At 40.3% G+C, this 72089-nt stretch overlaps 1 long non-coding RNA gene and 1 pseudogene across 1 annotated transcript; both read right to left on the bottom strand.

Annotated features, from left to right (window-relative positions):
- Window positions 1-17893: 17893 nt before the first annotated feature.
- LOC148163761 (uncharacterized) lies at window positions 17894-69202 on the bottom strand. The gene is made up of 3 exons (XR_015768776.1): window positions 68982-69202; window positions 20144-20179; window positions 17894-17989 (listed from the first exon to the last, which is right to left on the bottom strand). It is a non-coding gene; the product is annotated as an uncharacterized LOC148163761 (long non-coding RNA).
- On the bottom strand, window positions 37158-38018 carry LOC114225728 (large ribosomal subunit protein eL6 pseudogene; annotated as a pseudogene).
- Window positions 69203-72089: the final 2887 nt, after the last annotated feature.

The following is a 72089-nucleotide window of genomic DNA, read 5'->3' as shown; positions in this document are numbered from 1 at the left end:
CATAGCCTTACCAGTAGAGCTATCAGATGAAGCATCTGTTGAACTCTCTGAAAGAGAAAAAGAAAAAATAGGTGAAAGTTGAACATGAGTATTGGGGGGGTGGAGTGAAGAGAGATTATGGACAATATTGCAGGTTTTCACAACTGAAGAACCTTAGGCTTTCTGAAACATGCTGAAGGCAGAAAGATGCACAGATCATATGAACCCACAAAAATCCCACACAAAAAAATAATACGTCTCCATTTTTGCTTTCCTGAAAACAACCTCTGATGACCTTCTTAAACATATTGTCCTGAACTAACAATGAAGTTGCATTCCAAGGTTAAAACAGAAAACACCTGACTGAAATGTCAAAGCCTAAAGGGAGAGTCCACTCTATCTTGAGTGGTCAGGCAAAATGGGGATGGAACAAGGTAGTGGAGTAGAGAACACAGAGGTTAGCATTCTAAGCCCCTCCAAACCCACATCCACACAGAGCTTATATCATAATGTACTCTTGCTCCAGACCTTATTTCAGGTAAGAAGCTTTACTTACAGCCCAAGACCAGGAAGGTGGAAACTGCCACCAGGACCAGCAACGCCAAGCCCTTCATACTGGTGAATTGATTAGCAGGGAGCACAGAGAAGAAAGCGTCAGAGCTCAGGAGGAGGTGGGACTCTGACTCCAGCAGTCCACATCCTGACATAATATAAGCAGAGGGCACCAATCAGAAGCTGCCAGACTAGAGTCCAGGCTAGTTAATGTCAGGAAATGTTTTTACTGGGAGAAACCACTAGAGAGTCAACAGCACAGCCAGAGGCCCTTTGGAAAGGTCACAACTTCAGTCTCTTGATTCTGACACAAGTTTCAAGTCAAGAGTTTCCCATATTAAACATTTTCCAGAAAATAATTTTGCTTCCAGGCTTCCTCTCACCTTGTAGGGTAAAGTGGCACCATGATTACCAGCTCTGCTGACAACCTGGAGGAGCCCAATACCCAGGCTTGCAGGATTACTCAAACCTGCAGTGCTCCTTTCATACACATTAGAAGTTGGATGACTACAGTGTGCATGGCCCTAAGTTTCCTGAAATCAGAATCATCAGGGTATGGCAGCCTGCTCTCTGAACCATCCACCTAGGTCAGACTGTACCTTCCTCCAGTGATGGCCTTCCTCATGTAAATGTAGATACTCTCATCTGACACTCAAACACAGTGAGCCCACACTGATAAGATCTCTCCAAATTTAAGCACTTCTTGTGGAAAAATTCAAAGTCAAAGAGAAAGATAGAAAATGAAATGAATGTTTACTAATTAATGTAGGCATTGAATCAATGAATTCATGCAACAAATATTTATTGACTGCTACACTTTAGAGAAACAGCAATGAACAAAGCACATAAAAATTCCATGGATACATGCAACTGTGGGGATTCGTCCATTAAAAAGTAAACCGACAATTTACATGGAAAATATTTATTGTTATGTTAGTCACCATACATTACATCATTAGTTTTTGATGTAGTGTTCCATGATTCATTGTTTTCGTATAACACCCAGTGCTTCATGCAGTACATGCCCTATTTAATACCCATCACCGGGCTAACCCATCCCCCCACCCCCCTCCCCTCTAAAACCCTCAGTTTGTTTCTCAGAGTCCATAGTCTCTCATGGTTCATCTCCCCCTCCAATTCCCCCCCCCATTTTTCCTTTCCTTCTCCTAATGTCTTCCACGCTATTCCTTATGTTCCACAAATAAGTGAAACCATATGATGATTGACTTTCTCTGTTTGACTTATTTCACTTAGCATAATCTCCTCCAGATCCATCCATATTGATGTAAAAGTTGGGTATTCATCCTTTCTTATGGCTGAGTAATATTCCATTGTGTATATGGACCACATCTTCTTTATCCATTCATCTGTTGAAGGGCATCTCAGCTCTTTCCACGGTTTGGCTATTGCGGACGTTGCTGCTATGAACATTGAGGTGCATAAGGCCCTTCTTTCCACTACATCTGTGTCTTTGGGGTAAATACCCAGGAGTGCAATTGCTGGGTCATAGGGTAGCTCTATTTTTAATTTTTTGAGGCACCTCCACACTGTTTTCCAAAGTGGCTATACCAATTTGCATTCCCACCAACAGTGTAAGAGGGTTCCCCTTTCTCCACAACCTCTCCAACATTTGTTGTTTCTTGCCTTGTCAATTTTTGCCATTCTAACTTGTGTAAGGTGGTACCTCAATGTGGTTTTGATTTGAATTTCCCTGATGGCTAATGATGATGAACATTTTTTCATTTTTAAATTAATTTTATTGCTTTATTTCTGTTAAAACCAAAAAGGAAGAAAAATGCTTTTGTATTTGACTTCATAACCACTTGTGTGGCTAAATGTTTTAGTAATCCCAATTAATTATCTTCAGTTTTCTATGTATGGCATGTGTTCTATATAAAATATATTAATTTTAATCTTCCTTTCCAAACCTTCTACCCCCTTCTTCCTTTTTCCTTGCTTTCTTGAACTAGCTTAGCAATTCACTACAATGTTGGATAAGAAGAGTGATAGTGGGCAACATTCACCATACTCAATATCAGACAAAAAGGGAAATATGTTCCAAAGCTAGCCAAACTCTTATCACATGTACTCAAATGATCTTATGCCTAAACACATGAGGAGTCTGAAATCAATCATATTACTTCTCTATTCCTGCATAACAAATGACCACAAATTTGGTGTGGCTTTAAAAAAATACACATTTATTATCTCATGGATTCCAGGGTGAGGAGTTCAGGTACTAACAACATGGGTCCTCTCCACAAGGTCTCACAAAGTTGCAAGAAAGGTGGCAGCCAAGACTTGTTTCTTTCTGGAGCTCTGGATCTTACTGCAACATCACATGGTTGTTGACAGAATTCATTCCTGAGGTTGTAAGACTGAGAGCCCAGCTTCTTACTGAGGGTCGTCTGAGGCCACACCAGGTCCTAGAGGTAACCAGCAATTCCATGCCACATTGTTCTCTCCATAAGCACCATATAGCATGAATGTTTGCTTCTTCAAAGCCAGCAAGAGAATCTCTCCCTTCAACCTGTGAACAGAGCGTAATCAAGGCAGTGACATCATATGAACTTTGCCATGCTTTATTAGTTAGAATCAAGTCACGTGTGCCATGCACTCAAAGGGAAGGGATTATACAAGAGCTGGATCATTAAGGCTCATAATAGAAAGTGCACACCACACAATGAAGTCTCCTAAAGGTGAAGTATGTTTTCACTGTCATGCCACATTGGATCTTTTCAGGGAAAGCCTGGATGGCCACATTTCAAAATGCTATAGGAAGAATTCCATCATCAAAAGATAAGAGTCCAAGAGATCTTTTACATCCTAGTCACTGAATATGCCTGAATTCCATCAAGGCAGGACTTCTAATTAGAGAAAGCATGGCCAGGCAGCTTCACTTCAGGGGATCAAGGAGATCACTGTATAACCCCACACCCTGGTACTGAACAGGCATTAAGGTGAAAGATTTAACTGTAGGTGTTGACAGAATGTTCCAAAAGGATCAACAGAATCCTAAAGCAAGGCTGAAATGGTTCACATTGAGGATCACACTCTGAGACAGAGCAGAAATGGGACTGTCACCTGCCATGAAGGGAGAACTGGAGGAACACAAGAAAGGCACAGTGAAGTTGTCAGCTCAGGCAAAGGGGCTGATGGACAGGTTGCCAGCCGATTGAATGAACCAAATACACAAAGGTTTGGCCACAGCTACTTGAAAATGACTTACTTGTGGTCAGAACAGAACAACCGTTTTTCTCAGGTTCCCCAGATATGTAGGCAGTAAGTGGGAGGCAAACAGAGCCCGAGAGAAGGAAGTAAAACTGCCTGGAGAAAATGGCACAGCCCAGAAGGACACTTTGCTAAGGGTTGTTTGGAATATTTGCTTCTGAGTTTCCTTCTGTGATGGTTTTCCATTGCTGCTGTCACAAATTACCACAAAGTTAACATCTTAAAACAATATGCATCTCACAATTTCCCTGGATCAGAATTTAGTGCACTACTTGGCTCAACTGAATTCTCTGCTTAGACTCTTACAAGGCAAACACCAAGACAGAAAGAATAATTTTCCTTTCTGGAGACCCTGGGGAAGAATCTGCTTCCAAGATCATTCAGGTTTTTTAAAAATTCACTTCCTGCTCAAGTGGTCCCCTTCACTGTCAAATCTACAAAGGTAAATTGAACCATTTATGTGTCACATATTTCTGCTTTCCACCTCTGCCTTCTTTTGCTCTTAGGGCCTCAAATGATCACATTGGGCTCAGCTGGATAATCCAGGAGAATCTCCCTATTTTAGGGTCAACTGCAGTAACCTTCATTACTCGAATGTCTCTCTTGTCATGTAACAAAACATATTCATCACTGTGTGATCTCATCATATTTACAGTCCCGGGGATTGGGACCTGAGACCATCTTGGAGGCCACTCTACTGCCCACCTCACCTTCTACATATACATATGTGTGTGTATACACACATATACACATATACATATATACATATCTACATATGCATATATATATTTCTATAGAGACAGTCAACCTTCATTAATGATGTCACCATTGTTCTAGTTGCTCAAGTAAAAGCCTTCAGGACTATGCCTGACTTCTCCTTTCTTTCACAACTCATATCCAACTTGTCAGCAATCCTTAAGCTGAACCTCAAAATACACCCAGACACAGACAACTTCTCATCACCTCCATGTTCTCCTGAACTTGCTGCACACCCTAGGTGGTCTGAAATAGCTTTCTATACTTTGTCTTTGCACAAACACTGTCTCCTCATATTCTGCCTTCAGGAAATTAGCCGTAATTATCATGTGAAAATGTGAATCCTGTCATGGAATTCCTCCACTCTCAATCCTCTAAGACTTATACTCTTTTACCAAAATCTGAAGTCATCATGATTGCCGACAATCTGTGCCTTACCTGGCCTTCCATACATGACAGGTAGGTGATTGGAGTCAGAGTACATATGGTTACAAATCAAGGATTATAATGGAAAGAATAGAGTCAGCTAAAAATACTATCAGTGAATGTTCACAATTTTATTTCTAAGATCAGGAAAATTTTGTTAAAAAAATTAAATAACTGGGGAGGAGCAAGATGGTGGAGGAGTAGGAGACCTAAATTTCGTGTGTTTTCAGGAATTCAGCCAGATAGGGATCAAAACATTCTGAACACCTACGAACTCAACAGGAGATTGAAGAAAAGAATAACAGCAACTCTCTGAACAGAAAAGCAACCACTTTCTGGAAGGTAGGACATGCAGAGAAGTGAATCTGAGGCAATATTCAGGAAGATAGATGGCAGGGGAGGGGCCTCCGTCAGCCGCTACCAGCACGTGATAGAGCAGCGGAGCACAAAATCAGAACTTTTAGAAGTCGGCTCCACTGAGGGACATTGCTCCAGTGGCTAAGTGGGGGTAGAACCCTCGCTGGGACAGTGTGGTCCCAGGACCCTTGGGGTCACAGAAAGACCGGGGGTGCCTGAGTGCAGCAGAGCTCCCAGGTATCAGAGCGGGGAAGCCAGCTGCAGAGACGGAGCCGAGGAGTGGGGTCTCAGCCCGGGGTTGCCATAAACCATGATTCGAGGCACAGTCGGGCCACTGCTCCTCCAGCAGGGACCCAACAAGTGGCAGACCCAGAGAGACTCTCCTTCCTCCCCTGGGAGGAGTGGCACGCAGGGATCTGCTGGGTTTGGAGACTCCACACGGGGTCAGGTGCCAGAGATAGAAACACGTGGTCACAAGCCGGGTGAGCACGGAGTGTGTCCAGAGACCAGGGAAATGGGAGTGAGTGACTGCTTTTCTCTGGGGACACACTGAGGAGCAGGGCCCTGAGTTCTCCGCCCCTACGGGGTGGAGATTGGGAGGCCACCATTTTCACTCTCGTCTTCCAAAGCTGTATGGAAAGCTTGCAGGGAACAAAAGCTCCTGAGATCAAACCCGAGCAGCTTGCTTAGCCCGGACCGACAAGGGCGGGGCAATTTCGCCTCCAGCAAAGACATTTGGGAACCACACCAACAGGCCCCTCCCCCAGAAGATCAGCAAGAACAGCCAGCCAAGACCAAGTTTACCGATCAATGACAATGGCAGAACTCCAGCACTAGGGGAATACTGCACATAGAATTCATGGTCTTTTTCCCATGATTCTTTAGTCTTTCAAAGTTAATTTTTTTAACTTTCTTTTTCTTTTTTTTGAATTTTTCTTTTTCCCTTTTTCAACAAACATCAATCCCTTTTTTAAAAAATCTTTTTTATTTTTCATATTTAGTCATATTCTATGACATCATAGTAGTTAACCTTATTTTTGGTATATACATATAAGTTGTTCTGTCTTTAAAATTTTGGGATACAGTTTCTTCTAACAGACCAAAATAAGCACTAAATCTCTAGTGTATGGCTTTGTTCTAGTCTCATGCCTGATTACATTCTCTTCCTACTTTTTTTTCAAAACCTCTTCTTTCTTTTTTCAAAAAACTTCTTCTCTTATCAATTCCTTTTATAAAATCTTCTACAATTTCCATCTTTACACTTATATTCCATCCCTTCATCGTATTTACCCTTATTTTTGTACATATATAAGTTTTTCCTTCTTTAAAATTTTGGGAGACATTTTCTTCTAACAGACCAAAATACGCCCAAAATCTAGTGTGTGGCACTAATCTATATACCAGCCTGATCATATTTAATCATATTCTGTTTTTTTTTCTTAGTTTGTTTGTTTTTCTCTTTTTCTTTTTCTTTCTTTCTTTTTTTCTTTTTCTTTTTCCTTTCTTTCCCTTTCTTTGCCCCTGGTTTCAGGTCTCTTCTGATTTGTTTAGTGTATATTTCTCTGGGGTCATTGTTACCCTGTTAACATTTTGTTCTCTCATTCATCTATTCTCCTCTGGACAAAATGACAAGACAGGAAAAAAATCACCTCAAAAAAAAAGAACAAGAAGCTGTACCGACTGTCAGGAACCTAATCAATATGGACATTAGTAAGATGTTGGAACTAGAGTTCAGAATGATGATTTTAAAGATACTAGCTGGGCTTGAAAAAAGCATGGAAGATATTAGAGAAACCCTTTCTGGAGAAATAAAAGAACTATAATTTAACCAAGTCGAAATCAAAAAGGCTATTAATGAGGTGCAATCAAAAATGGAGGCTCTAACTGCTAAGATAAATGAGGCAGAAAAAGAATTAGTGAAATAGAAGACCAAATGATGGAAAATAAAGAAACTGAGAAAACAAGAGATAAACTACTAAACCACGAGAGCAGAATTCGAGAGATAAGTGATACCATAAGACAAAACAATATTAGAATAATTGGGATCCCAGAAGAAGAAAGAGAAAGAGGGGAAGAAGGTATATTGGAGCAAATTATAACAGAGAACTTCCCTAATTTGGGGAAGGAAACAGGCATCAAAATCCAGGAGGCACAGAAAAGCCCCCTCAAAATCAATAAAAATAGGTCAACACGCCAACATCTAATACTAAAACTTACAAGTCTCAGAGACAAAGAGAAAATCCTGAAAGCAGCTCGGGAGAAGAGATCTGGAACCTACAGTGGTAGAAACGTTCGGTTGGCAACAGACTTATCCACAGAGACCTGGCATGCCAGAAAGGACTGGCATGATATCTTCAGAGCACTAAACGAGAAAAATATGCAGCCAAGAATACAATAGCCAGCTAGACTGTCATTGAAAATAGAAGGAGAGATCAAAAGCTTCCAGAACAAATAAAAACTAAAGGAATTTGCAAACACGAAATCAGCCCTACAAGAAATATTGAAAGGGGTCCACTAAGCAAAGAGAGAGCCAAAAAGTAACATAGACCAGAAAGAAACAGAGACAATATACAGTAACAGTCACCTTAGAGGCAGTACAATGGCACTAAATTCATATCTTTCAATACTCACCCTGAATTTAAATGGGCTAACTGCCCCAATCAAAAAACAGGCTATTAGATAAGATTAAAAAACAAGACCCATCGATATACTGTCTGCAAGACACTCATTTTAGACCCAAAGACACCCCCAAATTGAGAGTGAGGGGGTGGAAAACCATTTACCATGCTAATGGACACCAAAAGAAAGCTGGGGTGGCAATCCTTATATCAGACAAATTAGATTTTAAACCAAAGACTATAAGAGATGAGAAAGGACATTATATCATACTTAAAGGGTCTATCGACCAAGAAGATCTAACAATTATAAATATCTATGCCCCTAACATGGGAGTAGCCAATTATATAAGCCAATTAATAACAAAATCAAAGAAACACATCGACAACAATAAAATAATAGTAGGGAACTTTAACACCCCCTCACTGAAATGGACAGATCATCTAAGCAAAAGATCAACAAAGAAATAAAGACTTTAAATGACACACTGGACCAAATGGACTTCACAGACATATTCAGAACATTCCATCCCAAAGCAACGGAATACACATTCTTCTCTGGTGCCCATGGAACATTCTCCAGAGTAGATCACATCCTAGGTCACTAATCAGATCTCAACCAGTACCAAAAGATTGGGATCATTCCCTGCATATTTTAAGACCACAATGCTCTGAAACTAGAACTCAATCACAAGAGGAAAGTTGGAAAGAACTCAAATACATGGAGGCTAAAGAGCATCCTACTAAAGAATGAATGGGTCAACCAGGAAATTAAAGAAGAATTTAAAAAATTCATGGAAACCAATGAAAATGAAAACACAACTGTTAAAATGGTGTGGGATGCAGCAAAGGCAGTCCTAAGAGGAAAGTATATAGTGATACAAGCCTTTCTCAAGAAACAAAAAAGCTTTCAAATACACAACCTAACCCTACACCTAAAGGAGCTGGAGAAAGAACAGCAAATAGAGCCTAAACCCAACAGGAGAAGAGAAATAATAAAGATCAGAGCAGAAATCAATGAAATAGAAACCAAAAGAACAGTAGAACAGATCCACGAAACTAGGAGCTGGTTCTTTGAAAGAATTAAGAAGATTGATAAACCCCTGGCCAGACTTATCAAAAAGAAAAGAGAAATGACCCAAATCAACAAAATCATGAATGAAAGAGGAGAGATAACAACTAACACCAAAGAAATACAAACGATTATAAGAACATATTATGAGCAACTATATGCCAGCAAATTAGATAACCTGGAAGAAATGGATGTATTTTTAGAGATGTATCAACTACCAATATAGAACCAGGAAGAAATAGAAAACCTGAACAGACGCATAACCACTACCATAACCACTAAGGAAATGGAAGCAGTCATCAAAAATCTCCCAACAAACAAAAGCCCAGGGCCAGATGTCTTCCCAGGGGAATTCTACCAAACATTTAATGAAATTAATACCTATTCTTCTGAAACTGTTCCAAAAAATAGAAATGGAAGGAAAACTTCCAAACTCGTTTTATGAGGCCACCATTACCTTGATCCCAAAAACCAGAAAAAGACCCCATGAAAAGGAGAATTACAGACCAATATTCTTGATGAACACGGATGCAAAAATTCTCACCAAAATACTAGCCAACTAGTACATTAAAGGGATTATTCACCACGACCAAGTGGGATTTATCCCCGAGCTGCAAGTTTGGTTCAATATGTGCAAATCAATCAATGTGATACAATACATTAGTAAAAGAACGAGAATCATATGATCCTCTCAATAGAGGCAGAAAAAGCATTTGACAAAGCACAGCATCCTTTCTTGATCAGCTCTTCAGAGAATAGGGATATAGGGTACATACCTCAATATCATAAAAGCTATCTATGAAAAACCCACAGCAAATATCATTCTCAATGGGGAAAAACTGAAAGTTTTCCCCCTAAGGTAAGGACCATGTCGGGGATGTCCTCTATCACCACTGCTATTCAACATTGTACTAAAAGTCCTAATCATAGCAATCAGACAACAAAAAGAAATAAAAGGCATCCGAATCAGCAAAGAAGAACTCAAACTCTCACTCTTTGCAGATGATATGATACTTTATGTGGAAAACCCAAAACACTCCACTCCAAAACTGCTAGAACTCATACAGGAATTCAGTAAAGTGGCAGGATATAATATCAATGCACAGAAATCAGTGGCATTAAGATACACCAACAACAAGACAGAAGAAAGAGAAATTAAGGAGTCGATCCCATTTACAATTGCACCCAAAACCATAAGATACCTAGGAATAAACGTAACCAAAGAGGCTAAGAATCTGTACTCCGAAAACTATAAAATATTCCTGAAAGAAATTGAGGAAGACACAAAGAAATGGAGAAAAGTTCCATGCTCATGGATTGGAAGAACAAATATTGTGACAATGTCAATGCTACCTAGAGCAATCTACATATTCAATGCAATCCCTATCAAAATATCATCCACCTTTTTCAAAGAAATGGAGCAAATAATCCTAAAATTTGTATGGAACCAGAAAGACCCCGCATAGCCAGAGGAATGTAGAAAAAGAAAAGCAAAGCCGGCGGCATCACAATTCGAGACTTCCAGCTCTATTACAAAGCTGTCATCATCAAGACAGTATGGTACTGGCACAAAAACAGACACATAGATCAATGCAACAGAAGAGAGCCCAGAAATGGACCCTGAACTCTATGGTCAACTAATTTTCAACAAAGCAGGAAAGAATGTCCAACGGAAAAAAGACAGTCTCTCCAACAAATGATGTTGGAACAACTGGACAGCCACATGCAGAAGAATGAAACTGGACCATTTCCTTATACCACACACAAAAATAGACTCCAAATGGTTGAAAGACCTAAACGTGAGACAGGAGTCCATCAAAATCCTAAAGGAGAACACAGGCAGCAACCTCTTCGACCTCAGCCACAGCAACTTCTTCCTAGAGACATTGCCAAAGGCAAGGGAAGCAAGGGCAAAAATGAACTATTGGGACTTCATCCAGATAAAAAGCTTTTGCACAGCAAAAGAAACAGTCCACAAAACCAAAAGACAACTGAAAGAATGGGAAAAGATATTTGCAAATGACATATCAGATAAAGGGCTAGTATCCAAAATCTATAAAGAACTTATCAAACTCAACACCCAAAGAACAAATGATCCAATCAAGAAATGGGCAGAAGACATGAACAGACATTTTTCCAAAGAAGACATCAAAATGGCCAACAGACACATGAAAAAGTGCTCAATCGCTCAGCATCAGGGAAATCCAAATCAAAACCTCAATGAGATACCACCTCACACCCGTCAGAATGCCTAAAATTAACAAGTCAGGAATCAACAGATGATGGCGGGGATGCGGAGAAAGGGGAACCCTCCTACACTGTTGGTGGGAATGCAAGCTGGTGCAATCACTCTGGAAAACAGTATGGAGGTTCCTCAAACAGTTGAAAATAGAGCTACCATACGATCCAGCAATTGCACTACTGGGTATTTACCACAAAGATACAAATGTAGGGATAGAAGGGGTACGTGCACTCCAATGTTTATAGCAGCAATGTCCACAATAGCCAAACTGTGGAAAGAGCCAAGATGTCCATCAACAGATGAATGGATAAAGAAGAGGTGGTATATATACACAATGGAATATTATGCAGCCATAAAAAGGAATGAGATCTTGCCATTTGCAGCGACGTGGATGGAACTGGAGGGTGTTATGCTGAGTGAAATAAGTCAATCAGAGAAAGACCTGTATCATATGACCTCACTGATATGAGGAATTCTTAATCTCAGAAAACAAACTGAGGGTTGCTGGAGTGGAAGGGGGTGGGAGGGATTGGGTGGCTGGGTGATAGACATTGGGGAGGGTATGTGCTATGGTGAGCACTGTGAATTGTGCAAGACTGTTGAATCACAAATCTGTACTTCTGAAACAAATAATGCAATATATGTTAATAAAAAAATAGGGAAGAAGAACATAGCAGGAGGGGAAGAATGAAGGGGAGTAAGTCGGAGGGGGAGACGAACCATGAGAGACGATGGACTCTGAAAAACAAACTGAGGGTTCTAGAGGGGAGGGGGGTGGGGGGATGGGTTAGCCTCGTGATGGGTATTAAAGAGGGCACGTTCTGCGTGGAGCACTGGGTGTTATGCACAAACAATGAATCATGGACCACTACATCAAAAACTAATGATGTGATATATGGTGATTAACATAACAATAAAAAATTTTTTAAAAAGTGCTCAATATCGTTTGGCATCAGGGAAATCTAAATCAAAACCTCAATGAGATACCACCAGTCAGAATGGCTAAAATTAACAAGTCAGAAACGACAGATGTTGGCGGGGATGTGGAGAAAGGGGAACCCTCCTACACTGTTGGTGGGAATGCAAGCTGGTGCAACCACTCTGGAAAACAGTGTGGAGGTTCCTCAAACAGTTGAAAATAGAGCTACCATACGATCCAGCAATTGCACTACTGGGTATTTACCCCAAAGATACAAATGTAGGGATCCGAAGGGGTACATGCACCCCAATGTTTATAGCAGCATTATCCACAATAGCAAAACTATGGAAAGAGCCAAGATGTCCATCGACAGATGAATGGTTAAAGAAGATGCGGTAGATATCGATCTAGCTAGCTATCCTTATACACAATGGAATATTATGCAGCCATCAAAAGGAATGAAATCTTGCCCTTTGCAACGAGGTGGATGGAACTGGAGGGTATTATGCTGAGCGAAATAAGTCAATCAGAGAAAGACATGTATCATATGACCTCACTGATATGAGGAATACTTTATCCCAGGAAACAAACTGAGGGTTGCTGGAGTGGGGCAGGGAGTGGGTGGGAGGGGGTGACTGGGTGATAGACATTGGGGAGGGTATGTGCTATGGTGAGTGCTGTGAATTGTGCAAGACTGTTGAATCACAGATCCGTACCTCCTAAACAAATAATGCAATATATGTTAAAAAAAAAAAAAAGAAGAAGATAGCAGGAGAGGAAGAATGAAGGGGGGCAATCGGAGGGGGAGACGAACGATGAGAGATGATGGATTCTGAAAAACAAACAGGGTTCTAGAGCGAGGGGGTGGGGGGATGGGTTAGCCTCGTGATGGGTATTAAAGAGGGCGCGTTCTGCATGGAGCACTGGGTGTTGTGCACAGACAATGAATCATGGAACACTACATCAAAAACTAATGATGTAATGTATGGTGATTAACATAACAATAAAAATTTAAAGAAAAATAAATAAAATAAAAATTTAAAAAACTAATGATATGTTGTATGGTGATTAACATAACAACAAAAAAATTTTTAAAAATTAAGGACAAAAAAACTGCATCAAAAACTATCATTGTACTATATGTTGACTATTTGAACTTAATTAAGAATAAATAAATAATAAATAAATAAATAAATAAAATTTTAAAAATTTTCCTTCATCAAAAAAGAATACATCTTCATATCAATCTCATTCAATGTGTTGGCAGGCTTTTTTGTAAAAATTGACAACCAGATTCCACAATATACATGACAAAGTAAAAACTGACATGTATTTAAGACCAACTTAAGAACACAGGTGAAAGAATCACAACACCTGATTTCAAACTGATACAGCTACATTAATCAAGTCACTGAGATATTGACCCAGAGATAGAGAATAGGTCCGTGGAATAGACAGAGTCGAAGAATACACCGAAGCATATACAATTAATACATATTTGAGAAAAATTCTATGACTACTCAATAGAAGAAAGAAAAATCTCTCAATAAAGTATACTGCAAAAAAGTACTATTACCTGCACAATTAAAGAAATAAACTATGATTCTTACTTTTACCACACACAAAAATCAAAGACCTGATCATAAAACATAACATTATAAATCACCAGAAGACCAAAAATTGTATCTTTTTAAACTTAGGGGATGTTAACATTTTTTAGGCAGATAACCAAAAAAAAAAAGCCCTTAAGAGGAAAAAGAAAATTGAAAAACTGGATTTTATCAAACCATTATGTTTCATTTACCATTTCTGTCCGTTAAATAGCAGATCCTAGCAGCAGTAAGCTTTGTAACCTGAAAAGAAATACATTCAAGTGGACCAAATGGATGAAGAATTGGATGTTCCAAACATTCATTGCATCTCCAAGATTGCTCCTTTACAAGATGAGTAAATCCTAGAGAAGAACAGGTGCCAGGTTAACACCAATACTTACACCCACTACAGAATCCTGGGGCTACCAGGAGAGGTTTGGTGTGATCCACTTGCCCATATCAGCTAATTTCACCTACCCAAAGTAAACCCTTTCCTGTAAATATTGGATGCATTTTCTTGTGCAAATCATTTCCATTGTGTTAAAGAGGACTGTGTCTTCTCTAGCCCACAGTGGGGTGCCAGGAGCGGGTGGGGGGGGCCTGACCTGAGCTTCCCCATACATCTCCCTTAGGAGCCAGGGATGCTAAGAAGCTATGTCAGCATTTCAATCCATTTTGTAGCCAAAGATTTATTTTTGTTTGAAATCCTGATAATTTTAAGTCTTCTCCTAAATTCCCAAGATATTTCTTATCTGAGTGTATCATACAAGTAGTTTTGTTTTTCCCCCCTTACTTTAGTGGAGCCCATTTGCCTGACAATACACGCAACTCTTGGCTGCAGCCCAACAGACTAGGGACAGGAGCCTAACATTTTGTCAGGTCCTAAATGAAGAGCTTTCAACTCTACTCTCTGGGCCAACTTAACCTTTCACCTTCTCATCAGAGTTTCAGTATCAACAGAGCCTGCTGCAAACAGACTTCCACACAGCAACATAGGCCTCAACTCAAGAACTCCCACTGGAAATCCAGCCATCCTTCTTGTCACACCCCACTCAGTAATGAGGTCAGGGATGTCCTTGCAATTCTATTTTCCACCCAACAAGTAGCAACACAACTTGCTTCTGTTGTGTGGGACTTTCCCTGAACTTCTTCTGCTACAATGCACGTAAAAATAAATCGCCACTCTATGAGTGACATTCCTGTTCTGCCCATCACATATTTGACAGTTTCTCTAGCATCAACCAGAACACAACACAAAACCGTATTTTGCCTGATGCTCTTCATTGGAAGGGCTTCTTTCATCAAACACCACTGAGTTGTTAGCAACTATTTTTTAAATAGACTGGCAGAAGAATATGCCTCAAATAGTGTTCAAACCCAAAATCCCAAGACAACTTTACAAAGAAATCTTATTTTATTTCTATTAATTCCTATTTGATTTCTGTCAATCCAATTTCATTGCAACATGATGGCAGAAACATCTATCATATAGTCACATCTATGGGCTCATAGGGACTACCTAGGGCTAACTCTAAGTAAATCCACTGACAGGTTTGGCTCAGGGTCTGATGAAAGTCACTTTGTGAGAAGAGGCTAACAGGATTTCTACATAACGACTATGATTTTGCCAAAACCCCAATAGTCCTAATAATCTCTGACATTCTTGCTTACTAGCATGATCTGAAAAACATGACAATGTGTTGCAAATTTGAGCAATATCTTTATTTCTCCAGGTGAAGGAATTCTCATGAATTTCAGAGATGGGACACAGCTTGGAATATTAGCTGGCAATTTCAACTACCCTCCAGTCTTCTATGGATACTAAAGTAACAATGGGCAGACATCCACAGTGGAAAGGACAACACACCACTACTTGTTCATATACAATATCAATCCCATTATACAGTCAGGTGTCGAAGCCCTCCACTCAAAACCCACCAGAAGCCCGTAGTTCAGGAGCTTGGGTTCATCAACCCTGCAGTGGGGGGAGGATACACATGGGGAACTGCAGAGAGGTGTCCCAGCTCAAGGGTGTTAGAAAACACACAGGATTGGGACTTGTGTTAGGTGATTTGGGGGAGGATGTAGGGAAGCAGACCTCTGCTCTGGATTGGACGCTGTCAGGAAGCACAAGTATGCTATGATCGGGGATCTTACCAAACCTTTTCTAGAAGAAGAGACTGAATTGAGGCAAAGCTGAGATAGGTAATGAAGCAGCATCACTCGTTAACTAGGAAAAAGGGCTCTGTGCTGTTATGAATTTGGCACACTGAAATTACTTTTGTCTGAACAGAAACAACACTGGGAAGTGATCTTGCTCTTTGCCTCCCTTTATCACAGTCACTGAGTGCCCTTGTCTGCCCTTGGTCTTCTGTGACTTTGTATGTGTGCAACGGGAGAACATTTCCTAGCCCTCAGCCCAGCTCAGCCCCTAACCCCTCCAAAGACCAGCTTTGCCAGGCCAGTTCCCAGATGGCAAGGCTGCTTTCCTGCTTCTCACCTCCTAAGTCATTACAGAATACAGAATAATCGTGGCTCAGTTAAGAGTAGAGTTTAATGGAATCCAAAATGGATGTAATGTTGTAAATGTTGATTAGTGCATTCAAGTGAGAGAAAACTCTAGTCTCTAGTGGTATGTCCAAGAAGTGTGTCTTATGTTTAAAAATTAGGGACACTTCTACAAAGTTCAATTCACAGTCACATAGGAAGGACTAGATAAAATTCAAAGCATCTGTCACTGGGATTGACTGATCATTGGACAACCACTCTCCAACCTCTTAAAAATAAATGATTTTTGATGTTGCTCAAGGTTATTTTTTATTGAAAACAGATAAAATGATTAGGGTAAGAAAGAGATGGTACACGTGGTAAGTAGTTGAATTAAATCAAATGAATGGACATTGTGGCTGAGCCCAGCAGGATCAAAAGCAGAAGGCCCAGGCTAATTCCATCTTAGTAATATTTCAAAAGAACACTCTCTTAAGCCAGCCGATGAAGCCTGCAAAACAATTAAATATATTGTCAAAAGGGTTTCAAAAAAGGATGAAGAACGTGGTTTCTTTCTTGGGAATCTGCAAGGAGACTAACAAATGTCAAATGGCACTGAATTCCATGGAGTCAAAGGAACATGACATGTTCATCCCCCCAAAAAAACGGATTGGGTAACCTTCAACAGGAACCTAGGGAAACTTGAAGTTTAGAGAGAACAGGAAGTAGGCCAATATGCATTTGTTTTCCTTCCACCAGAGCACAATGCAACCAGCTTTCTTCTCAAAAGGGATGAATACTCCTCCCCACCCCATTGGCTGCCACTACACATCCTTGAGCAAGGTGCCAAGGAATGGCCCCGACACTGAAAAACTATAAGCCATATTTGAAAACATTTCCTCAAGACTTTGACTGTTTAAGTACAAATCCAATTTCTCCCATATGTTCCAGGGAAAGTCTTTCATTCTAAGTTTTCCATTTCTTCATCTTCGCAGTGTTTACTTAGTAGAATGTCTCTGAGATTTAAATTACATTGATATGTGAATTGTATACCGAAATTCCTGGCATATGTCCACACTCAACAAATTTTGTAATCGATGTTACATGAGTGTTGAAGAACAGGAAAGATGAACCAGGACTAAGAAGACTGTACTATCTTGATCCTCAAGGAATGTCCAAATTCCCAGAAATATCCTAAATGATGCTCAGAAGCTTCTGCCTCAAGGAAGCCTCATTTTACAGCTGTTGTCTATTTTTGGAAAAGTCTTTCAAAGAAACAGAAACTTGTCTGATGAAAAAGAAAAAAGCAAGCATAAACAGAAACCTGGTTCCAAGGAGAAACTCACCTTTGGTCTTTCTAATGGCATTTCTACTAAAGATGAATTTCTCTATGAAATGCTAACATTTCAAGACCATGCAGGTAATATTGGTGAACAAGAGGTTGCCAGCTCAGGCTCCTCTGAGATCTGTTGATTTGACTTGTAAAACCAAAAGGAATTAGAGAATAATGAAAACAGAGCTTTCTCAGGCTTCACCCTCCCACCCTCCCCAGCATCCCACCCAACCCTTCTCATAAGAGAGTCTACACTAACAATAGAATCCAAGAAACAAGAAATCCAGGAGGCCCATAAAGAAAGCACTCAGATGAGGTGGACTTACTGAGTCGAGTGGTGGTTTGAGCAGCACTGGTCGTGGAGGCAGGAGCTTCAGTTGTGGTGGCAGCACTGGTGGTGTCAGCAGCAGTGGTGTTACCAGCGACAGCTAAAATTAGGAAGAAAATATCCAGTTGAGACACTTGACTCTTCCCCAGGAAACAAAATTTGTCCCACCCGAGTTTGGAGGTACATTCCTCATTCTGAATTCATCTCTGCAAATGTCAACAATTCTGTCATACCTTTAGCCAGGCTACCTGCTTTCCTTTAGCCTCATTCTTCGTAACTCTGCCTTGTGGGACAGAAAGAATTTGGGGTTTCCCTACAAACACTGTGAGACTAGAAAGGAGACAAGAAAATACTTTTTCCCATGGGATGAGCACAAAATAACAATCCATATGTGTTCCTATTCTCAGGGATCATGGCTCAGAGGCAACAGGAGAGCTGCCAGTGGACTTTCTGGTGCCCTCCCATGGGCCAACTTGAACGCTTTGGTTTCCATTGCAGCATGAATGAGTGTGAGTAGGGGGTAAACTGTACAGGAGAAGAGAAAAAAGAATAAGATGATGTATCTCACATTAGGCCAATAGGATCTCCTTTCTTTGAAAGAAGCACAGTCCCTTCCCTCAGGATCCAGCCTGAAATGGGATTATATTTGTATGGCCTGTTGTTCAACTTAGACTCCATCTGTTACAGAAATATATAGGTGAGCCACATTAGACACAACAGGAAACATTAATACTATTCTGGCAATGATAAAAGTAAGTAAATGCCCCACCAATCATCCTATGTTCATGGCAAGATTGATGACCATTATCACTCTTTACACCTTACACCAGAGCTCCTGACCAATAGGCAGAGTCAGACCCTACATTTGTGAGTTGCATCTCAACAAGTGGATAATCCACTCAACAAGTGGATAATTCATTCTCCATAACCACACTCTAACCATGCTGTCTCTGTCCTCATTCAGAAGGGAGGATGTTGTTTTCCATTAGCCTCACATGGCAGGTAGGACATACGGTACAGTGTGTGAGGTCTGACTGCAGTCCATGACCTTCTGACTAAAGGACACAGGTCCCCAACTGTGGAGGACAAAAAAAGAAATCTTCCTCATGTCTGCATGAGCACAACATACATGGCATTGGACATACAGGACACTGTGGGAGAAGCCCAAGAAATACTAGGGGCTTTGGTATACAACCTTGGGTTTCAGATCACAGAAGGAAAACACACTTCAGTCTGGGAATAAAACATACGTACTGTTACAAAGAGCAAAGCATAAGGCCATCCTTCCACCTCACCCCTACATTCTACAGTTTGCATTCCACACTCCCATGTGCTCCTAATGCCCACATTTCTACATTACCTTCAGCATCTACGTTCTCTTCCATCATCCTGAGACTTATTAACCCCTTTACACACTGGCCATATATTCAACCCCTCAATTTATGGTAATCAAAATGCTTTACGTGCATCTCTCCAAATTCACAGCCCACAAACTCAGACCATATGCCCTTGTCATTCCTGCTACAGGACGATGAATAATAATCCACAATTTATGTCAATCCATACCAAAGACTTTATATTCTCTAATAATGTATAAGAAATCAGCACATTTGCTATGTTCACAATGAACTTCAGAGGCAGAAATGTGGCTTCTCCAGGCTTCTGCTTTGGACTCTCTATACTATGTCCCATATGGCAGCTTTGAGAATAAGCTGGATTGGTGACATCACTGATATGAGGAATTCTTAATCTCAGGAAACAAACTGAGGGTTGCTGGAGTGGTGGGGGGTGGGAGGGATGGGGTGGCTGGGTGATAGACACTGGGGAGGGTATGTGTTATGGTGAGCCTGTGAATTGTGCAAGACAGTTGAATCACAGATTTGTACCTCTGAAACAAATAATACAATATATGTTAAAAAAAAAAAAAAAGAAGAAGATAGCAGGAGGGGAAGAATGAAGGAGGGGAAATCGGAGGGGGAGACAAACCATGAGAGACGATGGACTCTGAAAAACAAACTGAAGGTTCTAGAGGGGAGAGGGGTGGGAGAATGGGTTAGCCTGGTGATGAGTATTAAAGAGGGCATGCTCTGTATGGAGCACTGGGTGTTATAAACAAACAATGAATCATGGAACACTACATCAAAAACTAATGATGTAATGTATGGTGATTAACATAACAATAAAAATTTAAAAAAAGAAAAGAATAAGCTGGATTGGAAAACAGTCATGACAGGAAGGTGCAAGCAAGACTTACCAGTAGAGCTACCAGATGGAGCACTGGTTGTAGACTCTGAAAGAGAAGAAAAAAAATAGGTGAAAGTTGAGCACCGGTTTGGGGGTAATAAGGGAAGAGAGAATATGGACAATATTGCAGGGTTTCACAGTTGAAGAACCTTAGGCTTTCCTACATATGTTGAGCACAGAAACATGCACAGATGATATGAAACCCACAAAACCCCACAAAAAACATAATACATCTCCATTTTGTTTTCCTGAATTCAACCTCTGATGACCTTCTTAAACATATTGTCCTGAACTAACAATGAAGTTGCATTCCAAGGTTAAAACAGAAAACACCTGACTGAAATGTCAAAGCCTAAAGGGAGAATCCACTCTATCTTGAGTGGTCAGGCAAAATGGGGATGGAACAGGGTAGTGGAGTGGAGGACACAGAGGTTAGCATTCTAAGCCCCTCCAAACCCACATCCACACAGAGCTTATATCATAATGTACTCTTCCTCCAGACCTTATTTCAGGTAAGAAGCTTTACTTACAGCCTGAGACCAGGAAGGTGGAAACTGCCACCAGTACTAGCAATGCCAAGACCTTCATTCTGGTGAATTGAGTAGCAGGGAACACAGAGAAGAAAGCGTCAGAGCTCAGGAGGAGGTGGGACTCTGACTCAAGCAGTCCACATCCTGACATTATATAGGCAAGGGGCACCAATCAGGATCTGCCAGATCAGAATCGCAGCTAGTTAATGTCAGGAAATGTTGGTACTGGGAGAAACCACTAGAGAGTCAACAGCACAGCCAGAGGCCCTTTGGAAAGATCACAACTTCAGTCCCTTGATTCTTTTTTTTTTTTTAAGATTTTATTTATTTATTTGACAGAGAGAAACACAGCGAGAGAGGGAACACAAGCGAGGGGAGTGGGAGACAGAGAAGCAGACTTCCCGCCGAGCAGGGAGCCCAATGGAGGACTCCATCCCAGGACCCTGGGATCATGACCTAAGCCTAAGGCAGACGCTTAACGACTGAGCCACCCAGGCGCCCCAGTCCCTTGATTCTGACACAACTTTCAAATCAAGAGTTTCCCATATTAAACATTTTCCCGGAAACAATTCTGCTTCCAGGCTTCCTCTTACCTTGTAGGGTAGAGTGGCACCATGATTACCAGCTCTGCTGACAAGCTGGAGGAGCCCAATACCCAGGATTGCAGGATTACTCAAACCTGCAGTGCTCCTTTCATACACATTAGAAGTTGCATGACTACGGAGTGTTTAGCTCTAGGTTTCCCGAAATCAGAATCATCAGGGTATTGCAGACAGCTCTCAGAACCATCCACCTAGTTTAGGCTGTACCTTCCTCCAGTGATGGCCTTCCTCATGTACATGTAGATACTCTCATTACATGCAGATACTCTCATCTGAAACTCAAACACAGTGAGCCCACACTGATAGGATCTCTCCAGATTTAAGCACTTCTTGTGGAAAAATTCAAAGTCAAAGAGAAAGAAGATAGAATATGAAATGAACATTTGCTATTTAATGCAGGCATTGAATCAATGCATTCATGCAACAAATATTTGACTACTACACTTTCGAGAAACAGCAATGAACACAGCACATAAAATTCCATGGAATACATGCAACTGTGGAGATTCGTCCGTTAAAAAGTAAACAGAAAGGAAGAAAGGTTGGAGAGAAGGAGGGAAGTGGGTGGAAGGAAAACTGTGTATTTTGTAAAATGATGATTCCTGATTAATAATAATACAGGAAAATAGAAAGGGGAGTATCATGGAGACAGAAAGCGAGGTTAAATCTTAGATAAGGTAGCCAAAAAAGGCATTACAGTAAAAGTGATATTAGAACAAAGCCTCAAAAATGCTGAGGAATCAAACCTGTTACATCTTTGGGAAGTGATTTCCCAGGAAAGGAAAGAGTAAGTGCAAGTCCCTTATTCTTTCACGTCTGTCTACAGGTGCTGAGTAGGGCCCAATACTGCACCACGACTTGTCAAACTACTTGCCTTTATTTGTCACACACACCCCAGCTAAGTAAATGTGACAATGAAGCAAAAACTCCACATTCACATCACCACCGAGTGTGGGACCCATCCGGGTCTCCAATGAAAGGTACTGAAAATGTCTTGGAAAACTTGAAAACGATGAGAAATCACCACCATCTAAAGGTTCTTTTACAGTTAAATGGCTCTGATACTTCAAAAGTTGTTCTTGTTCATACAAAATATGCCTTTTAGTAACATAACTTCAGTGGGAGAATCTGTCCCATGGACAGCACTGAACATCTACTTCCTCTTTTGTATTGAACTATACTTGATATTTAACACTGTGTAAATTTAAGGTGCACTACATGTTAATTTGATAGATTCGTATATTGTATATGATTGCCATTGGAGCATTAAGTACCACTACTTCTATCATGTTACATAATGATCACTTCTTTTTACAGGTTGGAATAATTAAGTTCTACTCTCCTAACAAGTCAGATGATTGTAACAAAATTTTATTGTCTATATTGTGCCTATCGCTTTATTATGTGTTATAGCTCTAGGGCTTACAAATCATCAGGGAAATACAAGTCAAAACCACACTGAGGTATCACCTCATACCTTTTAGAATGGTTGTCATCAATAAAACAAGAGATAACAAGTGTTGGCAAGCTTATGCAGAAAAGAGAACCACAGTACACTGTTGGTGGGAATGTAAATTGGAGAACTCACAATGAAAAACAATATGAAGCTTCCACAAAAATGAAAAATTGATCTACCATGTGTTCCAGCAATCCCCCTTCTCAGAATATACCCAAAGGAAATGAAAGCATGATTTTGAAGAAACATCTGCCCTCCCATGTTTATTGCAGCATTACTCAAATAGTTAAGATAATGGAAACAACCACGTGTCCATCAATGGGTGAATGGATAAGAAAGATTTAGCCATGAGGAAGAAAGACAGCTGTCACCCACTACAAGGATGGACCCTGAGCATATTATGCTAAGTGAGATAAGTCAGACAGAGAAACACAACTGTTGCAAAGTATCACTTATACATGGAATCTGAAAAAGCCAAATGTATAAAAACAGACATTAAAACTGTTGTCACCTGGGACGGGGTGTGGAGAGGCAAGACAGATGTTGTTTAAAGGTACAAACTTACAATGAGGAATGACAAAATACCCCAGAGGGCTCTTCCTTCTTTTGGTTGAGTCTCTGAGGCACAAGAGCCCCTCTGCTTGCCAAGACATGCTGGGGGATCCTCATCGAGTAGATGGAGAAAGGCCACAGGAATCCCTGTGAAGGTGCTCTGCCCTCTGAGGCAAGGGGACGTCCTGGTCCTAAGTAACCTCACTTCTGCCATGAGGCACATACCTTCAAACCATGGTGGAAAGTTAACATTTAAAAAAAATCAAAACAAAACATATTCTGAAGGAAAAGAAACAGAAAAATTAAAAGAAAGTAAAAAAGGAAGTAAAAAAGGAAGTAGCCAGAAAGTAAAGGGGCACTAGGGTTACAGCCAGTATGGAATAAACCCCAGCAGCCCAGCACAGCCACTCATGGGCTCTCAACAGAACTGGACACAAACTGAAGCCTGACCTAGCAAATGGTTCGGTATTGAGCCCCCGCTGTATGCCTTCCACCATGCTGCCAGTGCAGGGCACAGAGACCCACCAGATGGAGTGAAGGGGATGACTGGTTTGCTGAAGAAAGACTACAAATGTGCATCATTTAGGGTCCACTCAGGACTTAGGAACAACACAGTGGGTGAAACAGGGGAACTTTGATATAAAGAATACCGAATTCTGATACATGGGTAACTCCAAGGAACCCGCATGTGGAGCACCAGGGCTGAGGGAGAATATTCAAGGAAGGACAATGGTGGAATGGGGCCTTCTCCCTGAAACTGGTGGTCAGACCTCAGTCAACAAGGTGGAGTTCCATCCATTGCATAGCAGAGATGTTCCCTGATTTTCCCAGACTGAAGCTGGTCTGTAGTTGCTGGGCCAGCAGGGAACAACCATCCCCCCTGCCCCTCGGAGTGCAGGGGGCAGGAGACAATCAGCAACCCATGGCCTAAATGTGCAGAGAAGGTAAGAGCTCAGGGTGGAGGTGGGCCACATGGGGCCTGCAGAGAGAGATGTGGTTCAATGGGAACCCTCAGGCCACTAGCAGGGCCTGCTGAATGAATTGGAACTGGGGCAGAAAAGGGCCTTTGGGATGCCAGGTCCCATGTCAAGAGGGTTGTGGAGAGATTAGTGCCCATCCAGACCCAGCCTGCCAGTGCCCCCAGGACTGCAAATGCTGGCCACATGGCTGGGGCAGGACTCATCCACACAGTCCCAAACCCACACTGCTGACCACCATGCTGCAGCTACAAACCACGGGGAAGCCCCTTCCTCCTGCAATCTCTCTCCAGTGGCCTCTACGGAGAAAGTGAACATCACCATCACTGTAAAGGGCACATGCTTAATGAGTCCTCTGCACTGTGGCAGAGCATATGCTGAAGGGCACATTTGGAATTCAAGAGCAGTAAATTGACCACTGACATAACAGGACACATAAAAATCCAAATAACTCTGAGCCTCAGATTCCCAGGTACAGTAGCAGGACTCTAAGTCCCCCACCAAGGGTTCCGCCAGCACAGCTGGACACTCATCTGTCATCTGACCAGCTTCCAAAATAAATGTGGACAAAGAGTTCTCAAGAGACTGTTTTTCTGACATTATGGGAATTTCACTGATATTGTGTTGCTTCAAATAGTATTTTTTAGCATTATCATTTTAAGAGGCATCTAAACTGGAGTGATAATATATGTAAATATTGAAAATATGCTCACAAATACCAACAAATTTTTCACTAAAACAAATGGCATTATATAAATATTGGGAATACTGTATCAAAATTAGACTGAGATCATTTCTACACCCTTAGTTTCATACACTTATGTGGCATCTATCTAATTTTTTTACTTTATTTGATAGGTAGTCAATTTACTTGTGCCTCAGGATATTTATTCTTACTAAGAAAATAAGAAGATATATATGTGTCCGAAGAAAGTCAAATCCTTAATGCATCCCCAAAACTTTTAACTACTGCCCCTTCCCAAAACAATATTTTCATAATTTTCATTGTAAAAATTAAAATAGAAGTGTGTGTAAGAAGTGAAGGTAAAAAGTCATCAGATCTTCCAATACAATGTGAAAACTGCCATTATTACTTTGTTAATGACACATCTCCTAAACCTTTATATGCACACATGAACACATGATTCTCCATGCCTAATATTCCATACTATCACTGTTCCCAACACCAAAAAGCACATGTTAAATGAGTTTGTCCATGTGCTCATTCTCATATGCAAATGTGTGTCTCTACAAACGTACATCTATATGTACTTGTGTCTTACAAAATGGTTTACAAAAATGGCATTAAATTCCAGACCATTCTCTCTTTGTTGTACAAGGAACTCTACTTCCTAGAAATGCAAGTCAGCCACTGCACATCTACAGCATTCTTCTCACTGGCTTTCCTATGTCATCACTTACTCTCCCTGCTGATGGGAATCCAGGTCATCTACCTGTTGCTCTTAGTCATGAAGCCATTCATATCCTTTGGACTGTACCTTTACATACAAAAGTTGCTATAGGTCTCCAGAGGGTTTTTGATAAAATCATATGTGTCATTTAAATTGAATAGATATATTGAAATTCATTTCCCAGAGGATCCTAAAAATTAATATTGACAGAATAGAATGTAGAGGCGTGTTTTTCCTACCCTCTCTGGCAACACAAACTGCTATCTTGATTTAACTTTGTGTATCTGATATGTCAGAAGCAGTATTTGTCATACTTGTTTACATTTCCTGATTATAGCACACTTGAGTGTGCTGATCTGATCTATTTGTTCTGCATCTGAATTTTTGCTCTCAGGTTTTGTCCAATAACATCTGTTATCTCTCTGTCTTCGGTAATCATTTAAGGACTTATACCAGATGAGTAATATTATCATTTTCATCTTTCCTAAAATCACAAGGTTTCTGATCTAACATATAGATTTATTTTATTCACAATATTCTTTTCTAGATGTTTTATTCAAAGATTGCTTTCATATTTATTATAATTTTTATATTAAACAACTTGAGAAACATGTAATGGGATCTTCTTAAATCACCAACACATTAATACTCCTGCCCACAGAGACCACCGCTCTCTAATCCCTAATTTTTCCAATGATCAGGAGGTTGGTCTTGGTCCCCACTGCACACTCTACTTGGAGCATATTTGAAAGGAAGACAGGCTCTGAGACGAAACCAGAAAAGCAGCTTCACCTGAAGACAGACCCTAGGGGGAAGCATCAAGGACTCAGTCCAAAATCAGACCCCTCTCCCCCACCGTACACCACTCAGAAGGTGGAAGCCTCTGCAGCCATCCTGGGCTGTCATGGGCAAGGACACACAACTGAGTCTCAATAAAACAAGAGTTAACAAGGCACAGGCGTTGATGAAGGCTAAAAAGAAGTCCTAGGGCAATAGGAGACCCAGGAGGATTGGGAGTTAGCACCAAAGAGAACATCTTGTCCCACTCTGCCTTCAAGGATCTGAGGCACACGCAGTGCACAGTGACTCTCCAGCATTAGAAATCTGAAAGTGCACGAAGTGCCAGGTACAGATGCAGCCTGTTTCTACTCTGTTCAGTACCTGTGACTGCTGTCATATGTTATTGCCATTCAATCTCAGCCTCAACATCACCTCTTCAGGAGAGTCTCTGATGGCTTCCAAACTGAAGTACCCCTCAGCCACCGTCACATAACTTGATTCTATTCCCATCATAATATCTATCGTTATTTGATATTTTCTTGGCTCTTTGTGTCTTGCACTTTGTTTGGTTTTCTGCCTCCGCCCAATAAATAAGATCTAAGGGAACAAAAGTTTAGTTTGTTCAACTCTACTCCATAGGACTCTTCTAAAAGAGTACCAAGCACTTAGTAAGCTCCTGAGAAATGAGTTATGAACGCATAAATGAATACAATAGAAATTCATATAAAAACATCAAACAAAAGAGGGAGAATTTTTCTTAAAGGATCAGGGAGGAGTATACTATGAGAAGTAAGGACAAGTGGATGTGAATGACATCTTGGAAAGCAGAGTCTCAGGCTATGCCTGTGAGTTATGATATAAAATAGAGGAAGAAGACTTAGGCAGGCAGGAATCCCATAAACAAAATTAAGAGAGAGTGAGTTCCAATGCTGTTTAGCTACAAAGGTACTGAATTGTCTCAAATCTATAATGAAAGAAATCTGGATATACAGAGCGTTGCACAAAAAGCAACATACACCCACAGAGGAAGATACGACTTCCACACACACAAGTGAAGTATATCCATTACTCAGCTGTACCCTAACACCTTACAGTACTTCCTGTAATGAAAACCCAGGGAAGGTCTTTCCAGAACTTCCACATGTCCTTGTTAATTATTTTGCTGTCAGAAAGATCTCTCCTAAGCACAAATTCGCCCCACCATTGGCTTTTCAAAATCAACAAAAGGAACTTCTAAATATTCCCCCAGTTCCTCTTCATTTCCCAATCCAAGCTCATCCCACTCACAGTTTATATCAGTTCCTACCATTGCCCATCGTCTTCCCACTAAGTGTGAATGGCTGCTCCCTGCTAGAAAACCCAGAGCAAACCACAAAATGCTCTCCTGTGAAGCTAAACATTCAGAAGTGTGATAGTTTCTAAATTTATTGCTTTATTTTTATCTCTGTCTTTTGAGAAATACTGCATTGTTACTTCTTCCTTTATTGTATTTTGCATTCTTTTCATTTTCTGAAGATCTTCCTGTTTCTCTCTACAATTCTCTCTAGTCCAAATGTCTTTGTCACACTCATATAATTGATAGCTCTCATCATCCCTTGACCACATCCAATCTTTGCTAACAAATTGCCTTTGTTTTACCTAAATGTTGCAGACTGTGCATCATTCTCAGGCATCCAAAATTTCCTTCCTGGAAATCTGAAAACAATGACAGTTTCAGAATGTCCTCACTGACATTCTAGCAAAACACCTTTCTGAATACAGTGTCAGGTGCATCATGGAACACTTAAAGGAACCTACCTTTTCCTCCTCCTTACCTCCCTCAACCCTCACACTTATTCCATCAATCTTTGATCATCCATTACCCTCCTAGACATCTGACAACACTCATAGTTCTACAGTTTTCTTCCTTAGAGCGGTGTCATCTGAATATGGTGCCAAGCAGAACTTGAAATTTAATCAAGCCTCCTTCTTCCTGCTCACCACCCTCTACCCTGACATTTACCTTCTTGGATCATCACACTTGCTTGATTTTGCACACTGGCACATATTTGTTGAAAAACCTGCTCAAGTTTCTTGGACATTGTGTGATTTTTATCTGCCATTACTATTCATCTATTTTGCACCATTGTCCAAAAAAAGACTTACAGCCCTTTCATAAGAACAGATTCTGGGGTGATATTAATCCATACCAAAACCTCAAGAACACATCTTTTAACATGAAGTCTGTACTGCATCAAGCCTTGAGTCTACAATAATTTCATTGTGAGTGTAGATAATAGGCTTTGGAAATCCGCATGAATTGGCCTCTTAAGAATTAACCATTTATCCTGCATAGATCACAATATCCCCTATGTAGTACTCAAGTGGGGAAAGTATAACCTGAATCTAATTATGAGGAACAATTTTTAAAAACCCAAATGAGGAAATTCTTACTTTTTTCCAAAAATGGGAAAGGAAATGTATTCTTAAATTTATCAACGTATAAAAGATGTTTTTAAGTCAGAAACAATGTTCCAAAATAAAGAAGACTAAGACCCCAAGTAATTAAATGAAATATATGATCATGTACTAGAGTAATAAAATTTTATAAGGGATCTTTCTGGGTCAAATACTGACTATATTGGGTACATTTTTTAGAGGACATAAAAGTATTGTCAATGTTGAAGTTACTAAAATGAAAAACTATATTCTGGTTTTGTAAGAAAATTTTTAGTAGAAATATACACTAAAGTAATTAGTGGTAAAGAAGTATACCTAATGAATTTTTGGGTCTGGCTAAGGAGATAAACCATCTGCACTGTGTTAACTACCTTGAGTCACCATACTGAGGAGTCCTAGCTGCAAAAAATGTTCATGTGTAAGCGTTCTGGTCCACAGTCTTAACTAAACTGAATCTTTATGTCATCCCAGACCAAGTAAAAGAAATATGTCTGAAAGAACCTCCAAATGATTTCAGCCCCAGACAGAGTGAGAAGGAGAGAGGACATCTCTTTTGTTTTTAGCCAAATACCTCACTTGCAGATTCTCTAAGCATACAAAAGTTGTTATTGTATAAAATCTTAGTATTTTGTTATGCAGAAGTAAATGATCAAATATGGATTTTGGTACCAGAAATGGGATGCTGTGATAACAAAAACCTAAAACATATGTCATTGGCTTTTAGAAAAGGTACAGGGAATAAGAAGTAAGAGATAAAAGGCAATAATTAGCCAACACCCACAAGACTGAAGCTTGTTGGTGAGGGCTTAAAGGAAACTGAGGAAAATGTTATTAAAAGCTGGAGCACACTTTGTTCTCTGTCTTCTTACCTCCCCACCTTTCAAACTGAAATCCAAACACCATTCCTCTCATGAAGCCTATCCTTATTTTTCTGACCTCACCAATGTCCCCTTACTTAGAACTCTTTCCATGAAGAAACAGTACCTTAGAGTTTAGCGTCTAATACTTCTTTAATTATTACTACTAGCTTTTAAGTTTATAGCCATGTTTTTTGCTGCTTCTGAATCTGTGACAATATTTAACACAATACAAAAACACAAAATAAGGACTAAATATCTTTTACCTGCTTAAACTCATCAATAGACTTTCATCTGACAATCAGTTTCTTCCAGAGAAATGTGGTAATTTGTAACATACATCTTTCCTATTCATCACAATATCTCAGACTCTAGAGATTCCACCTGAAAAGCTGACTGAGAAACCAGTGACTTGTTCATGAAAAAAGGAATTGGACCTTCAATGGCATTTTTTCAAAACCTCATATTCTTAGCGGATGATTAGTGACCTATGGTATTTCTTAGTATTTGCTTTCATAAATGAATTCAATTCTTTAATAATTACATATCGCCAGACAAACTTTAAAAGTATTGTCAGATTAGTTCCATAAATTAAACTGGCTTGCTCAGTTACAGTACAGATGTGTTATGATGACAATGTAGGTAATGTGGGTAGCTTTATTTGCACTATTTTGCTTTTTCCTAAAGTTACGTGGACTATAATTGTATTTTTTTTTTTTTTTGGTGCTCAAACAAGATTCTCTTCTGAATGGTGTCTTCCAATGATGTTTAGTAATTATTATACCTTTGTTTGTATTAAATACTTTTCAATAAATGTTTCTCAGTCATTAAAAAAAAAACCTGGAGCTCAGGAAAACTTTGCTATATAGTGGCATAAAAATTGGGAAATCCCTTGCCTGAAGTAATGCAGAATATAGAAATGTACCTAATGAAGTGTTCAATCTAGCTAAGGAGATTTTCAGGCAAAATGTCAAAAGTGTCATCAGTATTTCTTCTAGCTGCACGTCATAAAATATAAATAGAGATGAGATTAAAAAGGACGCTTTGCTAAGATCTCAGAAATCCAGTATCTCATAGTACCTTTCAGCTAGATCCATAGGCTCTCTAAAGATTTCATGATGTGTGTCACAAATCCTTCCTGTTAAAGTAGAAGGTCTCTGGGAATCATAAGGGCATTGTTGCTGAAAGACCACTCCGGGAGCCAGAGAAAGGTCTGTCTAGAAGAAACAATGAATTTAAATTGTCATATATCTATTCAATAAACTGAATTCATAATATTACATCTTCCCAATAAGTAAACTGCAGCCCCAAGTGGCTTCACCAGGACTTTCTACCTAAAATTTAGAGAAGAAAATTCTTCCCAAATGTTGAAAAACCTATGAAGTATCTTTAATCTAATTTTATGATGCCAGTATATCTTTGACGCCAAAGCCTGAAAAAGATATTTTGAGAAAGAAAAATTACAGAATCATCATTATCATTATGATAAAGGCAAAAGTTATAAACAATAAATTACCAAAGTAAATCCAGTAATAAATACAAAGCATTAAACATCACCAAATTCAGTTTATTCTGGGAATACAAGATGATTAATATTTGGAAAATCAATCAATGTCAGTATATTAGTTTCCAATTTCTTCATAACGAATTACCTTAAACAGTGACTTATAACAACACAAATTTATTATCTTATAGTTTGGGATATCAGAAGTCCAAAATGGGTCTCTGGAAACTATTATCAAGATATGGACAGGGTTGCATTCTTTCTGAAAGTTCTGAAAGAGGAAAATCAATTTCTAGAGTCTGCTCACATTTTTTGGTGTGGTCTTTTTCCATTCTCAAAGCTAGTGATGGCTGTTTGAGTTTTTCTCATTCTACATCACTCACATTGACTTTTCTGCCTTCTTCTTTCATATTTAAAGGACCTTGTTTATTATATCGGGCCTAGCCAAATAATTCAGGATAATCTCCCTACTTTATATTCATCTGATTAGTAATTTTAACTCCATCTGCCACCCTAATCTCACTTTCCATATAATCTAACATAAACGCCGGATCTCTTTTCTCTACCAAAGTTAGAACAGAACAAAGGAAGAAAATTATGATTATCTCAATTAATGCATAAAAACATTTGATAAAATTCAATACCCATTTATTATTTTTTAATTTCTAGAAAAATATAAATAGAATTGCCTTAATCAATAGCAAGCACCATACTAAGGTTGAAATATTAAAGGCAGGGTGCCTGGGTGGCTCAGTTGTTAAGCATCTGCCTTCGGCTCAGGTCATGATCCCAGGGTCCTGGGATCGAGTCCCACATTGGGCTCCCTGCTCAGCGGGAAGCCTGCTTCTCCCTCTCCCACTCCCCCTGCTTGTGTTCCTGCTTTCGCTGTCTCTCTCTGTCAAATAAATAAATAAAATCTTTTTTAAAAAAGGAAATATTAAAGGCATTCTCCAGAGATGAAGACGGATGTCATCTATCATTGTGTTAGCAATTCAACCAGGACAATCAGGCAAGAAATGAAATGATGGGAAAAGGAATAGAAAGAAAATATGAAACTGTAGTTAATTATTTGTAAGTGGCATAATTCTGTTCATAGACCATCTAAAAGAATCTATAGAAAAACATTCAGAATTAAAAATAAACTGTAACTATTTACAAGATATAAGGTAACTATACAAAAATCACTTATATTTATATATACCAGCAAAAAAACAATTAGAATTTTTAATGATACAATTTATAACAGTGATATAACCAAGTAATTAGTAATACACCTTTTAAAAGACGTTCAAAACATCTATGCAGTAACTATGAAAAATAAACTATGAAGGATAAACCATATCAATGAATAGGAAAATTCCGTATTATGAAGACACTGCTTTCTTCAAATTAATTTATACATACAAAGCACTAATTTTGAGTGGCCACTCCAAGCCTGGAAACACAAAACAAATTAACAGTAATTCCTCCACAAAGCTAAATAATTAAAGGAGTGATATTTCTGAGTATTATCCCTTTTTATCTTTGCTCTTTCTTTCTGGGAATATGGCACTATATCTTTCTCCTTTATCATTTTTCCCTTTCCCTTTTTCTAAATTTGAAAGCCTTTCTATTTTTACTGTCTACGTCTCTTTGAATATTTTTGCATATTCAATTTATCCATATATCTCATTATCCCTCACCCACTTCAAACTCTGCTAACACTGTTTTATTTATACAATTTTTGCAGTTAGCATAGTATTTTTAGAATTCTAAAACTTCTTTCTTGGAAGCTTGAAGACAATTATACTCAGACTCTCTCTGACTCCTTGCCAATATCCATCTGATACAGTGCCATGTTCACTCTGGAAAGCTTCAGAAGTATTCTTCCCAGAACTCCTTCTACCCTCACACACACCCTATCAGTGTTTATCTTCTTATTTGCTGAAGGATCCAGAGTGTTTACTCTGTACCCTGCCAGCCTTTTTCCAAAAACTGTCTTAGGTGCCATACGATATTCTGGTAGTTTTTTTCTCTGTCATCACTGTTGATCCTGAGCAAAAGAGTATAGAAAGGATTAAAGACTTCACTAAAAGAAACAACTTTTGAGGCAAGAGTAATTCCTAACTATCTAGGAAGCTCCGAACAGGTCTGTGCAACAGAAAGTCTGTACTGCATCAAGTCCTAAGTATACAATAATTTCAAATGAAGTTTAGGGAACAGATGTATATATTAGAAAACCACATAAATCAGCCTCATCTGAGTTAACCTACCCTGAGTAGGACTGGGAAATACAACTATGGCTGGGAATACATGAAAACAGTACACCCTTGTTAACCAAAAGCCAAAGCCTGAAAAGATACTAGCATAAATTGCAAGACAATCATTATCATGGTCATAAGTGCAAAAATCCTAAACAATGTATTGCCAACTGAAATCCAGTTATGAATAAATAAAAATAACACAATGCAACCGAATCAAATTTATTTTAGGAATACAAGATGGGATTAATACTAGAAAATCACCAGTGTTGGGCATCTAACTAACAGAGCAAAGGAGAAAAACCATATGATTATCTCAAATGATGCAGAAAAATTGGTAAAATTATTACTCACAGATGACAGCATAGAATTTATAAAACATAGCCAAAAATCTGCTACTAAGTCATCAGAATCAAAAAACAAATGTATCATTGTACTGGACACAAGGACAACATACAAAAATCAATTGTATTTATATATGCTAACAATAAAAAACTAGAATTGCTTACATGATACCCTTTATAATACCATTAATAAAATCAAATACTCAAAAAGTCATGTAAGGGAAGATGTTCTAGACTTCCAAATAGAAATTACTACAAACAAATGGAAGAGATAAACCATATAAACAGCCTAAATACAATATTTAAATACAATATTGTAAAATGCTAATTCTTTCCAAGTTGATTTATAGATTTGAGGAAATTCCGGTCAAAATGTGGGCAGTTTGTTTTTGGGAACTGGCTAGTAGCTTCTATGATTTCAAGGTTGTGGTAGGGTGAATTTCTAAAATGGCCTCCAAAGATGTACTATCCTAATCGTCAGAAGCTATGAATTTGATGAGCTATCAAACCTGCACTTATTTTAAATTATATAATACAGTCCATGTTAAGATGGGGAGATTATCCAGCTGGGTCTGATCTAATTGCATGAGCCTTTAAAAGAGAGCTTTCTCTAGGTGATGTCAGAACAGGAAGTTAAGAGAGAAAAAGTGTTAGAAGTACTCCACAAGACTTTGCTGGTTTGAAGAGAGAAAGAATGTGAATAGCTTCTCAGAGGGTCCAGTGGCCTGCAGCTGTCAACCAGCAAGGAAACAAGGACCTTCAACCACAGACACAAGGAACAGGATTCTTCTAACAATGTGACTGAGATTGGAAGAGGATTCTTCCCAACAGCTTCCAGGAGAGAGCCCAACCCCACTGACACCTTGATTTTGGCTTTGTGAGACCCTGAACAGAGAATTTAATTGCAATATGTCAGACTTCTGACCTGAAAAACTATGATATGATAAAAAGGTATCATATAAGCCACTAAATCTGTGGTCATTTCTTATGCAGCAAGAGAAAATAAACACAGAGTTTGGTACCTAAAAGGAAGATGTTGCCACAGCAAATGCCTAAAACTGTTACTTTGGGAATTGGGTAGGGGTTGGAGGCTGGGAACATTTTGAGGAACAGGATAGAAAAATCTAAATTGCCTTAAAGAGATTGTTGTAGGGGCACCTGGGTAGCTCAGTCAGTCAAGCGTCTGCCTTCAGCTCAGGTCATGATCCCAGGGTCCTGGGATCGAGCCCCACATCAGCAGGGAGCCTGCTTCTCCCTCTCCCTCTATCTACCACTTTGCCTACTTGTGCTCTCTCTCTCTCTCTCTCTCTCTCCCCTTCTCTCCCTCTCTTCCTCTCTTCCTCTCTCTGTCAAATAAATAAATAAAATCTTCAAAAAAATAAATAGACCGTTGTAGAAATGGTCATGCAAAAGAGGCAGCTGGTGAGGACTTAGAAAAAGGTGAGGAACATGTTATTGGAAACTGGAAGAAGAAAATCCTTCTCATGTACTGGCAGAAAATTTGTGGAATTGTCTCCTTCAGTTATGCAGAAAGCAGAATTTGTAGATGATGAAGTTGGATACTTAGCCAAGGAGATTTCCAAGACAAGTATTAAAGGCACAGCCTGGTTTCTCCTTGTTGCTTTTAGTAAAATGCAAGAGGAGAGAGAAAATGAGGGAAGAATTGTTAAAGAAAAAGGAACCAGGAATAGAGGATTTGGAAAACTCTTGCGTATCCAGACAGCAAAGATCCTAAAGTTAACAGATTGCTCATGAAGTGGACATAGAGAAAAAGCTAACTGTGTGACTACACGACTCCTCTTGCTGGAACCTCAAAGATCAAAAGGCCAGAGTATTCAGTCACGTAAAAATCCTCCTAAAATAGTAAAGGTGTCCACATAGATCTCAGCTGCTCATCAAAGGAAGTTTAAGAGCCTTGACCTTTAGACATCCCAGCCTAGCCAAAGATAGAGAAGGGATTGAAAAGATTTGTGGATGTATCTTTCTACTAGGGAAGTGGGTCATCATGACATCCGCACAAGGCCTACATGGTTTATAAGAGATTTATGTTAGCAGAAACATTTCCAGCTTAGACAGAAAGAGAAAGAAAGAGTAAAAATGAAAGGCAACCCAATTTCTATAGACCAGGAAGCAGGCTGATGAAACTAAACAGCTAGGCACATCACATGCGGTCTGCCTTTCATAAAAAAGAAAGTTTGACTCAGCAGAACCACGGTGAGTACCAGGGAGGATTGTCCACATGCCTAGAAACCTAATGGATTTCAAAATTCTTTCTGACTGATGACTCCTTTTTATCTTCTATTTTCTCCCTTTTTAAACAGGAATGTTTTAGCTAGCATCATATGTCTGTCCAACTGTTATATGTTGGGAGGAAATAAATTATCCCTTTAATTGCACAGTAGAGGAATTGTGCTCAGGGTTTTCAGCCACCTCATTCAGATGATTTAGATGATGAGATCTGGAATCTTTGAGCTGACAACATTTAGATGTGATATTGAACTTTCAGTTGATGCTGAAAATAGAATGACAGAACCATAGGAGGAGGTGAATGTATTTTGCATTTGGGACAGACAGAATCTTTGGAAGCCAGAGGGTAGACTGCAGTAGGCAGAATTTCTAAAGTAATTCCCCAAAGATGACTTGCACTAGTCTCTGATGTCTGTAAATACAATGAGTCATTACACTCATGATCGAGTTTATATGGCACAGTTAACCTTAACATAAGGAGATTATCTGGGTGGGCCTGGTTTAATCACATGAGCTCTTAAAAAGGAAAGCTTTCTCCCACTGGTGACAGAAAAGAAAGTCAGAAAGATTTGAAACTCAGAAAACTCAGTACACTGTTACTGGCTCTAAAGATGAAGTGCCACCTTATATAAATCCTGACCTGTGCTACTTATCCTGGACGTAAATGTATTGTACACTGATGCTGACCCACTCCTGTACAACTGCTTCCTTTCTTTGCAACCGTTGTATGGCTTTATAAATGATAAAGTGAAAGAAAAAAAAGATGAAGAGGGAAACGCATAAGCAACAGAAAGTAACCACAAGGAGCTAAGAACAACTCCTTGCCAATAGCCAACAGGCAAATGGGGCCCTTAGTCCTATAACTAAGGCCTGAATGGCCTTAATTCAGCCAACAACACAAATGAGCTTCAAAGAAGACCTCAGGCTCCAGATGAGAGTACAGCCAGCTGACACCGTGATTTCAGCATTGAGAGACTCTGAACAAAGAGCCCCATAATGCCATCCTTGACTTCAGACCCACAGACCTGGAGGATAATAAATTTTGTTGTTATTATTGTCATTATTGTTTTAATAGATCAGTTATTTAATGAGGTTCTTTGTAAGAAATGTAGAACACCAGTTTGTGAGGGTAAACTCCATTTGTGGGAGAAAACACAGAGCAAAGGTAGCCCTGAAGCTGAGGAACAGCTTTGAGTTTTGGCAGAATTTGCGAGTCCACAGCTTTCTGATCAACCTTGCTCTGCTCTATAATCTCACATTTCTCTTTCTCCCTGTCAAAGACCTTCCCAGTACGCAACTTCTTGAAGTAAGCATCAGTGAGATGCTTGGGAATTTTCACATTGCTGATAGCAATTTTGGTACAGGGGGCAATGACAGATTTCTGGTGTGTTCTTCGTAGAGGAACTCGACTGAGGGACGGAGGTCCAGTCACAAGTAGCAAGCCACTACTCAAATGTTTCACTACTCCACCTCTTGCCTCTGTGGAGCCCAGTGAGGATGATCACAATGGTGCCAAGAGTGACACTAGCTTGCAGTTTTCTCACATGCTAACTGAAAGGTGTTTCTTTTTTGGCCATGGCTCAACAGCTTTCAAGCCACATCTTCAGTAGGATAATACCTAGACATTTTGTGACGTTTAACCACTCAGGTACCACCATTCTTGTCACCACAAACTGGTTTTGTGACACTAGCAAGAACCTTCTCCTTTTTCTTTTCAACTCTGGATTTAGCTGCTGAATACTTCTTATTGTACATGGCCTTTCTGGAATAGATAGCCAATGGGAAATATCTGCCAATTCTTCCAGCTAGGACAGGGTTTTGGCTGCAGTGGGGCTTCCCTTTCTTTGGTGTTTTAGCCTTGAAGTTACCCTTCTTGATCCTGCCACCAGCATCAGCCAGGTTTCTTCTCTTTAGTGTCTGGCTTCTCAGCCTTTTCACACACCATCTTGCAAGATGGAAAAGAACAATAAATTTCATCATTTTAAGACACAAAGTTTGTGTCCTATTTTGTTACTTAGCAATAGGAAACTTCATAGGGTAAACATAGCCAAGATAATCATGGAGAACAAAGTTGCAGGAATTAACTAGCTTATATAAAGATTTACTTTTAAGCTCTATTATTAAATAAACATTCTGGGTTGGAAAAAGAATAGAGAAATAGAAAAATGGAACAGGCCAGGGGGCTCAAAAATTCACAAACATAAAGTGATCTGATTTGTAACAAAGCTGGGGAAAAGATGAACTCGTAAATGAATGTTGCAAAGAAATATGGATATATAGATAAAAATGAATACTGGCCTCCATACAAAAGAAACATTTATTCTTCATGGATAGTCTCTCTAAATGTGAAATGTAAAAATAAAATGAAACAAAGAATAAGACAACAGAAGAAAATAGATTCGCATATTGATATAAGCAAATAATTGTTTTTTTGTTGTTTTTGGTTTTTTTTAAGATTTTATTTATTTATTTGAGGGAGAGAATGAGAGAGAGAGAGAGAGCACATGAAAGAGGGGAGGGTCAGAGGGAGAAGCAGACTCCCTGCCAAGCAGGGAACCCGATGCAGGACTCAATCCCGGGACTCCAGGATCATGACCTGAGCCGAAGGCAGTCGCTTAACCAACTGAGCCACCCAGGCGCCCATAAGCAAATAATTGTTAAAGAGAAAACAATAAACACTAATGAAGAAGTAAAAGAAGACTGCACTGGGTATAATAAATAAACCTGTTTGTCCAAAGTAGCGTTCAACAAACTTCAGCTCCCAAGCCAGTCTCTTATTTTATGTAAACAGAATTTTTTTAAAACTCATACACATCCGTTCATTCTCAGGTTATGGAGGCCTGCTTCAGGGCTGCAACGTAACCAGAGCGCAGGGGTGCAGGAGCACCTGGCTCTAGGGATCCCAAACAGACCAGGTTCAGCCCCTTGCCACTGACAATATCCAAAGGCAGAGAGGCAAGCGATGGTGAGACAAGAAAGGAGTTTATTTCAGTGAGGTCAATACCAGAAGACAGCGGAATAACATCTCAAAGACTGTCTCCAAAGTTCTAAAAACACTTCTTGGTTTATAGAAGGGAAATGTGGGACAAAGGTCAGTGGGTATGTGCAGATAGGCAGTAAGTCAGGTTGATGGTTGTTTTGGGGTCAATCACATGGGATCTTGCTGGCTCGTATTAGTCGTTATTGCTTGAGGAAGTAGTTTCAGTTCATATCACAGAATACTTTGCCCCAAGAGTCTTTGCCTGAGTTCAGAGATAAGCTGAAAAGAAAAACTTAATCAATTAGAAAGTACAGACTGGGGTGCCTGAGTGGCTTAGTCGGTTAAACATCTGACTTGATTTGGGCTCAGGGTTGTGAGATCAAGCCCTGCATCGGGCTCGTGCTGGGCATGGAGCCTGCTTCAGATTCTCTCTCTCCCTCTCTTTCTGCCCCTTCCCCCACCCTCTCTCTCTCCCTCTCAAAAAAAAAAGGCAAAGAAGAGAGAAAACCCAGGATGTTTCTAAAGAAAGTCAGAGGTGGAAGACCTGCTCTATCTGATATCAAGACAATGTAAAGCTACTGTAATTAAGACAGTGTGGTACGGCAAGATGGTGGAGGAGTAGGAGACCTGGATTTTGTCTGGTCTCAGAAATTCAGCTGAATAGGGATCAAACCACTCTGAACACCTATGAACTCAACAGGAGATCGAAGATAAGACCAGATCGGGCGCGTTCAGGGTGGTATGGCCGTAGCCAGGAGATCGAAGATAAGAATAGTAACAACACTCTGAACAGAAAAGCGACCACTTTCTGGAAGGTAGGACCTGCGGAGAAGTGAATCTGAGGCGATATTCGGGAGGATAGACGGCGGGGGAGGGGGCCTCCATCGGCCGCTTCTGGCAAGTGATAGAGCTGCAGAGCACAAAATCGGAAATTTTTAGAAGTCGGCTCCGCTGAGGGACGTCGCTCCAGTGGCTAAGTGGGGGGTGGAACCCTCGCGGGACAGTGTGGTCTCAGGACCCTCGGGGTCACAGAAAGACTGGGGGTGCCTGAGGGCGGCAGAGCTCCCAGGTATCGGAGCGGGGAAGCCGGCTGCAGAGACGGAGCTGAGGTGCGGGCTCTCAGCTCGGGGTGGCCATAAACTGTGATCCGCGGCCCAGTCGGGCCACTGCTCCTCCAGCAGGGACCCATCAAGCGGCAGAGCCAGGCAGACTCCCCTTCCTCCCCCGGGAGGAGCGGCGCGGGAGTGCACCGCAGGGATCTGCTGGGTTTGGAGACTCCACACGGGGTCGGGTGCCTGAGATAAAAACGCTCGGTCACAGGCCGGGTGAGCACGGAGTGCGGCTGGAGACCGGGGAGACAGGAGTGACTGGTTTTCTCTGGGGGCGCACTGAGGAGCAGGGCCCCAAGTTCTCAGCTCCTCCAGGCAGAGATTGGGAGGCCACCATTTTCACCCTGGTCCTCCAAAGCTGTACCCAGAGCTTGCAGGGAACAAAACCTCCTGAGAGCAAACCTGAGCAGCTTGCTTAGCCCGGACTCACAAGGGCGGGGCAATTCCGCCTCTGGCAGAGACATTTGGGAACCATGGCAACAGGTCCCTCCCCCAGAATATCAGCAAGAACAGCCAGCAAGCCAAGACCAAGTTTACCGATCAAGGAGAATGGGAGAACTCCAGCGCTAGGGGAATACTGCACATAGAATTCATGGCTTTTTTACCATAATTCACTAGTTTTTCAAAGTTAATTTTTTAACTGTTTTTTTAATTTTTCTTTTTCCCTTTTTCAACCACCTTATCAATCCCTTTTTTAAAAAAACATTTTTTATTTTTCATTTTTAGAGTCATATTTTTATCCCTTCATAGTAGTTACCCTTATTTTTGGCATATATACATGTAAGTTGTTCTCTCTTTAAAATTTTGAGATACAGTTTCTTCTAACAGATCAAAATATACCCTAAATCACTAGTGTATGGCTTTGTTCTAGTCTCCTGCCTGATCACATTCTCTCCTTTTTTTCTTTTTTTTAAATCTTCTTTCTTTTTAAAAACAACTTCTTATCAATTCCTTTTATAAAATCTTTTATAATTTTCATCTTTGCAGTCATCTTCCATCCCTTCATTGTATCAACCCTTATTTTGTACATATATAAGTCTTTCTTCCTTTAAAATATTAGGAGGCACTTTCTTCTAACAGACCAAAATACTCCCAGACTCTAGTGTGTGGCACTGATCTATGCACTAGCCTGATCATATTTGATCATATTCTGGTTTTTTTTGTTTTGTTCTGTTTTTGTTTGTTTTTATCTTTTTCTTTTTCCTTTTTTTTTCTCTTTCTTCATTCTTTCCCTTTCTTGTCCCCTGGTTTCAGGTCTTTTCTGATTTGTATAGAGTATATTTCCTGGAGACGTTGTTAACCTGTCAGCATTCTGTTCTCTCATTCATCTATTCTCCTCTGGACAAAATAACAAGACGAAAAAAATCACCTCAGCAAAAAGAAGAAGAGGTAGTACTGTCTGCCAGGGACCTACTCAATACTGACATTAGTATGATGTCAGACCTAGAGTTCAGAATCATGACTTTAAAGATACTAGCTGGGCTTGAAAAAAGTGTGGAAGTTATTAGAGAAACACTTTCTGGAAAAATAAAAGATGTAATATCTAACCAAGTCGAAATCAAAAAGGCTATTAATGAGGTGCAATTAAAAATGGGGGCACTAACAGCTAGGATAAAAGAGGCAGAAGAGAGAATCAGTGATATAGAAGACCAAATGATGGAAAATAAAGAGGTTGAGAAAAAGAGAGATAAACAACTACAGGATCACGAGGGCAGAATTCGAGAGATAAGCGATATGATAAGACAAAACAACATTAGAATAATTGGGATCCCAGAAGAAGAAGAAAGAGAGAGAGGGCAGAAGGTATACTGGAGCAAATTACAACAGAGAACTTACCTAACTTGGGAAAGGAAAGAGGCATCAAAATCCAGGAGGCACAGAGAACCCCTCTCAAAATCAGTAAAAATAGGTCAACACCCCGACATCTAATAGTAAAACTTACGAGTCTCAGAGACAAACAGAAAATCCTGACAGCAGCTCGGGAGAAGAGATATGTAACCTACAATGGTAGAAACATTAGATTGGCAACAGACCTATCCACAGAGACCTGGCAGGCCAGAAAGGACAGCTATGAGATCTTCAGAGCACTAAACAAGAAAAATATGCAGCCAAGAATACTATATCCAGCTAGGCTGTCATTGAAAATAGAAGGAGAGATAAAAAGCTTCCAGGACAAACAAAAACTAAAGGAATTTGCAAACACGAAACCAGCCCTCCAAGAAATATTGAAAGGGGTCCTCTAAGCAAAAAGAGAGCCTAAAAGCAGCATAGATCAGAAAGGAACACAGACAATATACAGTAACAGTCCCCTTATAGGCAATACAATGGCACTAAATTCATACCTTTCAATAGTTACCCTGAATGTAAATGGGCTCAATGCCCCAATCAAAAGACACAGGCTATCAGATTGGATTAAAAAACAAGACCCATCCATATGCTGTCTGCAAGAGACTCATTTTAGACCCAAAGACACCCCCAGATTGAAAGTGAGGGGGTGGAAAACCATTTACCATGCTAATGGACACCAAAAGAAAGCTGGGGTGGCAATCCTTATATCAGACAAATTAGATTTTAAAACAAAGACTGTAATAAGAGATGAAGAAGGACACTAATATCCTACTTAAACGGTCTATCCAACAAGATCTAACAATTGTAAATATCTATGCCCCTAATATGGGAGTGGCCAATTATATAAGGCAATTAATAACAAAAGCAAAGAAACACATTCACCACAATACAATAATTGTGGGGGACTTTAACACCCCCCTGACTGAAATGGACACATCATCTAAGCAAAAGATCAACAAGGAAATAAAGACTTTAAATGACACACTGGACCAAATGGACTTCACAGACATATTCAGAACATTCCATCCCAAAACAGTGGAATACACATTTTTCTCAAGTGCTCATGTAACATTCTCCAGAATTGATCACCTCCTAGGTCACAAATCAGGTCTCAACCGGTACCAAAAGATTGGGATTATTCCCTGCATATTTTCAGACCACAATGCTTTGAAACTAGAACTCAATTACAAGAGGAAAGTCAGAAAGAACTCAAATACATGGAGGCTAAAGAGCATCCTACTAAAGAATGAATGGGTGAACCAGGAAATTAAAGAAGAATTTAATTTCTTCTTTATGGAAGAATTCATGAAAACCAATGAAAATGAAAACACAACTGTTCAAAATCTTTGGGATACAGCAAAGGCAGTCCTGAGAGGAAAGTATATAGCAATACAAGCCTTTCTCAAAAAACAAGAAAGGTCTCAAATACACAACCTAACCCTACACCTAAAGGAGCTAGAGAAAAAACAGCAAATAAAGCCAAATCCAGCAGGAGAAGAGAAATAATAAAGAGCAGAGCAGAAATCAATGAAATACAAACCAAAAGAACAGTAGAACAGATCAACAAAACTAGGAGCTGGTTCTTTGAAAGAATTAACAAAATTGATAAACCCCTGGCCAGACTTATCAAAAAGAAAGAGAAATGACCCAAATCAACAAAATCATGAATGAAAGAGGAGAGATCACAACCAACACCAAAGAAATACAAACAATTATAAGAACATATTATGAGCAACTCTATGCCAGCAAATTAGATAACCTGGAAGAAATGGGTGCATTCCTAGAGATGTATCAACTACCAAAATTGACCAGGAAGAAATAGAAAACCTGAACAGACTATAACCACTAAGGAAATTGAAGCAGTCATCAAAAATCACCCAACAAACAAAAGCCCAGGGCCAGATGGCTTCCCAGGGGAATTCTATCAAACATTTAAAGAAGAATCAATACCTATTCTCCTGAAACTGTTCCAAAAAATAGAAATGGAAGGAGAACTTCCAAACTCATTTTATGAGGCCACCATTACCTTGATCCCGAAACCAGACAAAGACCCCATCAAAAGGAGAATTACAGACCAATATCCTTGATGAACATGGATGCAAAAATTCTCACCAAAATACTAGCCAATAGGATCCAACAGTACATTAAAAGGATTATTCACCATGACCAAGTGCGATTTATCCCTGGGCTGCAAGTTTGGTTCAACGTCCGCAAATCAATCAACGTGATAAAATACATTCATAAAGGAAAGAACAAGAATCATACGATCCTCTCAATAGATGCAGAAAAAGCATTTGACAAAGTACAGCATCCTTTCTTGATCAAAAGTCTTCAGAGTATAGGGATAGAGGGTACATACCTCAATATCATAAAAGCCATCTATGAAAAACCTAGAGCGAATATCATTCTCAATGGGGAAAGGCTGAGAGCTTTTCCCCTAAGGTCAGGAACGTGGCAGGGATGTCCACTATCAACACTGCTATTCAACATAGTATTAGAAGTCCTAGCCACAGCAATCAGACAACAAAAAGAAATCAAAGGCATCCAAATCGGCAAAGAGGAAGTCAAACTCTCACTCTTTGCAGATGAGATGATGTGTATGTGGAAAACCCAAAAGACTCCACCCCAAAACTGCTAGAACTCATACAGAAATTCAGTAAAGTAGCAGGATATAAAATCAATGCACAGAAATCAGAGGCATTCCTATACACCAACAACAAGACAGAAGAGACACAAATCAAGGAGTCGATCCCATTTACAATTGCACCCCAAAACATAAGATACCTAGGAATAAATTTAACCAAAGAGGCAAAGGATCTGTACTCAGAAAACTATAAAATACTCATGAAAGAAATTGAAGAAGACACAAAGAAATGGAAAAACGTTCCATGCTCATGGATTGGAAGAACAAATATTGTGAAGATGTCAATGCTACCTAGAGCAATCTACACATTCATGCAATCCCCATCAAAATACCATCCACTTTTTTCAAAGAAATGGAACAAATAATCCTAAAATTTGTATGGAACCAGAAGGGACCCTGAATAGCCAGAGGAATATTGAAAAAGAAAAGCAAAGCTGGTGGCATCACAATTCCGGACTTCCAGCTCTATTACAAAGCTGTCATCATCAAGACAGTATGGTACTGGCACAAAAACAGACACATAGATCAATGGAACAGAATAGAGAGCCCAGAAATGGACCCTCAACTCTATGGTCAACTCATCTTTGACAAAGCAGGAAAGAATGTCCAATGGAAAAAAGACAGTCTCTTCAACAAATGGTGTTGGGAAAAGTGGACAGCCACATGCAGAAGAATGAAACTGGGCCATTTCCTTACACCACACACAAAAATAGACTCCAAATGGTTGAAAGACCTAAACGTGAGACAGGAGTCCATCAAAATCCTAAAGGAGAACACAGGCAGCAACCTCTTCGACCTCAGTCGCAGCAACTTCTTCCTAGAAACATCGCCAAAGGCAAGGGAAGCAAGGGCAAAAATGAACTATTGGGACTTCATCAAGATAAAAAGCTTTTGCACAGCAAAAGAAACAGTCCACAAAACCAAAAGACAACCGACAGAATGGGAGAAAATATTTGCAAATGACATATCAGATAAAGGGCTAGTATCCAAAATCAATAAAGAACTTGTCAAACTCAACACCCAAAGAACAAATGATCCAATCAAGAAATGGGCAGAAGACATGAACAGACATTTTTCCAAAGAAGACATCCAAATGGCCAACAGACACATGAAAAAGTGCTCAACATCACTCGGCATCAGAGAAATCCGAATCAAAACCTCAATGAGATACCACCTCACACCAATCAGAATGGCTAAAATTAACAAGTCAGGAAACGACAGATGTTAGCGGGGATGAGGAGTAAGGGGAACCCTCCTACACTGTTGGTGGGAATGCAAGCTGGTGAAACCACTCTGGAAAACAGTATGGAGGTTCCTCAAACAGTTGAAAATAGAGCTACCATACGATCCAGCAATTGCACTACTGGGTATTTACCACAAAGGTACAAATGTAGGGATCCAAAGGGGTACATGTGAGATGGCATAGGCTTGCAGGCCCCTTGCGAGCCAGGGTCATTCAAGGACTGCAGTGAGAGTTAGGAAAGCCAGGCAAACCTGAGCAAGGAGGAGAAAATGTTCTCTTCCCCTTATCTCATGTTGCAAGTTCTGAATGCCTGGATCTGCAAGAAGTGGCTCTTGCCTAGATTAGAGGCGTCCCTCCTTAGGACAAGAACATGCTGTCTCTAGAGGAAGGGTGGCTGAGAGAATTCTTTAGTGTATCCCTTTTCAAAGATGTTAGTTTAATCCCATTATGTGTGAAGGTACATATTGTTATGCTTATCTGATTGCTACAAGTATATAGCTATGTGGGAAATAAACGACAGCATGCAGTTGCAAGTGCTGCCTTTGCTCTGCATCCCCTGTGTCCCGGTTCTTTCGCGACCCTTACCCAGGGACCCCAACGCACTAGACATTGACAATTGGCGCCCGAACAGGGACCCTGAAGGACGTTCAGGAAGGGTGAGTAACTTAAATAACAGGGTTATGGGACAAGAAACTTCTACTCCTTATGTTCGAATGCTGAAGCATTCACTTGCTGTCTATGGCATCACTGTTAAGGTTTTTCAGCGGGTTATGGCTATAGCGGAGGGATCTAAGAAGTCCTTTAAAAAACCCTCCGCTCCACCTCTGCCACCCGCACCAGGTCTTTCTCTTAAGAATCCTTTCCTTTCTGCTGCCTTGGCTGAGCTTGATGCGCTAGAAGAAAGCGATAATGAGAGCGAGGCTGATAATTCTGTCTTTGCTTTTCCTGTTATTAGGCCTCCCCCGGTCCAGGGAGTAGCACAAGCACCATATTATGAAGGTATCGGAATAGAGGATATCGGTCGCTTGAAAAAGGCAGTGTCTCTATATGGACCACAGTCACATTATGTGAAGGAGCTAGTTAATGGCCTAGCTTGACATTACAATAATTTCTCTTCTGAAGACTGGAGGGTCCTTTGTAGAGCCCTCCTGAAAGAGCCTGAGTATCTGCAATGGCAGATGTGGTTTTCTGAGCTATGTATGGATCGGGCTCGTCAGAACACATTAAGCCCCAATCCCCGAATACAGGTTATAGATTATCAAATGTTGGCAGGGATAGGCCAATATTCTGATGTTGCTGCCCAAATTAATACCCCTGAAGAAATTCATGACCAACTACGGGAGATTAGTATGGAGGCATGGGAACGTATTCGGCCGGCAGGGGAGCATTATGGATCATGGACTAAAGTTATTCAAAAGACTAATGAACCTTATGTTGAGTTTTTATCACGTTTGAAACTAACTTTGGAAAGAACTGTTATTGGAGAAGAGGCTAGACAACAGTTGTTGAGGTTGCTAGCGTATGAGAATGCTAACGAGGATTGTAAGAGAATTATATTGCCCATTAAAGATACAGGAGACATTAACACCTTCATGAAGGCCTGTAAGGATGTAACATCAGAGAGTCGAAAGATGCAGTTGTTTGCTGAAACCATGGCCACTACTTGGCATTCCTTACAATCTAAGCAGCTAGATAACATGAAGTGTTTTGGTTGTGGCCAAATAGGACACCTAAAAAGAAATTGTAGAGGAAAAAATCAAATCTGCTTTCTTGACCCGGATTGATCCCTCATTACCTTTAAAATTATACATCCTCAATACATGGCAATATCCCACGGCAATACTCGGTCAAAGTGAGTTACCCATTGAATGGATCTATACTAAACATCATTTTTCAAAAAATATTACGCCCTATGGTATTCAAATAGCATATTTGATAGAACAAGCTCGAGACAGGGCTATAACCATAACTGGTTATGACATTATGGACATTGTTATCCCCTTGTCCAAGGATCAATTTTCATTTTTATTACGAAATATGGAAGAACTCCAAATTGCTTTAGCAGGGTATGTTGGTCAAATTGATTATCATTTTCCCAAAGGAAAGTTATGGGACTGTTTTCGTAAACAAGAGTTTGTTATTCAGGATATCATCAGTGATCAACCCCTAATTGATGCACCCACGGTCTTTACCGATGGCTCCAAAACTAAAAGTGTTTACTGGACCCCTACTAAATATTGGGTTCAGTATACAGACTTTAATTCAGTTCAGCAAAATGAATTGTTCGCCATTGCTCAAGTGTTAAAGGATTTTCCCTCCGTTGTAAATATCATCACTGATTCTGCTTACGCTGTAGGAGTCCTTAAAAATATATGCACTGCTGTTGTACATTCACATAAGTCCAATTTACTTAACCTATTTTTACTTTTGCAAACTTTGCTTAAAAATCGGAATGCCCGTGTTTATGTGACTCATATTCGCTCCCATACTAATCTTCCTGGTTCATTGACACATGGTAATGCTCAAGTGGACGCTTTGGTGTCTTTTGTATCTGCGGAGGAAGAACATAATTTACTACACACCAATGCCGGAAGGTTACATGTTCAATATAAAATTCCATACCGTCAGGCAAAACATATCGTGAAGCAATGTCCAATCTGTAGACCTTTACATCTGCGCACTACAAAAGCTGGGGTAAACCCCCGAGGCACATATGCCAATGAACTTTGGCAAATGGATGTTACTCATGTGACACAATTTGGTCGATTATCTTATGTACATGTTGTAATAGATACTTATTCTCAATTCATATGGGCTACTGCACAAGCTGGTGAAACTGCACAACATGTCATCACCCATCTATTAGAAACTTTCGCTGTGATGGGCCTACCATCTACTATTAAGACAGACAATGGCCCTGCATATAGCAGCAAAAAATTTCAAACCTTTTGTAAACAATATGGTATAATGCATAAAACAGGCATTGAGTACAACCCTCAAGGACAGGCTATTGTGGAACGTGCGCATAGTACTTTAAAGTTGCAAATTAAAAAATTAAAAAGGAGGAAAAAGGATCATATATTATCATTCACTCAATCTAATGCGCGTTCTATTTTGATACAGGCACTATTTACACTCAATTTCTTGAATCTTCCGCAAGGAGATATTCTTTCCCGAGCAGAAAAGCATTTCATAGAAGGAGAGGCGGCTCCTCCTCCGTTAAATGAATATATATGGTTTAAACCGGCGGCAGATGCAGAGTGGCAACCAGGGCTATTACTTTATAGAGGGAAGGGTTATGCTTATGTCTCCACAGAGGATGGACGGACCTGTTCCTGGCTCCCCGCAAGATGGATCCGGTCGAGGACCAATTCGAATGTGTGCCTTACTTACTGTATCATCTTCAGCCGAGGCGACAAATGATACTGCCGCGGAGCCAATGGAATGAGTCAATGGTGAATCATCAATTGATGGCCTGGGGAGATGGCGGCATTGCAGATCCTCATATATCACATCAGAAATTTCCTGATCATATTCAAACACACTTATGGAAAATTGCAGCTGCGCTTAAGACTGTTCGAATGTACAATGGAACTTTTTCTGGCACAGCGAACTCTGCATCAACTTATAACTTCACTATTTTTAAAGAAATGAATGTAACTGCTTGTGTACCTCTGCCATATCTATTTCTGGTTGGGAATTTTAGTTTCGATAATGGAATTAACTGTACCAAATGTCGACTATATTCTTGTATTAATAGTTCTATAGAATTTGAGCCAGGATTTTCTCTTATGATTTTGCAACAACGTTCTCACATTTGGCTTCCGGTAAATCTAGAACGACCATGGGCTCAAAATCCCGTGGACGCCTTAGTTTTGGAATTCTTCAAAAAGATGCTGAAACGTACTAAGCGCTTTGTTGGCATTATTGTAGCGGTTGTTTTAAGTTTGATTACAGTTACCACATTAGCCGCGGTATCAGGTATAGCATTACATACATCTTTACAAACTAAACATTTTGTGGAAGATTGGCACCGTGACTCTCGGGATCTTTGGCTTTCACAAACTATGATTGATACTCGCTTGCAAACACAAATAGATGTCCTTAGGCAGACAGTGGGCTGGTTAGGGAAGAAGGTATTGACACTAGAGAGACAGATTTGGCTGCGTTGCGATTGGAATTCTACGACTTTTTGTGTTACCAATTTAAAATATAATAAGTCACAGCATGATTGGAGCGTCATCCAAAGATACTTGGAAGGTAACTCGTCAGCAATTGACATGATCAATAATTTGCACACAAACATTCAGGAAGTGTTTGGTAGACCATTTGAGACTGAAGATACTGCCACATTGGCAGACTTGTTCCTTAAACAACTTGAGGGATTAAACCCAAAAGGTATCATTCAGAGTTTAGGGCACACTGCAGGAGGAATGGGGTTCATTCTACTGGTTATTATCTTATGCTTCATGCTGTTGCATTTTTGCTATTTAAAGCCATCACAGAATTCTATGGCCACCCTCTGGAAGGCAATTTTATTAAAACAAAAGAAAAAAGGGGGAAATGAGATGGCATAGGCTTGCAGGCCCCTTGCGAGCCAGGGTCATTCAAGGACTGCAGTGAGAGTTAGGAAAGCCAGGCAAACCTGAGCAAGGAGGAGAAAATGTTCTCTTCCCCTTATCTCATGTTGCAAGTTCTGAATGCCTGGATCTGCAAGAAGTGGCTCTTGCCTAGATTAGAGGCGTCCCTCCTTAGGACAAGAACATGCTGTCTCCAGAGGAAGGGTGGCTGAGAGAATTCTTTAGTGTATCCCTTTTCAAAGATGTTAGTTTAATCCCATTATGTGTGAAGGTACATATTGTTATGCTTATCTGATTGCTACAAGTATATAGCTATGTGGGAAATAAACGACAGCATGCAGTTGCAAGTGCTGCCTTTGCTCTGCATCCCCTGTGTCCCGGTTCTTTCGCGACCCTTACCCAGGGCCCCCAACGCACTAGACGTTGACATACATGCACCCCAATGTTTATAGCAGCAATGTCCACATTAGCCAAACTGTGGAAAGAGCCAAGATGTCCATCGACAGATGAATGGATAAAGAAGAAGTGGTATATATATACAAGGGAATATTATGCAGCCATCAAAAGGAATGAGATCTTGCCATTTGCAAGGATGTGGATGGAACTGGAACTGGAGGGTGTTATGCTGAGTGAAATAAGTCAGTCAGAGAAAGACATGTATCATATTACCTCACTGATATGAGGAATTCTTAATCTCAGGAAACAAACTGAGGGTTGCTGGAGTGGTGGGGGGTGGGAGGGATTGGGTGCCTGGGTGATAGACATTGGGGAGGGTATGTGCTATGGTGAGCGCTGTGAATTGTACAAGACTGATGAATCACAGATCTGTACTTCTGAAACAAATAATGCAGTATATATTAAGAAAAAGAAAAGAAGAAGAAGATAGCAGGAGGGGAAGAATGAAGGGGAGTAAGTTGGAGGGGGAGACGAACCATGAGAGACGATGGACTCTGAAAAACAAACTGAGGGTTCTAGAGGGGAGGGGGTGGGGGGATGGGTTAGCCTGGTGACGGGTATTAAAGAGGGCACATTCTGCGTGGAGCACAGGTGTTATGCACAAACAATGAGTCATGGAACACTACATCAAAAACTAATGATGTAATGTATGGTGATTAACATAACAATAAAAATTATTTTAAAAAAAGTAGTAACATAGATATTAGTACAAAATAAAAAAGACAGTGTGGTACTGTTTAAGAATAGACAAACAGGAAAATAAGACATAATGTAGACAAGAGAAATAAAGGAACTCTCTCTATATATTTTTTTATAATCAGAATATTTATTATTATGTTATGTTAATCACCATACATTACATCATTAGTTTTTGATGTAGTGTTCCATGATTCATTGTTTGCGTATAACACCCAGTGCTCCATGCAGTACGTGCCCTCTTTAATACCCATCACCAGGCTAACCCATCCCCCCACCCCAGTATGAGGAATTCTTAATTTCAGGAACTGTATATATTTTTTTACCACAAATGTGGCAATGCAGAACCGTCAGAAAATGTTTGTATGTTTGTTTGTTTGTTTGTTTTAAATAAGTGGTGCTGGGTCAGTTGGATAGCCATATGGAATAAAATAAAATTTGACTTCTACATTACTACCACAAAAAAATGACTTTAGGAAGATTTTAGATTTAAATGTAATGACGAAACAGAAAAGTTTCTAGAAGATAGAATAGAAGAATATAGTCATTACTTGAGATGAGAGAAGGGGGCAGAAACAGAAAAGGATGGAAGAGAGGAAGTAAGGAGAAGCAACTGCCAGAAGGCAACTAAACCACATTTCATTTGAATTGAAAGGTAACTCAATAGAAAAAAGACATTAAGATGTTAAAACTACTTCGGTCTTAAACTGTATTTGTCGTTAAAACAAAATGAATTCTCTCTGGAAATGAACAACACAGCTTCCCAGATACTACATGGCATAATGGATGTAAGAAAAGGATGTCAAATAGAATAAATTATCTACTTCTGTAACACTATCTCATAATTTACTTTCACTTTTTTATAATCCCAATAAATAAAAAGGAAACTGTGCTACAATTCATGTGTAAATTACAGATACATACTGTCGCTGCTACATTTAAAATAATGTAAGCCAATGTGAGTCTCTCAGAAAGTAGGAAATTAAAGCTCCTGTCTTTCTAGGGAAAAAAAAAAAAGAGCTTAATTAACTGGCCAAAGAAATACAGTGAAAGCATAAAATATCATTAAGAAAGTGGGGAACAAATGAGACACACAGAAAAGCTTCTCGGAAGCTAAAAGAGAAACTAAGGCGTATCCTGAAAGAAGACCATGTTGTTTTCTTTCCTAAACTGACCATAGTCCTCAACTGCCATTTGTCCTTACTCTCACACTTTGATCCCTATGCTGTGCAAACTGTCAAGAGTTTGCTCTGCTAATATTTCCTTTGACACCAGCATTGCCCAGTCTTGGCAGTGATGAAGGGTAAAGGACCAAAACTGTATGGAACTGTATGGAAGTTGGTGTGAATTGGGTGGACAGAATGTTCCTTAAGGTCAACTGAAGCCCCAGAGTAGGCTTCTCACTATTGTAAGCCCTGAGTCTATATTAATTTTCTTAAACTTGAGAAATAGAAGGGAGAACTACAAAACAACTTGAATGAACTTCAGTTGTGAATTTGTTAAATTAACATGTAATTAATATTTATTAAGTACAACACCAGGGTATGTGATGGCAGGCTGTAGTTCAACAAAAGACCACAAGGGAAACTGAAATAGAGAAGTTTAGTACTCATAGGGCCTGGAGAAAGTACACAGCATGTAGAGAGGGGCCACAGGGGAGGTCAAGACAGGGTGAAGGCAAAGAGTAAGCAGCAGGACCTGGGGCACATGCTTTCCATGGAAGGAGGGCTTTGGGGTTCTTGGACTAAGGTCAGATTGGTCAATTCAAGCCAAAAAGAGGCAGGTTTTGGTAAGCTCCACAAGGCTCTTAACCTAAGGGACAGCAAAGGAAAGGCTCTGGAAAGCAAGGGAGACTGTTGCTCACAAGGCTTTGGGGGTTCAGGGGAGAGGATCCTACCAAGAATTTACATTTGCTTATGGCTGTTCTCTAGGGCATGAATTTGTTGGAGGGGACTAGTGTCAGTCCAAGGCTCCTGTAGGCCATTTGACCACACAAAATGAATGCCAAGACAGCATCATCATAGAATAGTTTGGGTAAACTCACAACAATCTGTCCTGTGATGCCTCAACAATAGGAACAGCAATCACTTGCCTCTCTATAAGTCCAGCCCCTTGAGAACCATAGGCTAGGTGGAAATTCCACTAGACTCCATGTTTCTGGAGCCCATGTGTGAACAGCTTAGGAGGTGAAATGGGTAGCTTGATCTAAATCTACAATGTCTCATGGGCCAAAGGGGATACACACATACCTAGTTAAGGAGGAGATTCTACAATGGGAAGCAGCGTTTTTGGAAAGAGCAGCCAGCAGAAGTCCAGTGAAGGTTCTATGATGGTGGCAGCATACCTGGGAGCTCCAGCAGAAAGCAGCAGCAGTCTGGTAAAATCAGTTTTCCACCAGATAAGTTCTGTCACCAAGGGGCACATGTCCCCACCTGGGAACTTTTCGGAGTTTTCTTTGGGAGCAAAAGGGGCACTTGTCTGCGACCACTTTGGCTAAAGCGGGGGGGGGGGGGGGGGGATGCTGCTCCTGTATGCCCAGTCAGTGAGTGCTGTCACTCTCTTATGGCCTGATATAATATGGGCCCACTCTGCTATGGATATGGCATCTCTAGGGGATTAGCTGTGTCCAGGGCTGTGTTTGGTACTCCAAATGTGGCTCACGTGGAACCCATATGCAGTTTGGATGAGTCTGCAATGTTATTATAATGTGTTTCTTGTGTTTGTTAGCATGTGTATGCTGAGACATTATTGACCATAATCCTTATGTACAAATTGGCTATTTCTTCCTAAATGGAGGCACTCCAGAGGGGCTTTCCCTAAATCATGAAATTATCTTTTTGCCATTGTGCAGACCACACTACAAGCCCATTGGCTACTGCCCAGGAATCATCAAAAATGTATGTTCTTGGGAGTCTCTACAACCTGGCCATTGTAGAGGCAAGTGCATGGCCACCAATTCTGCCAGTTGGGCCGAGACAGGAGAGCCCTCCCTGACTAGGGATATGCCACTAGCAGGATGATATGCTGTGGCCTTCCAGCAGGCTGCATTGCATACAGTGGTGGTACTGCCATTGGTGAAGAACACCAACTCTCTTTCCATGTCAGAAGGTGGGTCCCAAGGGGCTTCCAAAACTGCTGAAGGAACCAACTGTGGGAGTGCCACTACTTGCACTTGAGTTGGGGGAGGGAAGTCACATCCTCCTGTAATTTAAAAAGGCCCTTGACATCAAGTTTAGCCCTTTCCTAAAAGGTACCATTCCCATTTTAACAGTGAGTCCTCAGTGGCCATGCCAAGCCTCTGCTGGGTTGAATTCCTGATCCACAGCAGGATGGGGACTTGTATACAAAGCAGTATTGGCTGTCAGCCCATTAATACCTCTGACTCTAAAAGGGCCCAGTAGACTGCTAAAAATTAGCCCTCTAGTAACTTATACTGAGCTGCTGTCTGGGGCAGATGTCTGGTCCAGAACCCCATAGAGCCATGCTTAGTCTGGAGACTCCATGAGGCATAATCAGGCATTGCCAAGATTCAACCCACAAATCTGATGCTGCAGAGACTAAGGACAAGACCTGCTGTATGGCTTGCTGAGTCATTTGTGAGGCAGTCTGTTGAGGTTCTCACCAAGGGAAAGAAGTCAATTTACATGTAATAGCATAAATAGGCCTAAGTAGAATGGGTAAGTGTGAAATGTGTTGCTTCCAAAAGGTGAAGAGACCTAACATTTGTTGTGCCTGCTGCCGTGTAGTAGGTTGTTGTATGGAGTTGATGTTTTACCGTGAGAGGAATTTTGCACCCCTCAGCTCAATATGCTAAGAAACTGAACAAAAATGGCAGGTCCTTGGATCTTATGTGAGGCAACGGCCCACCCTCCCCACTGTAAATGTTGTGTTACTATTAGATGTAAGTGTTACTATTAGATGGCAACATCAGGAGGTCTCCTTAGTAGAGTCTCACGTCAAAGGCAGTAATGGGTGAATCTGGGTAAATTTAGATTTTGTCTGAATAGATTATAGATGATAGTGGGGTTATTTAGATAACCCTGGGCAGCCGAGTAAAGGTACACTGGGTGCCCTCAAAATGAAAATCAAATTAAGGTTGTGAGTATTCAGTTATAAGGACCGAGTAAAGCATGTTGGCTAGATCTGGAACAGCAAAGTAGGCGTCCTAAGGTTTTCAGATGGCATCTATCATCTCTATAATATCAGGAACCTTGATGGCAAGAACCTGTGCATTTAAGTTTTGATAATCAATTGTAAATCTCTATTCACTGGAAGACAGTCTTACCACTGGCCAGATTAAAGGGTGAGATGGTGGGCCTAATGACCCCAGTATCCAGCATATCACCAGCGAAGGCCCTGTGTACATTGAGTTAGCTGATACTGTGGTGTACTTACTGTTTTCACTGAAAAAGGCAGTTGGACATGTTCCCTTTTGGTGGTTCCCATGAGAAAGACTAGGAATTTGAGATTATTCCAACAGGCATGTGGCTGGGTGAGGATATCTATAGCTATAATAGCAAAAAAGAGAAACAGAAGGGCCACCACCACTGGCAATTGTTTTAGAAATATATTATCAGTAGACACACCTAGTTTAATTTGTTTTACCTGTTATGCCCTTACATTATAACAGTCTCCCTTGGGGAATTTAGAAGAGTTGCCTAGAATTACTGTGACTTGGGCTTCTGAGTCTAATAGAGCCAAGAATGCCTGGATACTCAAATAGTGGCCATAGTTAGATTGTCTTTGATGAGTGGAAATCCATGTTGCTGAACCCATACATAACCTCTATCTCTGCCACCATGGCCACTTGGCTCATGAGCCCAGTGGGTGATGACAGGAGTGGCTGGGGAAGGAGGCTGACTGGTATCCACAGAACAGGTCATCTTATCTACACAGTTATTAAAACCCTCTTCTGCCTGGGCACCAGGGGCACGCAGTCAGTTAAGCATCCAACTCTTGATTTCTGCTCATGTCATGATCTCAGGATCGTGGGATCAAGCCTCGTGTTGGGCTCTGCATTCACCAGGGAGTCTGCTTGAGGATTCTCTCCCCCTCCCTTTGCCCCTCCCCCTGCTCACACTCTCTCTCTCTCAAATAAATAAATAAATCTTTAAAAAAAAAAACCCTTCTGCTGAGGTCATCCTTCAGTGAACATTCACATGGGACACAAATATCCTCACATTTTTTGCCCATTCATTGAGGTCTCCACACATAGTTCTTCTCCAAATGATTTTGTCACTAATTATCCAATTATTTCCTTCTGAGTCCCTGACGATTCAACCACACTATTGGCCACAACTGACAAATTGGTATATAATTGCACATCTGGACATTTCTCATTCCAAGAAAAGTGAACAAACAGGCACACTGTTCAAAGTTCTGCCCACTGGGAGAATTTCCCTTCACCGCTGTCCTTCAGGGATGTCCCAGAGAGGGACTGTTGTGTTGCAGCTGTTTACTTTTGGATGGTGCCTGGATATCATGCAGAATATTCCATCTATAAACCAGACCCAAGTCTTCTTCTGACACTTGAATGTAAGGAATTCTTAAGGTATAGGTGCAGGCTGGAAGAGAGAAGGCAATGTAGCAGGAATTGGGACACCGGGCATTTGGGCCACTTCGTGTAAATTACTTATGCATTCAGAGCCTATTTGGGCCTAATCAGGTACATTAGGTCATAAAGTAACTTGATGGCCCACAGTTGCATTCAGTCTCTATTTAGGCCCTTAGCAGGCTAAGAGTTGTTTCTCAAAAGGAAAGTAGTTATCTACAGATGCTGGCAGGGTCTTGCTCCAAAATCTTAAGGCCTGCACTGTGATTCACATATGGGGGCCTGAGAAAGTCCCCAGAAAGGATCACTATCTGCCACTGATACTTCAAGCACCATTGGATGTTCTGGATCATATGGCCCACACAGAAGGACAGCTTGAAGAGCATCCTCAACCTGTTGTAGAACCTTCTCTAGTTCTATTCCCCACTCAAAACTAATTGCTTTTTGGAGGGGAAGAATGACAGGGGGGAATCGGAGGGGGAGATGAACCATGAGAGATGATGGACTCTGAAAAACAAACTGAGGGTTCTAGAGGGGAGGGGGTGGGGGGATGGGTTAGCCTGGTGATGGGTATTAAAGAGGGCACGTACTGCATGGGGCACTGGGTGTTATAAACAAACAATGAATCATGGAACACTACATCAAAAACTAATGATGTAATGTATTGTGATTAACATAACAATAAAAAATTTTTTTTAAATGGAAAAAAAAACTAACTGCTTTTCGAGTTGCTTGGTAAATAGGCTAGAATAACACAACTGAATGAGGAATATGTTGCCTCCAAAATCTAAAGGGACCCACTAAGCATTGTTCCATTTCCTTGGTTGTAGTAGAAGCCAGATGCAACAACTTATCTTTCAACTTAAAAGGGATGTCTCCACATGCCCTATACCACTGGACCACTAGAAATTTCACTGAAGTAGAAGGCCTCCAACTTTTAGTTAGAATTATATCCTATCCTGTAATATGCAAATGTCCTACCAACAAGTCCAGAGTAGTTGCTACTTGTTACTCCATAGGTCCAATCAGCATAATGTCATCAGTGTAATGGATCAGTTTGATCTCTTGTGGAAGAGAAAGGTAAGATCCTTGAGAACTACTTTATGACATAAGGCTAGAGAATTGTTGTACCCCTGAGGTATAGAATGAAGGTGTATTGCTGGTCTTACCAGCAGAAAGCAAATTGCTTCTGTTTGGCCTTATGGAAAGTTATGGAAATGAAACCACATCTGGTTGTGCTAACAATAACCCACTGTCTTTCTCCAAGATTCATCTGTTTTCTGCCCAGGTTAAATAGAAGAGTTGGTTGGGGATGTGGGAACCACCACTCCTGCATTTTTCAAGTCTTTGGTGTCACTAATGTCTGCAATCTCTCCAAGATTATAATATTACTTTTCCTATGTAGAGGAAGTTCTAATGGCTTCCATTTTGCCTATCCCATCATAAGCCCTCATTCCACAGGTCAGGGAACCATTGTGGGGATTCCACCAGCTGCTCAGTATGGCTATTCTGAAACTGGAGAAGTAACCAAAAAATGGTTTCAGAGATCCACTGATTTGAGTTAAAGCTCCACAATACCCTGACCTCCATAAGCCTCTACTCTGATTGGTTGGTCACAGTGACATTTTGGGTCTCTTAGAACCCATGTCAGTTCAGAGCCAGTGTCCAGTAGCACCTGGACTATTTCTCCCCAGTGCACAATTACCCTGGTAAAAGGCTGTATTCTTTTAGTAAAAGGCTGGAAAAAAGATTAACAGTTTAAATTTTCAGTAGCATACCAAGTTCCTTCCTCATGGGGACCTGGCCTCCCCTTCATTTAAGGGATTTGGGTTTGTAAACTCGTTCAAGTCTGGAAATTGATTGAGGGACAGTAACTCTGTTTTTTCAGACTCAGCTTAAACTTTTATTCAGGGGCGTCTGGGTGGCTCAGTAGGTTGGGCGGCTGCCTTCAGCTTGGGTCATGATCCTGGGGTCCTGGGATCAAGCCCCACATCAGGGTCCCTGCTCGGTAGGGAGTCTGCTTCTCCCTCTCCCTCTGCCTGTTGCCCCCCTTGCTTGTGCTCTCTCTCTCTGTGTGTCGAATAAATAAATAAAATCTTTAAAAAAAAAAAACACCTTTATTCAGTTGACGTATAATTTTTCTACGGAAATCAAGCCCACATTTAGTAGGCTTTCTACTAAACACCCCAATCATTTAGCCAATACCATTAGTCTGAGCCAGTTAGACTATTCTGATGGATTTTTTGATTCCGCTGTCCATTACAGTACTACATGCACCTTGCCTTCGGTGGTTGAGTGCTGCCACTTGGCCTTGGCCATACAGAGATCCAATTACTCCCATTGCATTTAGGTTTCCCAATTCAGTGACTGCAGTGCCACTATAAGGTCTGTTCTACAGAGAAGAACAATCACAGAGTTCTTCAAGGATTCTAGAGCTCCCCTCACTAATCTCTCACAGTATTGGTGAAAAATAAGTCTTCTGAACCCTCCCAGTGTGGGTGAGTAGGTCTTAAAGGACAAACACACTCTAATATTCCAATCTCCCTAAGCTTTTGAATCTCTTCTACATGAAACCAAGGCATGTATGGCATTTCCAGTTCACTCACTGTGGGACACCTTATGGTCCATATGTCAACCAAACACATTGTTAGAGCCTTTTCTAACTCCACAAGTTGCAACATTAAATGCAGAATCCCTGCTTAATAAGCTCATCCAATAAATTAGGCTTGATTCAACTTTATATCCCTTCACCATTACCTCACACCCTTAGCATCCATCCCCACACATGTTCTCCAAATTCCTGTCTGTATAAATTAGAAAAGTAAAGTCACTTTTTTTTTTGGAGTATAACACATCTCTTCATGGGTCATCCCTTATAGTTCACTTTTAGGGACTGCTGGGACTTGAGTCTAGTTTAAGGTCTAGAAGCAAAGCAGGAGTGGTCTGGGTGAGCCCTAAGGAGAATCAGCATTGTCTTTTTTGACAGCTGCCTCAGGGGAGTCTATTGCAGTTGACTCCAGCACCCTCAACAGCTCAGTTTAATCTGAGCACCCCATGGCACAGTCAATTTATTTTTTTTAAGATTTTATTTATTCATTTGACAGAGAGGGAGAGCACAAGCAAGGGGGAGAAGCAGAGGGAGAAGCAGGCTCCCCACTGAGCAGGGAGCCGATGCAGAGCTCAATCCCAGGACTCAGTGGTCATGACCTGAGCTGAAGGCAGAAGCTTAACCATCTGAGCCACCCAGTCACCCTGGCACAGTCAATTTAATATATAAAATTAATTTGATATCCTATCGGGTGGAATGGAAATGTCAATACCACTCTGGGTAATACACTGGCAGGGGGATGCTGCTGCCACAAGAAGTGGGGAGGTCACTTCCACAGAGCTTAGGGAAGACACTTCTGATACAGGCAGGGAGGCCAATTCTGCTGGGAGTGGAAAGTGTATTCTACTAGCAAAGAAGATGCATCTTAATTTAGGGGCTCAATATCCCCCAGCTTCATCAGAGTGTATCCACATATCCCCAGTCCAATTTTCAGGATCCTATTCTCTCCCCACCAATGCCCTCATTTTTACAGTAGTTTCCCCTCAAGGCTGGGAGATCATCTTGTGTTGTAATTCAGCCAGTCACAGGATGAGGTTTTGTGTTAGATTTTCAGCAATTTTGGTGCCATGGCTAATGGACGTAAGGGTCTCCTTGAAGACATACATAAATGTTCTTAAGTTATTTATGCAGCATTTGAGCTGGGATTTCAAATCTTTGAGCTCATCCTTTACCACACCATTTTGTCTAGCAATATTAGGAGAAACAAACCAATGCCATTATATTCATTCATTTTCCAAGCATGTTCAAAGCATCATATACAAAGTCGTCTAGCTGCTCACTTCTTATAAGTAATTGATTAAGAACATCTAATACAGATATTTTGTATATTTCCATTGTCAGATCATACTATGGATTATCACTGTTCTCTTTACTACTGGACATAAAGTCATTAGTATCTTTATTTAGTGTCCCTTATCAGATTAAAGAGACATTCCAGAAACCTCAGAACCAATTCATAAAACCCATTCTTAACCTTCTGTTCCTTTAGAAACACTCCCACTACCAAAATAAATATTGGGGTTATAAAGGGATAGAGAGAAGCCAAGAAATATGCAGGTTTTTTGGCTATCGTTTTATTTAGTTTCTTCTTAAAATATTATTATACAATCTGGTAAATTTGGTGTTTTATGGAAATGGCATTGGAAAGACTGAAATCAAGCCTCTATACCTGGTGGCCCATTATCAATATCTGTTAGTTCTAATGATCACATTTGTGTTACCCTTGGAGAATTTTCCAAAATTTAAAATAGTTTTATAATGTGGCTTCCTTGGGGGCAGGGCTATAGACCAAATAATTTTGAGCATTTTCAAGGGAATTTCTAGGGATTTTGAAATTCGCTGAGTCTCCTATTTCTGGTTTATGTATTTCTCCCCTTTTACCCTTATATAAGTTTATCAACAAATATTTGCAAATGGGTAAATATATATAAGATGCAATTAAAAATCTCACACAAATTCTGTTTAGTATATTTTGAGGTGAGGGAATTAGATATACATAGTAGTGAGGACCTTGATCTTGGACACATGTGAAGCAAAAACAAAAAAACTTCTAATTTAATTGTGGCAACCTAGGTTCTAAGGAGTCCTTTCCAAATATTGCTTTATGTTAGATCAGATCAGGTAACTTATGGGTGAAAAAATGGCCTCATCTTTCTTCTTAGAAGAAGTCTGTAATGTTGTGTGACACATTTTAGTGAAACCAAATACATATCTTGGCTCCTCCTCCTGTCTTTCATCCTGCTCAGAATATATCTAGTTCTTGGGGGCACTGATGTTTTTAAATCTTTCCACAAGTTCCAGTGTCCAGGGATCTTGTTCCCAGAGCTCTTTTGACTCCACTGAATTTAGTGCCATCAGACACTTGTTAATTCCCTTGCAGATACTAAATACAGAAGTCACAGTCTGTAGCCTTCTGTGGAACTCTTGTTGACAAGACCTTGTTTCTTTTCCAGATTTAATCGATTGGATGATCAGAATACTATTTGGTCTTTATTGAGGTGGAATCGGTCACTTACACAGACTGACCCTACTGCATTTGTCCTCACTGGGCTGGAATGTGCCCATGTTTCACCCCATCCATTTTCTATACCCCCAACCCCACTCCATCTCCCATTCCCAGCCATTTCTCTTCTTTTAAATAAAAAGGAATCTCTAACAACACCAAAAATGGAGATTATTGCTTCTTTTAGAACAATCCAAGTAAAAAGTGTAGAGAATAACCAAGGTTAAAGGCTACACTTTGGTAATTTGCCATAATAAGCATGGAGCCCATGGAATAAATAATATAACATGGAAAATAAAATGAGTGTTACAGGTTCAAAGACCCATGGTCCTCGGGTTAAAGGTGATTCCTTCTCAGAAACTATGTTTTTCTTTTTGGCCGGTTATTTAATCCCTTCAACAGCCATATGGACCATCATTTTGGCCAGTTACTATTTTAGACATCAAGTTAGTTCAGTCACAAGATAACCAGTAACTCTGAGTTTGGGAAGCAGGAATTGTCCCTTGACCAGGAAGAGTGGTGATGGTGATGTGCAGCAAAATGAGCTTACAGTATCCTCCCCATGTTGAGTGCTGACTTCTACTATCAAGTATAGTATAAAAATGTTTTCAATTTAGATGCTGCTCAGTGGAAATGGCTTTAGTTATGTTGGCAAGAACGGAAGCAGGAAAAATAATATTCTGGGGAGAGTAATTGAGTGAAGGGAGACATGATGGGAGAGATGGATTATAGATGAAGGGTGATAGTGAATTTGAAATGGGCAGTAGGGAAAAACAGTTAAAGAAGCTGTCTGTGGTCTATTTGCTCATTTTACTGGTGAAGTAACCCTGGGAGAAAGAAAATAAGACAGGTGACCCAGTCTGATTTCTTTGTTAATTTAACTTCCAGATAAATAAACTAATGGTGTTTGCAAGAAGAGTGTGATATGGACACACTCCACTGCATGGCCAGTGCAGGTGCCTGTATAGTGGCAGGGCCTAGCTGTAAACACATATGTAGATCTCTGCACTCACCCACCAGATTCTTAAAAGTTTAAGGAGGGCACGTGTTGTGATGAGCCCTGGGTGTTATATGCAACTAATGAATCATTGAACACTACATCAAAACTAATGATGTACTATGTGCTGGCTAACTGAACATAATAAAAATTAATTAATTAATTAATTAGTTAATTATTTTTAAAAAGTTTATATGAAGGCCTTAACTGGGTTCAGTCATGTACACTATCCAGAAGATCTCAACAACACCTTATTCTCTCAAAGCTACGTCTTTGAAAACCTCCTCCACTGTGGGAATGGTGGGTGGAACTTACATTCCAAGGACAGGGAGAAGTGTGAAGCATCTAATTGCCCTGGCCAAGGTCTCGGGTCTACTGGTGGTCACATCCTCTCAATGACCTCCTCCAACATGCACTGCAGCAGGTTAGGGGTCAAAAGTAAGCAGTCTGTTGGAAACCAGACATTAACCCAATAATCTCTTCCACTCACCGGTATCTAAAATTGGTTTTCTATGGCTGAGTAACAAACTTAGTGGTATACAGCAATATAAATTTAATATCTCACAGTTTCTGTAGGTGGGAAGTCTGGGCTCAGTGTGAATAGTCTCTGCCCAAGGCTAATTAGGCTGGAATAAAGAAGTTAGAGCTACAGTTTCCACCTGGATCTCAGTATCCATTTTGAAGCTCACTGGCTATTGACAGAATTTGGGGCTTTCTATCCCTCTGCCAAAAATTCATATCAATTCGCTTAGCCAGTTCTCTGAGAACTAAAACTATTTCCTCAAATACCACTGGTAAACTTTAACATCATTAATTTTCTTCAAAGTTTTTGCCACTTTGTACTAAAGGTGGATAAGCAATAATTCTGGAATCATATATTAATCATATACTTTTCAATCCCCAATTTATACTTGCTAAAAATCTGCTAACCAGTAAGATATAATTCATGGGTCTGAAAATAAATCCTGCCAATTATACCAAACTGAAATAGCACATGCATGAAGTTAATCAGACTCTCCTAATTCAGAGATATTGGTCAGATTTAAATTTTTTTACTATTTTAGTAGGTATGAACAATCAAGAGGCCCAGACAGGTAGAGACATCTTGGACATCCCACCAAGGAAACAACAGTCTTGAATCCCAAATAATAGAGGAGTCTCAAAGAAGGGTTTAGCAGAGTAACGTCACAGACTGAGTGGTATTGACATTTTGAAACATCTCCATTTTATATTCCACAGACAGGTATAGTTGGCTTGGCATTCTCCAGGGATCCATTCCTCACAAATCTGTAGCTTCTGGGTTTATTTATATGTGCAATCCTCAATCTGGGATAGCCAACTAAAGACATTCAATAGATAGACTGTTCCTCTTAGGAAATATTGTTCATTGATTTGTCCATTAGACAGTTAGCTATACCGGGTACGTTGCTGCCTTCTCCTTTCCAATGGATGTCTCCATGAGGCGGGGGCGGGTGTTAGTAAATTAACTGCAAGCCTACTGCTTTAACTATTTCCTACCCATTTCCAATCCACCTTCACATCTAACATGTAATCATACTCTCCCATCATTTGCTCCTAGAAGTAATGTCCATTCTCCTTCCTTAAAAACATTCTCCCAGATTATTATTCTTTTTGTTTTCCATTCATGCCTATTCAACCACAGTCCGTTCTGACGGCAAACTCTGAGGTGATAATTTTCTAAAACACACCTGAGTATAAAGTAACCAAGGATGAGTTCAGCATTCAACACAAAGAGGAATTGTAATCCTCTTTAGTTTAGAAACTATGCGGGTTCAATCTTACCTCCAGAACACAGCATCACAGAATTAGTTATCATGAAACTGAACTAACCCAGCATCTAGTATAGTAGCAGACACATTATAGTTGGCCAATTTAGTATTATTGAATGGATAAATAAAAGAGCAGCCAGAAAAAAAAACTGCTGGAGGATGAAATCATCTGTAGACTATGTACCAAGTCTTCTACATTCTTAGCATTCATTTTATATCCCAGATTCTATAATTTGTTTCATAGGTTCTATGTTTATTACTATAAGTTTCTAAAATGCAGCCCTGCTGCATTTTGTTGCTTTCTCTCTCCTTTCCACATATGGAAAAATAGAGATATTTTTAAATTTTTTATTTTATTTAAATTCAATTAATTAACATATAGTGTATTATTAGTTTCAGAGGTAGAGGTCAGTGACTCACCAGTCTTATATAATACCCAGTGCTCATTACATCATGTGCCCTCCTTAATGCCCATCACCCAGTTACCCCATCTCCCCACCAACCTCCCCTCCAGCAACCCTATTTGTTTCCTATAGTTAAGAGTCTCTTAGGTTTGTCTCCCTCTCTGATTTCATCTTATTTTCTTTCCCTCCCTTCCCTTATGATAAAAGAGATTTTTATAAGAAAAAAACTCCAATTTTCATGTTGCTAGTGATTATTCTTTATGTGAAAAAAGATAAACAATTGTCAATAGGAGATGTGAAGGGATAGGGAGACAATCCATGATTTGAAACATGGCACATGACAGCTAAGTAGAACCAAAGACATATGGGCCAACCTGTGCATGTGAATGATTCAAGATTCAAGTTATATGCCCAGATATAAACCCGTATTTTGGTCCTTTCATCCCAATTATTGAACACTACATCTGAAACTAATGATGTACCGTATGTTGGTTAATGGAATTTAAATTTTTAAAAAAAGGAAAAGAAAAAATGATAGTGTTTGTAGAGTTCCATAACAAGTTGCAGAATATGACTCCCTATTTGATATCTGTAATGAGAGCAAAAACTGTCTAATGCAAAGGGATCTGGGGTTCAAGTTCCTAGAGTGCAGTACTGGTGTGAAGATCAACTCCTATCCAAAAGAATTTGGTCCATACAACTCTGGATGGAAGCCTAAGATGGATGAAATTTAAAATGGGAAGTATCCCAGGATATACTGTTTTCCTAAAATATACAACAAAGTAAGACAGACTTCCTCTGAAAAGTAAAGAGAATCAATTTGCCAGCTCTAGTCTGTTCGATTCAAATTTTTGATGAAGATGTCAAGATACACCAGACACTGAAACAGTATAAAGTAATGTTGGCAAATTTCTTCATAGATATAGATTGCTTTAATTCAAATACAGTCTTTTACCATTTGTCTTAGTCTATTTGGACTGCTATAACAAAATACCATTGACTGGATAGCTTATAAACAACAAACACTTATTTTTCACAGTTCTGGAGGCTGGAAGTCCAAGATCAGGATGCCCACAAGGTCATGTCATGGTGTAGGCCCTCTTCTGGGTTGCAGACTGCTGATCTCTAGTTGTGTCCTCATATGGTAGACAGGGTGAGAGATCTCTCTGGGTTCCCTTTAATAAGAGCACCAATTCCATTCATGAGGGCTCTGCCCTCTTGGCCTAGAAACTTCCAAAAACCTGACCTCCTAATACCAACCATTACCTTAGGAGTTATGTTTCAACATATAAATTTGGGGGGAGACACAAACATTTAGACCATAGCACCCTTACTGCTATGTGTCCATTTACTCACTGTCTCTACTTATATTTCCTTACTTTATTTTTTTATAATGCATAGTCTTATTTTTTTATTATGTTCAGTTAGCCACTGTATAGTACATCATTAGTTTTTGATGTAGTGTTCAATGATTCATTGGTTACATATAACACCCAGTGCTCATTACAACACTTGCCCTCAATACCCATCACCCTGTTACCCCCTGCCCCCACCCTCCTCCCTTCTGAAACCCTGTTTGTTTCCCATGGTCCATAGTCTGTCATGGTTCATCTCCCTCTCTGATTTCTCCCCCTTTAGATTGCCCTCCCTTCCCCTATGGTCCTCCATGCTATTGCTTATGTTCCACATATGAGTGAAACCATATGATAATTGTCTTTCTCTGCTTGACTTACTTCACTTAGCATAATCCTCTCTAATTCCATCCATGTCGATGCAAATGGTGGGTATTCATCCTTTCTGATGGCTGAGTAATATTCCATTGTATATATGTACCACATCTTCTTTATCCATTCATCTGTTGAAGGGCATCTCAGCTCCTCCAACAGTTTGGCTATTGTGGACATTGCTGCTATGAACATTGGGGTGCATGTGGCCCTTCTTTTCACTACATCTGTGTCTTTGGAGTAAATACCTAGTAGTGCAATTGCTGGGTCAAAGGTAGCTCTATTTTTAACATCTTGAGGAACCTCCATACCATTTCCCAGAGTGGCTGCACCAGCTCGCATTCCCACCAACAGTAAGAGGGTTCCCCTTTCTCCACATCCTTGCCAACATTTGTTGTTTCCTGTTTTGTTAATTTTTGCCATTCTAACTCGTGTAAAGTGGTATCTCAGTGCTATGAATGAGATGCAGTCTAAACTGGATACTCTAACAGCTAGGGTAAACAAGGCAGAAGAACAAATTAGTGATTAGAAAATAAACTGATAGAAAGGAAGGAACAGGAGGAGGCCTGGGACAAACAGCTTAAAATCCATGAGAACAGACTTAGAGAGATTAATGATGCCATGAAACATTCCAATGTCAGAATTTTTGGGATCCCTGAGGGGGTGGAGAGAGAGGACTAGAAAGTATATTTGAGAAAATCATAGCTGAGAACTTCCCTAATCTGGGGAATGTAACAAGCATTCATGTCCTAGAGGCAGAGAGGACCCCTCCCAAGATCAAGGAGAACAGACCAATGCCCCAGCATGTAATAGTAAAACTCGCAAATCTTAGAACCAAGGAAGCCATCCTAAGAGCAGCTATAGGGAAGAGATTCCTTACATACGGAGGGAGGAACATCAGAATAACATCAGACCTGTCCACAGAGACTTGGCAAGCCAGAAAGGGCTGGCAAGACATATTCAAGGTACGAAATGAGAAGAACATGCAGCCAAGAATACTTTATCCAGCAAGGCTGTCATTCAGAACTGATGGAGAGATAAAGAGCTTCCAGGACGGGCAGAAACTGAAAGAATATGTGACCACCAAGCTAGCCCTGCAAGAAATACTAGGGGAATTCTATAAAAGAAGAAAGACCCCAAGAGTTATATAGATCAGAAATTTACAGAGACCATCCATAGAAACAGGGACTGTACATACAATAGGATGGCAATAAATACATATCTTTCAGTAGTAACTCTCAATGTGAATGGCCTAAATGCTCCCATGAAACGGCACAGGGTTGCAGATTGGGTACAAAGACAGGAGTCATCCATATCCTGTGTACAAGAGACTCATTTTGAACCTAAAGACACCTCCAGACTGAAAGTGAGGGGATGGAGAACCATTTAACATTTCCTCATTTTAAAAATTTATGACTTCCTAAAGTTGACATAAAATTAAAATTTTATAGTAATTCTTTATATACATGCAAGCATTTGACCTTTTCTTTAGGTGTAATAGCTAGTTGTACCTACAAATTTACATTTCAAAATTCTCATCATTTTTATAATAAATTTATTTTATGTATTATAAAAAATTAAAATTTTATATGTGAAATGATTAAATGAGATGTATAGTTTACATAGTCATTTCCAGAAATCTATGCTCATAAATCTATAGAGATTCTGGGTTTATTTAATATAAGAATCTATAGAGATTCCGGGTTTATTTAATATAAGTAATCGTTCTATAGATAAGATCTCTACCTCTTAGTAATAAATATTAGCCTACTTACCCATCCAGCTGATGTGATTCCACTGGGTCACCTGGATTCTTTTACTTCCTTGATGATTTGTCTTCAAGAAAAGAATTGGCCAAATTGGTTAAATTGATTAAAGAATTAAGCAGCTGGAAAGATTTCTGCTTAATTAAACTACCTATTGCCTGGGACCTTAGTGCCTTTCACACCTTTAGCACACATTTTGAATCCTAGATTATAGACGCAGTCTTCTGCAACTTCTTTCTGGCATGCTGTTTTCCTTTTGCGGTGATTCAAGGCTGAGGCAAGCTGGCTCCTTTCCTGCTCCCAACCCAATCAAGAAGAAACACTCCCCCCCTCCTCCTTTCCTGCTCCTCCTGACTAAGCAGCAGCAGGGACAGCCAAAGAGCTTTGAATGGGGGCAACTGTTTCCTGAAGTGTGATGCGTGAAGAGATAGGAAGATATGAGCTTGAGCATCTCAGAAGCTTCAGTTCAGGAGGGAGGGAAGATGGCAGAATGGTAGGAGACCCATGCTTCATCTGGTCCCTTGGATTCAGCTAGATAGCTATCAAATCATTCTGAGCATCTATGTATTCAACCTGAGATGCAAGAAAAGAATTGCTGGAATTCTACAAATAGAAAAGTGACCACTTTTTGCAAGGTAGGAGGTGCAGAGAAGTGAATTGGAGGGGATATATCAGAAGATAAACAGTGAGGGAGCCTCCATAAGCTGGCTATGGGAAAGGGATATAGCCCCCAAGTGCAAAATCAGAACTTTTAGAAATCTGCTCCTATGAGGGATGGCCCTGCCTGAAATGTGCTCAGGTGGCAAAGCGAGGCAGAATCCTAGGTGGGACAGTATAGTCTCAGGATCCCTGGGGTCACAGAAAGAACAGTGGTGCCTGAGCCAGCAGAGTTCCCAAGCATTGGAGTGGGGAAACCGGCTACAGTCAGCAAGCCCGGGAGTGGGCTCTCAGCTCGGTTTGCCATAAGACACGAACCACAACAGGATGGGGCAACTGCTCACTGTGCAGGGCCCTACAAGCAACAAAGAGAGGGGGACACGATCTTTCAGCTCCAGTGCTGGAGATCAGGGCTGGCCAAAAGCCTTCATGGAACAAAAGCCACATAGAACAACCCAAAGCAGCAGGTTTGCCCTCCTCCCTCTACCTGGAGGATCAGCTTGGGAGCACACCACAGGAGTCTGCAGAGTTTGGCGCACACAAAAGCGAAGACTGCTTTTCCAGAGGGTTTACTGAAGACAGGGGGCCACGATCTTTCAGCTCCAGTGCTGGAGATCAGGGCTGGCCATTTTTATTTTCATCCTCTGAAGTGGTGCAAAAAGGTTTCATGGAACAAAAGCCACATAGAACAACCCAAAACAGCTTACACCGAGCCTGGCCCCCTGGCAAGGGGTGGTGCAACTCCATGCAGGCAAAGACACCCGAAAGTCAGCACAGCAGGCCCCTCCTCCAGATCAGCTGCAACATCAGGTGAATACCAAGTTTACCGAGCACACAGAACTACATAACTCCAGCACTAGGGGAAAATAGTACATAGAATTCAATGTTTTTTCTCATAATTCTTTTATCTTTCAGTTTAAAATTTTCCTTTTCTTTTTTCCTTTTCAACTAGTTTCTTATTTTATCAACTTTTTGTTTTTAAGTCTTTTTTTAACTTTCATTTTTACATTTACATTTTATAGATATATTCTTCATTTTGGCTTCCTTTCACTGTATTCAATTTTATTTTTCTATAAGCTTTGCTTTCTTTACAATATTGGGATTTAGTGTCTTCTAACAAACAGACCAAAATACATCCAGGGCCATGTGGATCACCCACCTGGGAGATTATAGTCTCTCCTTTTTCCCTTTTTTTCTCTTTCTTTTTCTTTTCTTTTTTGGTTTCTGACCTCCTCAGATTTGTCTGCTGTGTATTTTGCTTGGGTCATGGTTGGTATTTTTTATTTTGTTCTCTCATTCATCTATTCTTCTCTGGGCAAAATGACTAGATGGAGGAATTCACAACAAAGGAAAGAACCAGAGGTAATGTTCTCTGCCACAGAACTAATCAAAATGGGTATAAGTAAAATGTCAGAGCTGGAATTCAGGATAACAATTGTAACTAGCTGAGTTTGAAAAAAGCATAAAAGATACTAGAGAATCTCTTAGGACTAGTGGACATCAAAAGAAAGCTGGGGTAACAATCCTTATATCAGACAAATTAGATCTTAAACTAAAGACTGTAGTAAGGGATGAAGAGGGACACTGTATCATAACTAAAGTGTCTATCCAACAAGAAGATCTAACAATTATAATATAAATATTTATGCTCCTAACTTGGGAGCAGCCAATTATATAAACCAATTAATAACAAGATTAAAAAAACACATTGATAATAATACAATAATAGTAGGGGACTTCAACATCCCACTCACAGCAATGGACAGATCATCTAAGCAGAAGATCAACAAGGAAACAAGGGCTTTGAATGACACACTGGACGAGATGGACTTCACAGATACATTCAGAGCATTCCATTCTAAAGCAATAGAATACATGTTCTCGAGCGCACATGGAACTTTCTCCGGAATAGATCACATACTGGGTCATAATCAAGTCTCAGTGGGTACCAAAAGATTGGGATTATACTCTGCATGTTTTCAGACCAATGCTTTGAAACTTGAACTCAATCACAAGAGGAAATTTGGAAGGAACTCAAACACTTGGAGGTTAAAGAACATCCTACTAAAGAATGAATGGGTCAACCGGGAAATTAAAGAAGAATTTTAAAAATTCATGGAGGGGCGTTTGGGTGGCTCAATCGATTAAGAGTCTTTTTTCAGCTCAGGTCATGATCCGAGAGTCCGGGGATTGAGTCCCACATCGGGCTCCTTGCTCAGAGGGGAGTCTGCTTCTCCCTCTCCTTCTGCCTGCTTCTCCCTCTCCTTCTCTCTCTGCCTGTCGCTCCCCCTGCTCGTGCTTATTCTCTCGCGCTCTCTCTGTCAAATAAATAAATAAAATCTTTTTAAAAAATCCATAAGGGGCACCTGGGTGGCTTAGCCATTAAGCGTCTGCCTTCGGCTCAGGTCATGATCCCAGGGTCCTGGGATTGAGCCCCACATCAGGTTCCCTGCTCAGCGG

The sequence above is a fragment of the Eumetopias jubatus genome, unplaced genomic scaffold (assembly GCF_037043125.1).
Source record: "Eumetopias jubatus isolate StellerSeaLion01/CBP00866 unplaced genomic scaffold, mEumJub1_p1.0 scaffold_8, whole genome shotgun sequence".
Taxonomy (NCBI): Eukaryota; Metazoa; Chordata; class Mammalia; order Carnivora; family Otariidae; genus Eumetopias; species Eumetopias jubatus.
Note: the sequence above shows the minus strand (reverse complement) of the source record. Positions and strands in the feature narration are given on the sequence as shown.